General features: G+C 44.2%; 3 protein-coding genes across 4 annotated transcripts in view; 1 reads left to right on the forward strand and 2 right to left on the reverse strand.

Moving 5' to 3' along the window:
* Window positions 1–28,004: 28,004 nt before the first annotated feature.
* Window positions 28,005–54,012, forward strand: LOC135541841 (transmembrane protein 198-like). Of its 2 annotated transcripts, none has more exons than XM_064968258.1 (5): window positions 28,005–28,545; window positions 42,220–42,484; window positions 43,865–44,440; window positions 44,813–44,961; window positions 52,522–54,012. In XM_064968258.1, the coding sequence occupies exons 2-5, from the start codon at window positions 42,343–42,345 to the stop codon at window positions 52,669–52,671; spliced, it is 1,017 nt and encodes a 338-aa protein (XP_064824330.1). In that variant the 5' UTR covers window positions 28,005–28,545; window positions 42,220–42,342; the 3' UTR covers window positions 52,672–54,012. The 2 variants fall into 2 exon arrangements, with proteins under 2 accessions (XP_064824330.1, XP_064824331.1); XM_064968259.1 differs by lacking the exon at window positions 28,005–28,545 and adding an exon at window positions 40,170–40,289.
* Window positions 54,013–59,999: 5,987 nt separating this feature from the next.
* LOC135541059 (matrix metalloproteinase-19-like) lies at window positions 60,000–67,947 on the reverse strand. Its single transcript, XM_064967190.1, has 5 exons — window positions 67,766–67,947; window positions 62,170–62,264; window positions 60,841–60,912; window positions 60,383–60,499; window positions 60,000–60,151 (listed from the first exon to the last, which is right to left on the reverse strand). The coding sequence occupies exons 3-5, from the start codon at window positions 60,894–60,896 to the stop codon at window positions 60,085–60,087; spliced, it is 240 nt and encodes a 79-aa protein (XP_064823262.1). The 5' UTR covers window positions 60,897–60,912; window positions 62,170–62,264; window positions 67,766–67,947; the 3' UTR covers window positions 60,000–60,084.
* Window positions 67,948–70,702: 2,755 nt separating this feature from the next.
* suox (sulfite oxidase) overlaps window positions 70,703–72,089 on the reverse strand; it is a 16,449-nt gene continuing 15,062 nt past the window's right edge. Inside the window, exon 5 of the mRNA XM_064968260.1 lies at window positions 70,703–72,089. This exon is cut by the window's right edge and continues 585 nt beyond it. Coding sequence (XP_064824332.1) covers window positions 71,439–72,089 — 651 coding nt within the window. The 3' untranslated portion in view covers window positions 70,703–71,438.

Genomic DNA, 72,089 nt, shown 5'->3' on the forward strand with positions numbered 1-72,089 from the left:
TACAGCTCAGCATTAACACCATAGTACCCACAAAGTTCATCACTAAGCTAAGGAACCTGTGACTAAACACCTCCCTCTGCAACTGGATCCTGGACTTCCCGACGGGCCGCCCCCAGGTGGTGAGGGTAGGTAGTGTTAGGGTTGCGTCAATTCTAATCTGGTATCAGGATAAATATGACATTGAGTCACCGATTGTATACTATGTATTTTTTATTAGCTAAGCAATAAGTGGTAAATGCAATATCCGTATATACGGGCTCTCTGTCACACCTCAGAGGGCAAAACAGAGAACTGACTTGTTCCTGACAAAGATACAGTATTATAATATACTCTTGACAGAAGTAGTTCCTTCTTCCGAGCCGGCCTGTCAGAGTAGAGACTGGGCGTGGTTTAAATTCACTCAGCCTATTGTTGATTGTTGGTGCACAGGCTGGTCCCAGCCCCCTAAGTGCTTGAGCGGTCAGTCGTTGTAGTTGTGTAGAATATCTATGCGCTCACACACTCAATACAGTTATCTCACACCTGGCTCCTGTTATCTAACAAATGACTGTTTGTTCCCGCAACAATACATTCTGAATGTGCCCTCACAACTCATTGCACAGATCCTGTCTTCATGTTATTCTGTATTTTCCCATCACGAGAAAGGCCCATGGCCCTGAAACTGTTAACAATGTCTCAAGTCAGCTATGTTGCATAACACATATACCCATACAAGACAACAGCAAATAATATTCCATCACATATGATATGGTATGGGCTATAGTGTATAACACAGAACCTCACAGTAGCAACATATCTGCCATGCTGATCCTCAACACTGGAGCACCCCACGGGTGCATGCTCAGTCCTCTCCTGTACTCCCTGTTCACCCATGACTGCATGGCCAGGCACGACTCCAACACCATCATTATATTTGCAGACGACCCAACAGAGGTAGGCCTGATCACCGACAATGACGAGACAGCCTATAGGGAGGAGGTCAGAGACCTGGTGCCAGAATAACAACCTATCCCTCAACGTAGAGTAAGGAGACTAAGGAGATGATTGTGGACTACAGGAAAAGGAGCACCGAGCACGCCCCCATTCTCATCGACGGCGCTGTAGTGGAGCAGGTTGAGAGCTTCAAGTTCCTTGGTGTCCACATCAACAACAAACTAGAATGGTCCAAACACACCAAGACAGCCGTGAAGAGGGCACGACAAGGCCTATTCCCCCTCAGGAAACTAAAAAGATTCGGCATGGGTCCTGAGATCCTCAAAAGGTTCTACAGCTTCAACATCGAGAGCATCCTGACCGGTTGCATCACTGCCTGGTATGGCAATTGCTCGGCCTCCGACCGCAATGCACTTCAGAGGGTAGTGTGTATGGCCCAGTACATCACTGGGGCAAAGCTGCCTGCCATCCAGGACCTCTACACCAGGCAGTGTCAGAGGAAGGCCCTAAAAATTGTCAAAGACCCCAGCCACAGAAAAGTTCTCTCTACTACCGCATGGCAAGCGGTACCGGAGTGCCAAGTCTAGGACAAAAAGGCTTCTCAACAGTTTTTACCCCAAAGCCATAAGACTCCTGAACATGTAACCAAATGGTTACCCGTACTATTTGCATTGTGTTCCCCCCCAACCCCTCTTTTACGCTACTGCTACTCTCTGTTCATCATATCTGTATAGTCACTTTAACCATACCAACATGTACATACTACCTCAATAAGCCTGACTAACCCGTATCTGTATATAGCCTTGCTACTGTTATTTTCAAATGTCTTTTTACTGTTGTTTTATTTCTTTACTTACCTACACACACACACACCTTTTTCACACTATTGGTTAGAGCCTGTAAGTAAGCATTTGACTCTAAAGTCTACCTACACCTGTTGTATTTGGCGCACATGACAAATAAACTTTGATTTGATTTGCACAGCTAATTTCAGGTCTCTCCAGAGATGTTCAAACGTGGGCTCTGGCTGGGCCACTCAACTTGTAATGAAGCCACTCCTGCGTTGTCTTGGCTGTGTGCTTAGGATCGTTGTGCAGTTGGAAGGTGAACCTTCACCCCAGTCTGAGGTCCTGAGTGCTCTTGAGCATGTTTTCCTCAAGGATCTCTCTGTACTTTGCTCCGTTCATCTTTCACTCGATCCTGACTCGTCTCCCAGTCCCTGCCGCTGAAAAACATCTCCACAGTATGATACTGCCACCACCATGCTTCCCCGTAGGGATGGTGCCAGGTTTCCTCCAGAAACCTATTTGTCAGATGCTTTGTAAACAACAGTTGTAGAACAGTGAAATGCTTATTTACCAGTTATTTTCCAACAATGCAGAGTTAAAGATAAATCGTTTTTTAAAATAGTGACATGAAAAATAAATACTCAGTGAATAACGAATAACAATAACATGACTATCTACAGAGCCTTCAGAAGGTATCCTGAACGCCCTGGTCTTAGTATTTTGTGTTTTCTTTCTTTATTTGGTCAGGCCAGGATGTGACATGGGTTTTGGTATGTGGTGTGTTTTTGTCTTGGGGTTTTTGCACAGGTATTGGGATTGTAGCTTAGTGGGGTTTTCTAGCTTAGTCTATGGCTGTCTGAAGTGGTTCTCAATCAGAGGCAGGTGTTTATCGTTGTCTCTGATTGGGAACCATATTTAGGCAGCCATATTCTTTGAGTTTGTTGTGGGTGATTGTCCTTGTTTCTGTCTATGTGTTACTTTGCACCAGTATAGGCTGTTTTGGTTTTCGTGTTACGTTTCTTGTTTTGTAGTGTTTGTGTTTAGTTGTTTTTTTATTATACATGAATCACAATAGCCACGCCGCATTTTGGTCCGACTCTCCTTCATATGAAGAAAGCCGTTACACATTCTTTGACTTTTTCCAAATTATGTTGTGTTACAGCCTGAATTTATTAAAATGATTAAATTGAGATTATGTGTCACTGGCCAACACACAATACCCCACAATGTCAAAGTGTTATTATGTTTTTAGACATTTTTTACAAATGAATAAAAAATGAAAAGCTGATATGTCTTGCGTCAATAAGTATTCAACCCCTTTGTTGTAGCAAGCCTAAATAAGTTCAGGAGTAAACAAGTCTGTGTGCAATAATGGACTGTGTGAAATTATAGTTTGACATGATATTTGATTTTTTAATGACTATCTCATCTCTGTACCCCACAAATACCAACACATTACTGAGTACCACTCTTCTTATTTTCAAGCATAGTGGTGGCTACATCATGTTAGGAGTATGCTTGTCATAGGCAAGGACCAGGGAGTTTTTTTAGGACAAAAAACAGAATGGAGCTAACCACAGGCATCCTAGAGGAAAACCTGGTTCAGTGTGCTTTCCAACAGACACTGGGAGACAAATTCACCTTTCAGCAGGACAATAACCTAAAACATAAAGCCAAATATAGACTGGAGTTGCTTACCAAGATGACACAAAGTTCCTGAGTGGTTTAGTTACAGTTTTGACTTAAATTGTCTTGAAAATCTATGGCAAGATTTGAAAATGGCTGTCTTACAATGATCAACAACCAACTTAACAAAGCTTGAACAATTGTTTAAAGAATAACGTGCAAGTATTGTACAATCCAGGTGTACAAAGCTCTTAGAGACTTACCTAGAAAGACTCACAGCTGTAATCGCTGCCAAAAGTGATTACAACATGTATTGAATCAGGGGTGTGAATAATTATGTAAATGAGACATTTCTGTATTTCATTTTCAATAAATTTGTGAACATTTCTACAAACACGTTTTCACTTTGTCATTATTGGGTATTGTGTGTAGATTCAGGCTGTAATATAACAAAATGTGGAATAAGTCAAGCGTTGTGAGTACTTTCTGAAGGCACTGTACAAGGAATACCAGTACCGAGTCGATGTGCAGGGGAGCGAGGTAATTGAGGTAGCTAAGCAGGTTGAGGGTGAATAAGATATCCAAATGTTGGATATCTCCACTCAGTAGAAATTACACATGACTTTGCAAGCCCGCATAATGTGACCTGCATGCCTGATGTGGTCTGTAAACCATGAGTTTCCAGCCAATGTAAAACTAGGACCTCAAAATAAGGCCTTCTGAAAATGTATCTTATCATCTTAAATATTTGCATTTTAACAATCAAATATTTACTTAGGATCTGACTTGGTGAAGGCGACAGGACTGAAAAGGAATGAATGCAACAACCACGTCTCTGTCACTAACAAATACAGTCAAGGGGAGTAACTCTACAATTCACTCAAAAGGCAAGGCACCCAGGGAAATATGCAAATAAGGCTGTCATTAAACAGTGTGTTCATTTAACACTGAAAAGTGTGGACCCGAATAGACACTGTGTCAGGATTTGGCCAGGGTTGTTCCGGGTTTTGGTCACTAGATGCCCCCATTGTGCTTTTTGACCTTATGTTTTTTCCCTTGTTCCCCATTATTATTTGCACCTGTGCCTCGTTTCCCCTGATTGTATTTAAACCCTTAGTTTCCCTCAGTTCTGTGCTCTGTGTTTGTATGTTAGCACCCAGCCCTAGTGTTCTGTGTATTCTTGTCGATTCCGGTGGATGCTCTTGTGGAATTCTGTTTTTGTTCTTGAGTATCTCTTGAGGATTTTTTTGTGCTATTCCTACCACCTTTTGGATTTGCCATTTTTTTGTATTGAAGGACTTCTCCTTTTTTACTTTATTAAATACACCGTCTTAAGTACTGCTGTGTCTGCCTCATCTTCTGGGTTCTGCTGACTATTCGTGGCTCAGTTGGTTAAGTGACTGTTTCTCACTCCGGAGACCCAGGTTCGTAACCGGGTCCTGACAGAAACACAGAGCCAAAAATGAACCCAGAGGCAGCCAGTTCCCAGGACCTTTTTGCCATGCTGTCCCACCACCAGGAGACTGTCCAACGCCACAAAGCCGCCCTGGTTCAGCAAGAGGCCTTAATGGCTAGACATTCTCATCTTCTGTCGGAGATGCTGACTTCCATTAAGCAAATATCTGATCGTCTTACCCCGGCAACAGTTCCCGTCCCAGTACCTCAGATTCACGTACCCATGGCAGTTAACCCCCTGGCTGAACCTCGTCTTCCACCTCCCCAACGGTTCTCAGGTGATCCAAGTGCTTGTAAAGGGTTTCTCACCCAATGTTCTCTCTCCTTTGAGCTACAATCCTCGTCGTTTCCCACCGACCGGTCTAAGATCGCTTATATCATCACCCTGCTATCGGAGAAAGCCCTGGCCTGGGCTACTGCTGTTGGGATGCCCATAGTTCCTGCTGTGCCAGCTACTCTGCCTTTGCTGAGGAATTCAAACGAGTGTTTCAAGGCCCAAGCAGTGGTTCTGACTCAGCCAAACAGCTCCTGACTCTCCACCAAGGTTGGCGCAGCGTGACGGACTATGCCATCCAGTTCCGCACGGTGGCAGCAGCAAGTGGCTGGAACAACGAGGCGCTCACGGTGTGCTTTCTGAAAGGCCTTTCCGACACTATCCAAGATGAACTGGCCACTCGGGAACCACCGGACAATCTCGAGTCCCTGATCAAGTTGGCCTCACGCATTGACCAGCGTCTGAGAGAGACCGCCGGATGCCCCTATCTGTCCCAGCTCCGAGTCCCCACCTTTATCCTCGCTGGCTCCATCGGAACCCATGCAGATGTCTCCCATGATTGCGGCAAACCGGGCCATTTCCGTTCCACGTGTCCCGGGCTCCAGGGAAACGCTCTGTCCCGTACAGACCGGGGGAACTGTAATGGGAAACATAACCTCCTCCCATCCGTCCAACTCCCGTCTGCTCATTCCAGTCACCCTCTCCTGGGACAACCACAAGCTTCACCTTCAAGCCTTGGTAGACTCTGGAGCCGCAGGTAACTTCATGGATGGTGTCTGGGTGAAGGAGAATGGCGTTCCCTCTGAACCTCTAAGTGAACCCATGAGGGTCACTACATTGGATGGAAGCCCTTTGGGATCTGGACTTGTCACTCATGTCACTACCTCCCTGCGACTTTCAGTTTCACAACACCAGGAATTGATGAACTTTCATTTGATCTCCTGTTCCGAATTCCCTCTCGTCCTTGGATACCCCTGGCTTCACAGCCATAACCCTCACATCGACTGGTCTGTGGGCACTATCAAGCAGTGGGGTCCTACGTGCCAAGCTACTTGTATTTTCCAGAATTCCCCGAGTTCTACTCCCGAGTCTTTAGAATCCATCGACCTGACCCGAGTTCCCGAGTGTTACCATGACCTCAAACTGGTGTTTAGCAAACAGAGGGCCACCATGCTACCACCCCATAGACCTTACGATTGCCCCATCGACCTGTTTCCGGGCACTTGCCCCCAGGGGTCGGATCTTTTCCCTATCTCCACCCGAACGAGCTGCTATGGATACCTACATCAAGGACGCTCTGGAAGCAGGCCTCATGCGTCCATCCACCTCCCCGGTGGGAGCAGGGTTTTTCTTTGTGGCCAAGAAAGACGGTGGATTACGTCCTTGCATCGACTACCGGGGACTCAATGCCATAACCGTCCGTAACCGTTACCCGCTACCCCTTATGGCCACAGCCTTCGAGCTGCTCCAGGAAGCAGTTGTTTTCACTAAGCTTGACCTGCGGAACGCATACCATCTTGTGCGGATCAGACCTGGTGACGAGTGGAAGACCGCTTTCAACACGCCTACTGGTCACTATGAATACTTGGTGATGCCCTTCGGCCTGACCAACACCCCAGCGGTGTTCCAAGCGCTCATAAACGATGTGCTTAGGGATCTGCTTAACATATTTGTGTTCGTTTACTTGGATGACATCCTCATCTTTTCGAGCTCCCTTCAAGAACACACTAAGCATGTCAGACAAGTACTCAAACGCCTCCTGGACAGCCATCTGTACGTTAAGCCGGAAAAATGTGAATTCCATTCATCCCGAGTACAATTCCTGGGATTTGTAGTGGAACCCGGTCGAGTCCAAATGGACCCCAGGAAGGTAGGGGCGGTAGCGGATTGGCCCACCCCCAAATCCGTTAAGGAAGTTCAGCGTTTCCTGGGCTTCACAAACTTTTACCGCAAGTTCATCAAGAACTTCAGCTTGGTGGCAGCCCCTCTCTCAGCTTTAACCAAGGGTGGCAATGCAAGGTTTTTGTGGGGAAGAGAAGCTGAGACGGCCTTCCAAGGACTCAAGCAGCGCGTTCTCTCTGCTCCCATCCTGATACTACCGACTACGGATGAACCATTTGTGGTGGAGGTAGACGCATCAGAGGTTGGTGTTGGAGCTGTCCTGTCTCAGAGGGGTGAAGACAAGAAGCTTCATCCGTGCGCTTTCTTCTCACACCGGCTTACCCCGACTGAGAGGAACTACGATGTGGGGGATCGTGAACTCCTAGCGGTTAAGATGGCATTGAAGGAATGGAGACACTGGCTCGAGGGGGCCTCTCACCCGTTTCAAGTGCTTACGGACCACAAAAATCTGGAGTATATCCAGCAGGCGAAGCGGTTGAACTCTAGACAAGCTAGATGGTCTCTTTTCTTCAATCGATTCCAGTTTATCCTCACCTATCGGCCCGGGTCGAAGAATCTCAAACCGGATGCCCTGTCCCGAGTCTACGCTCCTGCCATTCGAGATGACACGGACATGCCTGTCCTTCCTGCTGCTAAGATTGTGGCTCCGATCTCGTGGCAAGTTGAGGATACCGTGAGACGTGCTCAAGCTAGCGAACCGGACCCGAAAGGAGGTCCTGCCAATCGGTTGTTTGTCCCCAAGGCAGTGAGGACTCAGGTCCTTCTGTGGGGGCACTCCTCTCGCCTCACCTGTCATCCGGGCGTAGGTCGCACCTTGGAGTTCATCCAGCGTAAGTTCTGGTGGCCTACCATAAGAGAAGACGTTGCCACTTTCGTCAATGCCTGTCCCGTGTGCTGCCAGGGCAAATCTTCTCACCTCCGCCCTCAAGGACTCCTTCACCCTTTACCTGTTCCCCACAGACCCTGGTCCCATATCTCATTGGACTTTATTACTGGACTTCCTCCATCCCATGGCAATACTACTATCCTAGTCATAATCAATCGACAGGTTTTCAAAGGCGGCCAGGTTCGTCCCTCTGACTAAGTTACCTTCTGCCAAGGAAACGGCTGAGTTGGTTATTAATCATGTGTTCCGAGTCTTCGGCATTCCTCAAGATATGGTTTCTGACAGAGGTCCCCAGTTCGCCTCAAGGTTTTGGAAGGCCTTCTGCCAACTCATGGGGGCTTCTGCCAGTCTATCTTCAGGGTACCATCCGGAGTCCAACGGCCAAACAGAGAGGATGAATCAAGAGCTGGAAACCACCCTCCGATGTATGACTCGTGACAACCCGTCCACATGGTCATCCTTTATTGTTTGGGCCGAATACGCGCACAACACCTTGCGCTCCTCCTCCACTGGTATGTCCCCGCACGAGTGTCAGTTTGGCTATGCTCCTCCATTGTTCCCGGACCAGGAGGCAGAAGTCAGAGTGCCTTCAGCCTTGAAGTTCGTCAGACGCTGTCGGCTTATGTGGAGGAAGACCCGTCTTAATCTTATGCGTTCCTCACAGAGGTACCAACAACAAGCCAACAGACGTCGCCGTCCCGGGCCTACCCTGCGCCCCGGCCAGAGTCTGGCTCTCCACAAGAGACTTACCTCTACGGGTGGAGTCTCGCAAGCTGTCCCAAAAATACATCGGTCCCTTCAAGGTTGCCAGGAGAGTTAACCCAGTTTCTTATCGCCTACACTTACCCAGATCCCTTAAGATGAATCCCACATTTCACATTTCATTGTTAAAACCTGTTGTTTTTTCTCCCCTTGTCCCGGCAGACAGACCTCCCCCTCCGCCTCGTGTCATTGGAGGCCAGCCGGCTTATACCGTCCATCGGATACTGGATTCCCGCCGGGTGCAGCGGTCCTGGCAGTATCTGGTGGACTGGGAAGGCTACGGTCCCGAGGAGCGCTCCTGGGTTCCTGCCAAAGACATCCTGGACCCTGACCTCATTCGTCAGTTCAGGGCCCTCCACCCTGAGAGAGCTGGTAGGAACGTCAGGAGCCGTTCCTAGGGGGGATTCTGTCAGGATTTGGCCAGGGTTGTTCCGGGTTTTGGTCACTAGATGCCCCCATTGTGCTTTTTGACCTTGTGTTTTTTCCCTTGTTCCCCATTATTATTTGCACCTGTGCCTCGTTTCCCCTGATTGTATTTAAACCCTTAGTTTCCCTCAGTTCTGTGCTCTGTGTTTGTATGTTAGCACCCAGCCCTAGTGTTCTGTGTATTCTTGTCGATTCCGGTGGATGCTCTTGTGGAATTCTGTTTTTGTTCTTGAGTATCTCTTGAGGATTTTTTTGTGCTATTCCTACCACCTTTTGGATTTGCCATTTTTTTTGTATTGAAGGACTTCTCCTTTTTTACTTTATTAAATACACCGTCTTAAGTACTGCTGTGTCTGCCTCATCTTCTGGGTTCTGCTGACTATTCGTGGCTCAGTTGGTTAAGTGACTGTTTCTCACTCCGGAGACCCAGGTTCGTAACCGGGTCCTGACACACTGGAACAGTGTTAAATTTAACACAATCAGTGTTGATTTAACACTGGATAATTTACTGTGTACTTGTTTGCTGCCTTTCATAAGTCAACAAGATATAAACTAAAATAGGATTTTTATGTATATAGACTTGGTCTGTAATTGCATTAATATAAACAGATATAAAATTAAAAAAATTGACACAGTGTTTTGACCTATGGTAGAAATAAAAATAAGGAATGAAGTGATTTTGGCTGTGTTTTTGCCGTTAAAGAATGGTAGACTGGATATAGCCTATTTGATATAAAGTATACAATTAGTGTATTTATACGAACATAATGCTGATAAATAATTTTGATAACGTGTAATTTCATAATCAGTTGTGATTTCATACACTGGAATTGGATTCACAAAGGGGCTAGGCTAAGTTCTACAACACAAACCCAGCAGCATTCTGGCTCCGGAGTTGCGCAGGGGTCTAAGGCTCTGCATCTCAGCGCAAGAGGCGTCACTACAATCCCTGGTTTTAATCCAGGCTGTATCACATCCAGCCATGATTGGGAGTCCCACAGGGCAGCACACAATTGGCCCAGCATCGTCCGGGGTAGGCCGTCACTGTAAATAAGAATTTGTTCTTAACTGACTTGCCTAGTTAAATAAATAATGAAGCTAAATTGCTGTGTTCAAATTACATTTGATTTCCATCAGTGAGAAAACAGTGTCCTTGTTTTCCAACGCCTCTACCTGTGTGTTGGCTCCTTGGAACCCCTCGACAACATTCCGCTGAAAAGGCGAAAATTCAAAAATATTTTTTTAGAGATATGTAACTTTCATACATTCACAAGTGCAATACACCAAATTAAAGATAAACTTCTTGTTAATCTACCCATAGTGTCCGATTTCAAAAAGGCTTTACAGCGAAAGCACACCATATGATTATGTTAGGTGAGAACCTAGTCACAAAAACACACACAGCCATTTTCCAGCCAAAGAGAGGAGTCACAAAAAGCAGAAATAGAGATAAAATTAATCACTATCCTTTGATGATCTTCATCAGATGGCACTCATAGGACTTCATGTTACACAATACATGTATGTTTTGTTCGATAAAGTTCATATTTATATCCAAACATCTCAGTTTACATTGGTGCTTTATGGTCAGTAATGATGTGCCTCGAAAACATCCTGCGAGTTTTCAGAGAGCAGCATCAATTTACAGAAATACTCATAATAAACTTTGATAAAAGACACAACTATTATGCACAGAATTATAGATATAGATATATTATAGATATAACAGGTTAAGAACTAACCAATACGGATACCAGTAGGAGTGACATTTTTTTAGAGAGAGTGGATCCTTGTTTGTGTCTTTTCTGATCAGAGGGAGCAGGCGCTGTGTCACGCAACTTGGGTCAAGATCTGTTTCTTGCTTTGCACTTAGGAACAGGGCACCATTGAAAGGAGTGATTTCTGGGGTCGTGTTAAGTGAGGAGATGGAGCAATTGAAGGTAAAGATTCCTGGTGTTAGTGACACCGCCGTTTGGTGCATCGCAGACCCGGTGGGGTTCGTGGTGAAACAGAGGAGTCACTGTCAGTCCTTTTGAATCATTGTCTCTACCTGACAAAGTTATGTTAGGATAAATCAGTTATCCAGTTAGAGCTTTTGTGCCGAATCCACTGTGGTGTTTCAGGTGCACCATTTTATTGTCATGTCGCAGCAGTGTGTAGGAAGGAGATTCAAAGATGTGGGAAGTGTAATAAACATATTAAACACATGTAATAACGCATTTACTGACTGTTGTCTGCCTGTGGCCTAACCATGCAATTGTGGCTTGCACACTGTGTCATAACCCTACCCTCCCCCTGTTCTTCTGTAGATACTAATCGCACTGGTACAACCCTGTACGGGTGGCTGATTGAGATAACACATATACTGAACATATATACTGAAATTCCTAAAACACAAACACCCAACCTCCTTCAGGATGGGCTCCAAAGACAAAGAACTCTGTCAAGAACCAACGGGATACGGACACCAGGCTGGAGGGGACTGTCTATCACCTACAAGCAACCTACCAGAAACCAGGACTACCAGAATCTACCTACGTCACTTTTATTATACCTTATCCGCCTTGTCCAGAGTCTCAACTTGATCTCATTTCCCATATACTTATTCATCAACAGAAGTGTGCAGGAGGGCATGAGACAGATTATTGGGTAGTTTCGGTGGATAAAATTGTGTGTGTTAACTGTAGGGGTGCCCATGTTGCTGGGGATCGGAAGTGTCCAGTGCGAGAGAGGCAGATTGAAGTGGCCAGAGTCAAAGTAGTGCAGAAAGTGTCATATGCTAAGGCAATGAAGAAAGTAGAGGAGGATGGGTCAACGGTGAGGGATCCTGAAAGGATTCCAGTGAGTAGTAGAGTTGTGCCAGAACAGAGGGATAGGCCAACGACAAGTGATTTATGCTTCAATAAGGTTGGCTTCTTAGCGTTCATATCAATGGTTATCAACTGTACCGCAGAAATGGAGTGTAAATCACATAAAATAGATGTTGTAGCAGCAGCTCCAGAGATGTATTTGGGTATACAAGATTTGACTCCAGAAGACTTACAGGGTGTTTTGAGAGGTGATGTCTCATCCTCCCAGGCCGTTGGCTTGGTGCAGGAGAAGATAGTGTCAAAGTAGTGGAATGGAGATAGTGTGTGTTTAATTAATGTAGGTAGTGGTGTCTAGGCCTATATTTCACTTTTTTTAGAGGAATAAGACTTAATGAAGAGGATTTTATGTTGGTAGGCCGTGACTGGCCTCACACTCCAGTACGTTAGGTGGCGGTGTATGCACCAAACAGTTGGATGTGGTCCTCCAAACAAATCCCAAAGAAGATGAACATCTGACTAGAATCCAACTTAGCGACTTTGTCACTATATTTAGCGAGTATTCAGACCCCTCTAGCAACACATTTTCAAAAAAGTGACTAGAGACAAATCTAGTGACTTTTTCTGGTGTTATTGGAGACTGACGTGAAAGCACATATCGTTCTTACTCTTCTCAACGAGCAGCAGGTTCTGCCGTGGGCCCCACCCCGTCCCAAAGCACTCACAGGCGGCCCAGTCCTCGTGCAGCAGTCCCTCCTAGCTGCAGTCAGAGCAGGAGATGTTCAACCCTCCGAGTCCAGACTGCAAATGAATCGTGCATGCGGGAAGCTGCTGCTGGCTGATCCCGCCCTGGCTCACATTTAAGGCGGGATGTAAATGTAAAAAACTAAATCAGAAAAAAATAAAATTAAAAAATTAATTAAAATAAAATAAAAAACGAAGTAACTCCGCCAGAGTGGCTCTTTTGGGTCACTTTTGCTGGTCACAAGCCCGGATAAAGGAGGAGGGTTGGAATTGTGACGTAAAAAAACAAGAATCGACAGAAGAAAGTTGATTTGTAGTTCTAAACATATTTAGTTTTTTTTTACACACTTTCTGTCTCTCCCACAACATTATTCCTCTTTCCTAGTGTCCATCACAATTACATGCACATAGCCAATTATGCAAATTTAGCGACTACTAGCGACTTTTAGGACAGCCAATAGCTACTTTCCTTACCTAGGAGTTGGCAACACCGCCAGAATCGGCATGAATCGTTTAGGTGCGAGATGTGGCGCTAAACTGGATAGTGCATGGGCTCTTATTGTATTTTAATTTGCTAATATCTAAGGAAATATATTGATACTGATTAATGTAGTCTGACCACAAAGGTCCCTTTTGTCATCACTATGGCTTGGTCTGGTATGTGTAATTGCCAAAATTGTGTGATTGAATGACAATTTGGACAGCAAACCATGACATTACTTAATTATTTCATTGTTTCTATTATAGGAATCGTGTGTGTCTCATACCTGTTAAACGCGCTGTCATTCAACTAACAATGACTATATTAAATGAATGGACAAAGCCATCAATCACGTGACACCATTCCTATGTGATGACTCAAAAGAGCCCAACCAATGGAGGTGTCATAATACCCACAAAACCTAGCGGTTAAACAAGGAAATAGTTCCAATCCTTTTTTCTGTTATACATTTTTCCCATAGGGGATTTTAGAAACACTTACAATAAACACTGTGTTTCGTGTAGGCTTCTCTGCCATGACTTTTTTATTAACCATGGAAATCTCTCTTGGACAAGGTGACTTTTATCAATATATTCGGCTCTATTTGTGCTCAATTCGAAAATGCTAATTTGCATCACACCATGCAAGACTACAAAGCTCCTGCACGTCATCTCAAGCTGGCACCTTTGCTAACAGGTAAATTGAAAGAAATGTAGCCAATTGATTAATTACCACATTTAGCTTACATTAGATACACTGAACAAAATATAAATGCAACATGTAAAAGTGTTGGTCCTATGTTTCATGAGCTGAAATAAAAGATAGCAGAAATTTTCCAAAAGCTTTTCCAAGCTTATTTCTCTCACATTTTGTTCAAAATTGGTTTACGTCACTGTTAGTAACCATTTATTATTCGCCAAGGTTAATCCATCCATCTGACAGGTGCGGCATATCAAGAAGCTGATTAAACAGCACAATCATTACACAGGTGCACCTTGTGCTGGGGACAATAAAAGACATAAAATGTTCAGTTTTGTCACACACCACAATGCCACAGATGTCTCAAGTCTTGAGAGAGTGTGCAATTGGCATGCTGACTGCAGGAATGTTCACCAGAGCGTTTTCCAGATAATTGAATGTTCATTTCTCTACCATAATGTAGCGTGGTTCGTTCTTAATTGTGTGATTTAAGTAGGACACTGCCACAACTGGAGGTCTGCTGGTTGGATGTTTTTTATTTGCCCAGCACACAAAGAGACAACACACAATATTTTAGCGCTTGGCACAGTCACAGCTCTCAGGCACCTCGCTAGCCAAAGGTCAGGCAAAAGAGAGCACCAAAAAGAAATAACAGGTTTTGTGTGCACACATTCAGTGCACAACAGCACACCATACAATACAAGTAAAATGACATACAACATAATTCGGGCAAAAAAAAAGACATACCTGCACAGGAAGAGACAACACACAATTTTAGCCCTTCGCGCAGTCACAGCTCTCAGGCACCTGCACAATCACATGAAAACTCACTCAAACACTGTCCCAAGTACTCACAAGTTACAATAGGTACCCTTGTTAGCGAGCTCGGTGAAACTTGTAAACATAAATCTTGATATTGTCCACATTGTAACAAAACCTATTGTTGCATGACAGTACATTGTGTAACATTACTACAGTTTTATATTGAACAATTGCGGAGCCAAGGACAACATACCTCGCAAGCCGAAGGTCAGGCAAAAGAGAACAATAAGGGGGTACGGAAATACAGATAACACGCGATGGACCAACCCAAAATATACAAAACTTTACAATCACATGTATGTACAATATATGAAAAGTGTTTGTACACCAAAAAATAACATTAGCTATGCAGCTGTAATTAAAAAAAAACACTGAATTATTAACATCCCTTCTTGACCTGGCCTATTCGAACTGGTCCTTGTGTGCAACTTGGTGCATAATCTAGGGGAACAACATCACACTGCTTGTAACGGTTTTCTTGGTGTGAAGGAGAGGAGGACCAAAATGCAGCGTGGCTATTTAGATTCATGTTTAATGAAAGAAGAACACGAACAGTACAAAAACAATAAATGTAACAAGAAAGCCTAAACAGCCTATACTGGTGCAAACTAACACAGAGACAGGAACAATCACCTACAAAACCCAACACCAAACAGGCTACCTCAATATGGTTCCCAATCAGAGACAATGACTAACACCTGCCTCTGATTGAGAACCATATCAGGCCAGACATAGAAATAGACAAACAAGACATCCAACATAGAATGCCCACTCATATCACACCCTGACCAAACAAAATATAGAAACATACAAAGCAAACTATGGTCAGGGTGTGACAGTACCCCACCCCCAAGGTGTGGACTCCGGCCGCAAAACCTGAACCTATTGGGGAGGGTCTGGGTGGGCATCTGTCCGCGGTGGCGGCTCTGGTGATGGACGTGGCCCCCACTTCACCATAGTCTTAGTCCGCCACCTTGTCCGCTTCCTTGGCCTCCTAACCACGGCGACCCTACTACATGACCCCACTGGACAGAGGGGCAGCTCGGGACAGAGGGGCAGCTCTGGACAGAGGGGCGGAAGCTCTGGACAGAGGGGCGGAGGCTCTGGACAGAGGGGCGGAGGCTTTGGACAGAGGGGCGGCACTGGCGCCTCTGGGCTGAGGGGCGGCACTGGCGCCTCTGGGCTGACGGGCGGCACTGGCGCCTCTGGGCTGACGGGCGGCACTGGCGCCTCTGGGCTGACGGGCGGCACTGGCGCCTCTGGGCTGACGGGCGGCACTGGCGCCTCTGGGCTGACGGGCGGCACTGGCGCCTCTGGGCTGACGGCGGCACTGGCGCCTCTGGGCTGACGGGCGGCACTGGCGCCTCTGGGCTGACGGGCGGCACTGGCGCCTCTGGGCTGACGGGCGGCACTGGCGGCGGTGGGCAGACTGGCGGCGCTGGGCAGACTGGCGGCACTGGCGGCGCTGGGCAGACTGGCGGCGGCGGCGCTGGGCAGACTGGCGGCACTGGCGGCGCTGGGCAGACGGGCGGCTCAGGCGGCGCTGGGCAGACGGGCGGCTCAGGCGGCGCTGGGCAGACGGGCGGCTCAGGCGGCGCTGGGCAGACGGGCGGCTCAGGCGGCGCTGGGCAGACGGGCGGCTCAGGCGGCGCTGGGCAGACGGGCGGCTCAGGCGGCGCTGGGCAGACGGGCGGCTCAGGCGGCGCTGGGCAGACGGGCGGCTCAGGCGGCGCTGGGCAGACGGGCGGCTCAGGCGGCGCTGGGCAGACGGGCGGCTCAGGCGGCGCTGGGCAGACGGGTAGCTCAGGCGGCGCTGGGCAGACGGGTAGCTCAGGCGGCGCTGGGCAGACTGACGACTCTGATGGCGCTGGGCAGATGGGAAGCTCCGGCAACGCTGGAGAGGAAGGCTCTGGCAGCGTTGGACTGAGTAGCTCTGGCACCTCTGGAATGAGGGACTCTGGCGCCTCTGGACTGAGGGGCGGGAGCTCTGGCAGCGCTGGAGAGGCGGGAGACTCCGACAGCGCTGGAGAGGAGGAAGGCTCCGGCAGCGCTGGACAGGTGGGAGCACCTGTAAGAGACAGCCTGGTGCGGGGGGCTGCCACCGGAGGGCTGGTGCGTGGAGGTGGTGACGGATAGACCGGACCGTGCAGGCGCACTGGAGCTCTTGAGCACCGAGCCTGCCCAACCCTACCTGGTTGCATGCTCCCGGTCGCCCTGCCAGTGCGGCGAGGTGGAATAGCCCGCACTGGGCTATGCAGGCGAACCAAGGACACCATGCGCAAGGCTGGTGCCATGTAAGCCGGCCCAAGGAGACGCACTGGGGACCAGATGCGTAGAGCCGGCTTCATGGCACTTGGCTCGATACCCACTCTAGCCCGGCCGATACACGGAGCTGGAATGTACCGCACCGGGCTATGCACCCGCACTGGGGACACCGTGCGCTTCACAGCATAACACGGTGCCTGCCTGGGCTCTCTAGCCACCCGGTAACCACAGGAAGTTGGCGCAGGTCTCCTACCTGGCTTCGTCATACTTCCTGTGAGCCTCCCCCAATACATTTTTGGGGCTGACTCTCGGGCTTCCATCCACGCCGCCTCCTCATACCAGCGCCTCTCCGCCTTCACCATCTCCAGCTCTTCTTTGGGGCAGCGATATTCTCCAGGCTGAGCCCAGGCTCCTTTTCTATCCAACTCATCCTCCCATGTCCAGTACTCCTCGCAGTGCTCCTGCTGCCGCTGCCTGTCACCACGCCGCTTGGTCCTGTTGTGGTGGGTGATTCTGTAAGAGTTCTCGTCTGTCGAAGGAGAAGCGGACCAAAATGCTGCGTGGTGGTTATTCATGTTCTTTAATGAAATGAACTAGACATGAAATAACAAACAAAACAAAGAACGAATGTGAAAACCTATACAGCCTATCTGGTGAACACAAACACAGAGACAGGAACAATCACCCACGAAACACTCAAAGAATATGGCTGCCTAAATATGGTTCCCAATCAGAGACAACGATAAACGCCTGCCTCTGATTGAGATCCACTCCAGACAGCCATAGACTATGCAAGATACTCCCACTAAGCCACACACCCAATACCTAACAAAACCCCAAGACAAAACACATCACAATAAACCCATGTCACACCCTGGCCTGACCAAATAAATAAAGACAAACACAATATATTTCGTCCAGGGCGTGACAAGGTGGGGTTATGGTATGGGCACGCATAAGCTACAATTGCATTTTATAGATGGCAATTTCAATGAACAGAGATACCGTGGTAAGATCCTGAGGCACATTTATTTTTTTAAGATATCTGTGACCAATGGATGCATATCTGTATTGCCAGTCATGTGAAATCCATAGATTAGTGCCAAATTAATTCATTTCAATTAACTGATTTCATCATACGAACTTAAATCTTTGAAATTGTTGCATTTTGCATTTTAGATTTATAGTTAATCCTGAGACTTACCTTTGCCCCAACTCGACAGTTTCGTCCAGATCATCATGGCATGTGTAGTATTTTATGATAGCCACATTAACAGCTAATTAGCATTTCATTTGTTGGGGGTAAATACAGAAGAACATATTGATAAGTCACCTTGTCCGAGAGACAGGGACGCAGTGACTCAGTCACTCCGCAACTGCCAAGGGCAGACGACAGAGGGTCTTGATTGACCATGAGCAAGATGATGATTAGAGAAGTCTTCAGTTTGATTAATTTTATTTATTTATTTATTTAGCTTTTCCACTTAGGTGCTCAGTGTTTTACATAGAAAGGGGGAAACTCACCTCATCCTCCACCAATCTGGAATCCAGTTGGACCCAATATGATTGAAGCATCTTCTTACACAATGCCTCTACAGGGCTGTATGGGGACTGAGGATGGGGAAACCTGGACCTTCACATACCAGTAAACAAGGAGGCAGTAAACAAGTCTTAGAGAAAATCCAGAGAGCGAGATAGCTCCAGGTTTATTGGAAACATGATGCATTTGATGGGCTTGTCATTATATTCTTCAGTCTTTCTCTTCAGTATTCAGTGTTCTGTATGTCTTTCAAAGGTCTAGCCAATACAGGGATTGTACTGTCAATGCCCAGGTTTTAAAATAAAAAAAGAGATGTTTCTTTCCATGGATTTTTCCCAAATGGCACCCTGTTCCCTTTATAGTGCACTACTTTGGATCAGGGTCCATACGGTGGAAAGTGGCATTTCGAGGCCGTCCATATAAACTCAATATTGTAATAAGCAGATTACTGGTTAACATTTATCACTTTAGAGGAAATAAAATATCTGCTGTTTTTAAAAAGCTGTTTTCAGAATGTTTCTCATGTTGCATATACAGTTCAAGGTAAAACCTGCGCATGTTGATGAATAAAAAATGACAAGTTTTGCTTCTGGAGTACACCAGCACACCCTTTTCACCACGAGGGGGCACGTGACAATGTAGAGAAGATTATCTGTCAACCACAAACTCAATTTCCTGGTGGATTTGTTCAGGAGCCAAGCATAACATTTTTAAGCACATGACAGAACCAATGTTAAAACTATTCCTCTATTATTGAAGAGATTAGAATTTGTGCAATTTCTTAATCCTTAAACATTTCTTAATCCTTAAACTTTACAACATACTATCTGTTTTTCCTAATTACTCCAGCATGTCACGTGTGCAACAAGAGGCAACAAAAATTCAAGACCACCTTTACTCCACACACTGAAATGCATACAAAGCTCTACGCTCTCCATCTGACGAATCTGACCATAATTCTATCTTTCTAATTCCTGTTTACAAACAAAAGCACCAGTGACTTGCTCAATACGGAAGTGGTCCAATGTTGCCGATGCTAAACTACAGGACTGGTTCTTTAGCGCAGTTTGGAATACGTTCTGGGGTTCATGGCATTGAGGTTACCCCATCAGTCTTGGCTTCATTAACAAGTGCATCAATGACTTCATCCCCACAGTAACCTTATGTACATATCCCAACCATAAACTATGGATTACGGGTAACATCCGCACAAAGCTAAAGGCTACAGCAGTTGCTTTCAAGTAGCAGGACACTAATCCGGACGCTTATAAGAAAACCACCCTACGCCCTCTGCAGAAACATCAAACCGAAAAGGCATCAATACATGACTAATATTGAATCCTACTACACCAGCTCTAACACTCAGCTGTGGCAGGGCTTGCAAACTATCACGGATTATAAACGGAAACTCAGCAGCGAGCTGCCCAGTGACCTGAGCTAAATGCCTTCTATGCTTGATTCGCGGCAAGCAACACTGAACCCTGCAAGAGATTACCAGCTGTTCTGGATGACTGCGTGATCACACTCTCCGTAGCCGATATGAGTAACATTCACAAAGCTGCAGGGCCAGATGGATAACAAGGACGCGTACTCAGAGTATGTGTTGGCAAGTGTCTTCACTGATATTTTAAACCTCTCCCTGACCCAGTCTGTAATATCTACAGTTGAAGTCGGAAGTTTACATACACTTACAGTGGGGCAAAAAAGTATTTAGTCAGCCACCAATTGTGCAAGTTCTCCCACTTAAAAAGATGAGACAGGCCTGTGATTTTCATCATAGGTACACTTCAACTATGTCAGACAAAATGAGAAAAAAATCCAGAAAATCACATTGTAGGATTTTTTATGAATTAATTTGCAAAAAATCATAATCGGTCGACCTCTACTTGATACATCTATTACATTAAAATAACACAAGAACTACTAGTGTATAATCAAAATAAAAATATCACAGCCATCAAAACAAGAACACACATGAATCAACAACCAACATTTTAAAGTGAGGCTTAATCTGACAAAATCATCTATTGCAAGCTGAAGCTAAACTTAAATTCCTAACTGGGCATGTGACTGACTGCCTGGTAGATGCTCTGACCTGGTGGTGGTAGACTGGGTCACGGTCAGCTTTTATTTCTTTCATCACATTCCCAGTGGGTCAGAAGTTTACATGCACTCAATTAGTAGTTGGTAACATTGTCTTTAAATTGTTTAACTTTAAAATGTTTCGGGTAGCCTTCCACAAGCTTCCCACAATAAGTTGGGTGAATTTTGGCCCATTCCTCCTGACAGAGCTGGTTTAACTGAGTCAGGTTTGTAGGCCTCCTTGCTCACACACGTTTTTTCAGTTCTGCCCACAAATTTTCTATGGGATTGAGGTCAGGGCTTTGTGATGGCCACTCCAATACCATGACTTTGTTGGCCTTAAGCCATTGTGTCACAACTTTGGAAGATTGCTTGGGGTCATTGTCCATTTGGAAGACACATTTGGGACCAAGTTTTAACTTCCTGACTGATGCCTTGAGATGTTGCTTCAATATATCCACATAATTTTCCTTTCCTCATGAAGCCATCTATTTTGTGAAGTGCACCAGTCCCTTCTGCAGCAAAGCACCCCCACAACATGATGCTGCCACCCCCGTGCTTCACAGTTGGGATGGTGTTCTTCAGCTTGCAAGCCTCTCCGTTTTCCTCCAAACATAACGATGGTCATTATGGCCTAACAGTTCTATTTTTGTTTCATCAGACCAGAGGACATTTCTCCAAAAAGTACAATCTTTGTCCCCATGTGCAGTTGCAAACCATAGTCTGGCTTTTTTATGGCTTTTTTGCATCAGTGGCTTCTTCCTTGCTGAGCGGCCTTTCAGGTTATGTCGATATAGGACTCGTTTTACTGTGGATATAGATACTTTTGTACCTGTTTCCTCCAGCATCTTCACAAGGTCTTTTGCTGTTGTTCTGGAATTGATTTTCACTTTTCGCACCAAAGTACGTTCATTTCTAGGAGACAGCTGCGTGGTCCCATGGTGTTTATACTTGCGTACAATTGTTTGCACAGTTGAACGTGGTACCTTTTTCTGAGGTCTTGGCTGATTTCTTTTGATTTTCCCATGATGTCAAACAAAGAGGCATTGAGTTTGAAGGTAGGCCTTGAAATACATCCACAGTAGAGGTCGACCGATTATGATTTTTCAATGCCGATAACGATTATTGGAGGACCAAAAAAAGCAGATACCGATTAATCGGCTGATTTTTATATATTTTTGTAATAATGACAATTACAACAATACTGAATGAGCACTTTTATTTTAACTTAATATAATACAGAAATCTAATCTATTTAGTCTCAAATAAATAATGAAACATGCTCAATTTGGTTTAATTAATGCAAAAACAGTGTTGGAGAAGAAAGTAAAAGTGCAATATGTGCCATGTAAAAAAGCAAACGTTTAAGTTCCTTGCTCAGAACATGAGAACATATGAAAGCTGGTGGTTCAATTTTCCCAGTTCTTCAATATTCCCAGTTAATAAGTTTAGGTTCTAGTTATTATAGAAATTATGAAGATTTGACTATTTCTCTCTATACCATTTGTATTTCATATACCTTTGACTATTTGATGTTCTAAGGCACTTTAGTATTGCAAGCCTAATCTCAGGAGTTGATAGGCTTGAAGTCATAAACAGCGCTGTGAACCAAGCATTGTTAAGAGGGCCTCGTCCTTACAGAAACAGGGTCATTTCAAAAACAAAACGTTTCAGTGAAATATGGAACTGTTCCGTATTTTATCTAACGGGTGGCAACCCTAAGTCTAAATATTGCTGTTACATTGCAAAACCTTCAATGTTATGGAATGAACTCTTTGTTTTAAAGTGTTGCGTTTTACAGGAGGAGTCTGTGATTAAACAAACATATTTCAAGTTGTATTGTATTTGTTGTATTTTCTGGAATTTTCCAAGGTGTTTAAAGGCACAGTCAACTTAGTATATGTAAACTTCTGGCCCACTGGAATTGTGATGCAGTGAATTATAAGTGAACTAATCTGTCTGTAAACAATTGTTGGAAAAATGTATTGTGTCATGTACAAAGTAGATGTCCTCACCAACTTGCCAAAACTATAGTTTGTTAACAATAAATTTGTGGAGTGGTTGAAAAATGGGTTTTAATGACTCCAACCTAAGTGTATGTAATCTTCCGAATTCAACTGTATGTAGCTAAGTTATCATAACTAATTGTGTATTTATTATTACTTGTTTTATTATGTTTCACTTTTCTATTATTTATCTTTTCTTTCTCTCTTTATTGTTGGGAGGGGTCCGTAAATAAGCATTTCATTGTTAGTCTATGCCTATTGTTTATGAAGCATGTGACAAATAAAATGTATCCCTCACACATTACTATCCCCCCTACTATTATCTCAAATGAGCAAAATAACTCTGCTGTACCGTAGACTTAATTTCTGTCTTCTTCAGGGTTCACCCATCAACTTACCTATCTCTATTTCCCCAGACCCTGTTTCTGTAAGGACCGGACCTGTTTCTGTAAGGACCAGACCCTGTTTCTGTAATGACCAGACCCTGTTTCTATAAGAACCAGACCCTGTTTCTGTAAGGACCAGATTCTGTTTCTGTAAGGACCAGAACCTGTTTCTGTAAGGACCAGACCCTGTTTCTGTAAGGACCAGACCCTGTTTCTGTAAGGACCCTGTTTCTGTAAGGACCAGACCCTGTTTCTGTAAGGACGAGGCCCTGTTTCTGTAAGGACCAGACCCTGTTTCTGTAAGGACCAGACCCTGTTTCTGTAAGGATCAGACCCTGTTTCTGTAAGGACCAGACCCTGTTTCTGTAAGGACCAGACCTGTTTCTGTAAGGACCAGACCCTGTTTCTGTAAGGACCAGACCCTGTTTCTGTAAGGATCAGATCCGGTTTCTGTAAGGACCAGACCATGTTTCTGTAAGGACCAGACCCTGTTTCTGTAAGGACCAGACCTGTTTCTGTAAGGACCAGACCCTGTTTCTGTAAGGACGAGATAAGAGAGAAAGTAGGTGGCTTCACAGGAATCCCAGTATGTTTACAATCAGGGCCTGTGGTCTCCCACTTTTCCCTGTTCGGCAGGGGTGTTCCCCCTGGTCCCCACATCTGGAGCGTGTTAGCCACTTCCTGTCGCTAGCATCCGGTCAGACCCCTACCCCACAGACCCAGAGCCGGGATGGGAGAGGGAGAAGCACAGCAGTGGTCTGGGCCTGTACAAACACGACAAGTGTGTGTGTGTCCTGTTACAAGAATAGTTACCCAGATATTAAATATTGACTGACAGCTCAAAGAGTTATGATTTCCAGGTTTTTGTTTAGCAATGAGGGATATAAATAAACTGTAGAGTAGCATACTAGATGGTAGAATTAACTCTTTGTTTTAAAGTGTTACGGTTTACAGGAGGAGTCTGTGATTAAACAAACATATTTCAAGTTGTAATATCAAAAGATGTGTCTATAAGACTGTGTAGAGATATACAAGAGGACATTTTGTGAAGGCTATTTTCAAGAAGTGGGCATATTGTCTAGCTGTGTTCTCTGAATCTCTTTCTATAAATGTTCATCTGTTCCCTCATGGACTGATTTACTCTAACTATTTATTTATTTATTTATTTAATTCACCTTTATTTAAACCAGGTAGGCAAGTTGAGAACAAGTTCTCATTTACAATTGCGACCTGGCCAAGATAAAGCAAAGCAGTTCGACACATACAACAACACAGAGTTACGCATGGGGTAAAACAAACATACAGTCAATAATACAGTAGAAAAATAAGTCTATATACAATGTGAGCAAATGAGGTGAGATAAGGGAGGAAAAAAATAAAAATGTTAAAGGCCATGGTGGTGAAGTAAATACAATACAGCAAGTAAAACACTGGAATGGTAGATTTGCAGTTGGAGAATGTGCAAGGTAGAGATAGAAATAACGGGGTGCAAAGGAGCAAAATAAATAAATACAGTAGGGGAAGAGGTAGTTGTTTGGGCTAAATTATAGATGGGCTATGTACAGGTGCAGTAATCTGTGAGCTGCTCTGACAGCTGGTGCTTAAAGCTAATGAGGGAGATAAGTGTTTCCAGTTTCAGAGATTTTGTAGTTCGTTCCAGTCATTGGCAGCAGAGAACTGGAAGGAGAGGCGGTCAAATGAAGAATTGGTTTTGGGGGTGACCAGAGAGATATACCTGCTGGAGCGCGTGCTACACGTGGGTGCTGCTATGGTGACCAGCGAGCTGAGTTAAGGGGGACTTTACCTAGCATGGTCTTGTAGATGACCTGGAGCCAGTGGGTTTGGCGACGAGTATGAAGCGAGGGCCAGCCAACGAGAGCGTACAGGTCGCAGTGGTGGGTAGTATATGGGGCTTTGGTGACAAAACGGATGGCACTGTGATAGACTGCATCCAATTTATTGAGTAGGGTATTGGAGGCTATTTTGTAAATGACATCGCTGAAGTCGAGGATCGGTAGGATGGTCAGCTTTACAAGGGTATGTTTGGCAGCATGAGTGAAGGATGCTTTGTTGCGAAATAGGAAGCCAATTCTAGATTTAACTTTGGATTGGAGATGTTTGATGTGAGTCTGGAAGGAGAGTTTACAGTCTAACCAGACACCTAGGTATTTGTAGTTGTCCACATATTCTAAGTCAGAACCATCCAGAGTAGTGATGTTGGACAGGCGGGCAGGTGCAGGCAGCGATCGGTTGAAGAGCATGCATTTAGTTTTACTTGTATTTAAGAGCAATTGGAGGCCACGGAAGGAGAGTTGTATGGCATTGAAGCTCGTTTGGAGGTTTGTTAAAACCTCTTAGAGATTGGGCTACTTTTTTCAACATTCTGTTAAAAATCGCGCAACATTTCAACGTCCTGCTACTCATGCCAGGAATATAGTATATGCATATGATTAGTATGTGTGCATAGAAAACACTCTGAAGTTTCTAGAACTGGTTCAATGGTGTCTGTGACTATAACAGAATGAGTTCCGTGGTCAAAATCGCCAGAAAACCTGGACACTAAATCGACGAAGACAAAATCAACCCGCCAGCCCATGTATTGTCTATTGGAAGGAAAAATTATTAAGGGTGAGATTACAGTTCCTACAGCTTCCACACGATGTCGCCAGTGTTGTGATTTCGATTCAACTAAATCCTTGGTCATCTGAGTAATAGCCACATCCGGTTGTCAAGTCCACAGCTGTAAACAATGGAACCGGAAAAGTTAGTTATGTTTCCCAAACTCGTGCTTATTGAATACAGATCGCCCCGTGATCAATTTGATCGTTTATTAAAGTTTAGTAATACCTAAAGTTGGATTACAGAAGTAGTTTGAAGTGTTTTGTCAAAGTTTATAGGCAACTTTTTTAATTTAAAAAAATAACGTCTCGTTTAAAATATTTGTTTTTACTGGATCTGATGGTGTTCATAAATTGACATTTTGGGTACACAAGGACCGATTTAATCGAAAAAAAGACCCAATTGTGATGTTTATGGGACATATAGGAGGGCCAACAAAGAATCTCGTCAAAGGTAATTAATGTTTTATATTTTATTTCTGCGTTTTGTGTAGCGCCGGCTACGCTAATTCCTTTGTTTACGACCCTTCTGGTATTTCGGCGTGTTGCCTGCTATCAGATAATAGTTACTCATGCTTTCGCCGAAAAGCATTTTACAAATCTGACTCGTTGGCTTGATTCACAACGAGTGTAGCTTGAATTGACTACCCTGCATGTGAATTTTAATGAACATTTGAGTTTTAACGAGTGCTATTAGCATTTGGCGTAGCGCATTTGCATTTATTGTTGGCAAGGGGTGCGGTTGCGTCCCGGGTGGGCCAGACAGGTTAAAACAGACTCACCAGCAGCAAGAGCGACATCATTGATGTATACAGAGAAGAGAGTCGGTCCAAGAATTAAACCCTGTGGCACCCCCATAGAGACTGCCAGAGGCCCGGACAACAGGCCCTCCGATTTGACACACTGAACTCTATCAGAGAAGTAGTTGGTGAACCAGGCGAGGCAATCATTTGAGAAACCAAGGCTATCGAGTCTGCCGATGAGGATGTGGTGATTGACAGAGTCAAAAGCCTTGGCCAGGTCAATGAATACGATTGCACAGTATTGTTTCTTATCGATGGCGGTTAAGATATCGTTTAGGACCTTGAGCGTGGCTGAGTTGCACCCATGGCCAGCTCTGAAACCAGATTTTACTGACTGAACCTCCCACCTCCCTGTGCTACAGTACAGAAAAACTGTAGTTTTATAGGCAGTTCAAAGTCTGCACCTCCAGTCAAACAGATTGCCTTGTAAACATGAACACATCAAATCCCCCTTCTTCTTGTGTACCCATATGTGTGCCATGTGTATTGTCTACAGAACACTAACCAACTGTTCCGACACCATCAACCCACTATAGACTACGTCTGGCCATGTTGCCTGTCTGTCATGGCAGATAGTTACAAATCCACAGGAACTCCAGGACTGTACAGAGCTGAAAGAGAAGAATACTAAGTGTCATCAGGTGCACCTGATGGCTAATCGGGTGACACCATTCGGGTGCACCAGGTCCCCTGCCTGTTCCTAATGTCTTTTCAGGCTTGGAACTTGGTCGCGGAGCATTTCATATTATTCTGTGTGTAAATCCGTGACACTCCATTTAGTATGATATTTTACATTTGGTATGGTTACATAAGACAGATGGTAACTTAAGGCAAAAACAAAAGTTGGGTGGATGGGTGGGTGTTTGACTCTCATCACAGACAACTTCATTATTATTGCTGATTTGCAACTTTTCAACGACTTTTTAGCTACTTTGAAACTACTTAGCGTGTTGGCTAACCCTCTCCTAACCCTCCCCCTAACCTTAACCATCTCCTAGACTTAACCCTAAACACTAGCCTAGCTAAAGTAAGCGAGATAGCTAACGTAAGCCATCTAGCTAGAATTTGTAACATATCATACATTTAGCAAATTCTTAACATATTGTATGTTTTTCAAATGTGTAAAGTACGTTTAGAAAATTCGTAACATTTAATATGAATTGTAATTCGTAGCATATCATAGGGAATGGGTGCTGGACATCCAAAATTAATATATACCATATGAAATGTAACATTTCATACACACACACAGTGCAGTAGACCTAACTATGTAATTATGCTTAATATATTATTATTATTATAGAAGACCAACTCAGTCCCATCCAAGCCTCGTTCCCCTGCCTTGCCCTTCCAGTCCCAAATTTGAATTCAACCAGGCAGCAATAACAGATGGTCTGTTGGCTATGATGTCAAGCGTTTTCAGCTGTTGGCTGAAAGTTGGAGAGACAGGGAGGGAGAGAGCGGGTGGGGGAGAGGGAGGGGGAGGGAGAGAGGGGGAGAGAGAGAGGGGGAGGGAGAGAGCGGGCGAGGGAGGGAGGGGGGAGAGAGAGAGAGACAGGGAGGGAGAAAGAGGGAGGGAGCAGGTGGGTGAGAGGGAGCGGGTGGGGGAGAGAGAGAGAGAGAGAGCGAGACAGAGGAGAGAGGGGGGGAGGAGAGAGAGGGAGGGAGGGAGGAGGAGAGAGAGGGAGGGAGGGAGGGAGGAGGAGAGAGAACGGTTGGACTCTCACGGAGAAAAATAATAGGCCAACTCTTTTTTTATGAGTTTAGAACTCGAGAGCAAACCCCTTGGGTATCAACAACAGTCTACGCCAGAAAGAGGACGTGTGTAAAAGAAAAGGGTTGGAGGAAAAACAATTTGGCTAGCTGTAACTAGCTTCTGTCAGACGTGACTAACTCGCCAACTGACAAACTGATTTTTAATACAATGCCGTGGAACTTATAAATACATGTTATCCACCGAAATAACTCACTTAAGTTCCTCCGTTGAGACTGCAAAGAACGATTTATAATTTTAGACACCGTTTTTGAAGATGACGAGAACGCGGGGCTGATTCATTTTGAATAACCTATTCTTGTCCTTAAAACATTGAAGGGAAAACTTTTGTTTTTCTCACTGTGAGTATAGCCTATGTGCATTGGAACCGGTTTTTCCACTGCTGCTTCGATTTTCTGTTGTTTTCCGTTGTGTTCATGCCTGACAGTTTTCACGGAAAACAGATCCACGTAGCCAAACGAAGTCGGTAAGTGTTCTTCTGTACAGTGTGTAAATAAAGTATGAACCTTTACATGATGTAAATTACAGTCATATCATTGGCTATGATGGATTATATTCGCACCGCAGACAATACTATTTATGATCTTTAGGCTCCTTCAAACAAGAGAAAGATACAATGAAACTGAATCACCCCGTGAAATTGAACAATCAATGTAACGTTAATACCTGTAGAAGAGCTGCTGTTTGAAAAAGTCTGCGGGTGGGATGCTCATACACGTGTGTTAGTGACTAGTACACCGTTTTGAAGTTAAACACGATTTATTTATTAAACACGAAGTATAGGCTAAAATGTTTTATTCATTCAGTAATTTATCATATCATTTTGATGTCACTCTCCAGTCAATTAATGTGTGGGCTCTGTTTCAAGATAATTTCAGTAGAACCTATTGGGTTATTAGACAGAAGATAACAATGTAAACAGCTTGGGCAATGAGCCATTTTATGGAGAAAAGCCTGAAATGGATTGATTGTTATCTTTTAACACATTGTTATCATAGTCAGACACTCCTTGATCCTATTGACCAGATACGCACTGTTATGTGTTTTGTCCTTGACAGTTATACAATTACATGCAAACAACACCAATTGTATACATGTTTAGTTATTTTCACATATTCCTTTTTTTCTATTTGTTTTCGTCCATATTTCCTCCACCATAGTCTCAGACAGGACATGAAAGAACCGTGGCCTTGTGGCCCAGTGTGTTTATTGGTGGGTGTGTGCCTTGTTTTGTTTATTTGGGGGGGTAGTAATGATAGCTTGTGTCCCTCTGTGGCAAAGGAGTCATCTCGAGTTACACCCCCTCAATGCTCTTCCCCCTCCTACAACCTCCTAGCAAGCCCCCCCCAAAGCCAGTCGGCTAGCTAGGGCCAGATGGCTTTGCCTAAACCACTCTGGGAAAATGCAGTGATGGAGCCCTTCCCTGCTCCGGAGAGAGAGAGAGGCATATGAGTCTGACCTTAATGTAGCCCTGACCCATGATGACAGAGTGTATATTATCCATAATAGTCATGGGCGTCAGGTCTTATTGTGGAAACACTTCTACTGGTGGTGTCATAGTGAGTTGAATAGTCTTCTACTCAATTGTCTTTACTGACTGTACACTCCACACCCCCATTAGAGTGGCCTTTCTAATTGACCTGGCCTGGGTATCCTGGAAGGACAGAAGATAACAATGTAAACAGCTTGGGCAATGAGCCCAATCTCATCAGTAGAGGATGCCTGGTCGATCTTTAAAAGTAATCTCCTCACCATCTGAAATAAGCATGCGCCTTTCAAAAGATGTAGAACTAAGAACAGATACAGCCTTTTGTTCACTCCAGACCTGACTGCCCTCGACCAGCACAAAACATCCTGTGGCGGACCGCACTAGCATTGAATAATCCCCGCGAAATGCAACTTTTCAGGGAAGTCAGGAACCAATACACGCTGTCAGTTAGGAAAGCAAAGGCTCGCTTTTTCAAACAGAAATTTACATCCTGTAGCTCTAACTCCCCAAAAATTTGGGACACTGTAAAGTCCATGGAGAATAAAAGTACCTCCTCCCAGCTGCCCACAGCACTGAGGCTAGGAAACACTGTCACCACTGATAAATCCACAATAATCGAGAATTACAATAAGCATTTCTCTACGGCTGGCCATGCTTTCCTCCTGGCTACCCCAACCCCGGCCAACAGCTCCGCAACCCACGCAGCTACTCGCCCAAGCCTCCCCAGCTTCTCCTTCACCCAAACTAGATAGCAGATGTTCTGAAAGAGCTGCAAAACCTGGACCCGTACAAATCAGCTGGGCTAGACAATCTGGACCCTCTCTTTCTAAAATTATCCGCCGCCATTGTTGCAACCCCTATTACCAGTCTGTTCAACCTTTCTTTCGTATCGTCCGAGATCTCTAAAGATTGGAATGCTGCCGCGGTCATCCCCTTCTTCAAAGGGGGTGACACTCTCGACCCAAACTGTTACAGACCTATATTTATCCTGCCCTGCCTTTCTAAAGTCTTTGAAAGCAGTTAACAAATAGATCACTGACCATTTCGAATCCCACCATACCTTCTCCACTGTACACTCCGGGTTTCCGAGCTGGTCACGGGTGCACCTCAGCCACGCTCAAGGTACTAAACAATATCATAACTGCCATTGATAAAAGACAGTGGGGCGGCAGGGTAGCCTAGTGGTGAGAGCGTTGGACTAGTAACCGAAAGGTTGCAAGTTCGAATCCCCGAGCTGACAAGGTACAAATCTGTCGTTCTGCCCCTGAACAGGCAGTTAACCCACTGTTCCTAGGCCGTCATTGAAAATAAGAATTTGTTCTTAACTGACTTGCCTAGTAAAATAAAGGTTAAAAAAAAAAATTAAACAGTACTGTGCAGCTGTCTTCATCGACCTGGCCAAGGCTTTCGACTCTGTCAATCACCATATTCTCATCGGCAGACTCAACAGCCTTGGTTTCTCAAATGACTGCCTCGCCTGGTTCACCAACTACTTCCCAGATAGAGTTCAGTGTGTCAAATCGGAGGGCCTGTTGTCCGGACTTCTGGCAGTCTATATGGTGGTGCCACAGGGTTAAATTCTCGGGCCGACTCTTTTCTCTGTTTACATCAACAATGTCGCTCTTGCTGCTGGTGATTCCCTGATCCACTTCTACGCAGATGACACCATTCTGTATACAACTGGCCCTTCTTTGGACACTGTGTTAACAAACTGGATGCAGTCTATCACAGTGCCATCCGTTTTGTCATCAAAGCCCCATACACTACCCACCACTGCAACCTGTATGCTCTCATCAGCTGGCCCTCGCTACATATTTGTCGCCAGACCCACTGGCTCCAGATCATCTATAAGTCTTTGCTAAGTTAAGCTCCGCCTTATCTCAGCTCACTGTTCACCATAACAACACCCACTCGTAGCACACGCTCCAGCAGGTATATCTCACTCGTCATCCCCAAAGCCAACACCTCCTTTGGCCACCTTTCCTTCCAGTTCTCTACAGCCAATGACTGGAACAAATTGCAAAAATCGCTGAAGTTGGAGACTTCTCTCCCTCACTAACTTTAAGCGTCAGCTATCTGAGCAGCTTACCGATTGCTGCAGCTGTACACAGTCCATCTGTAAATAGCCCATCCCATCTACCTACCTCATCCCCATATTGTTTTGATTTACTTTTTTCTTTTCTGCACACCAGTATTTCTACTTGCACATCATCATCTGCACATCTATCACTCCAGTGTTAATTTGCTAAATTGTAATTACTTCGCTACTATGGCCTATTTATTGCCTTACCTCCTTAATCCATTTGTACACACCTTATATAGATTTTCTTTATTGTGTTATTGACTGTACCTTTGTTTATTCCATGTGTAACTTTGTGTTGTTTGTGTTGCACTGCTTTGCTTTATCTTGGCCAGGTCGCAGTTGTAAATGAGAACTTGTTTTCAACTGGCCTACCTGGTTAAATAAAGGTGAAATAAAAAAAGAGACCCTCGGCTGTGGTAGCAGAGGTCAACCCTGCCAAGGCTTGTATGGTCCAGCCAAAAACATGACCTGTCAGAGTTGAAAGGTCTCAACTTTAGCTTAGCGTCTCTTCATCTGTAGGAGGAGCGAGGGGGCAACGATGGGTTGTGTGTAAATAAGACTGCTGTTGCAAAGCTTGGGCAGCTGTATATACCATCAATGAGGAGGGTGGAGAGTGCAGCCCCTGAGGCATGCTCCCTGTCCTGTTGATCTGTAATGCAGTTTGAAATCTGGGCCCTTTTTTGCTGAGCTGAAAGTTTTGAGATAAATTAGAACGGGAAGTTTGTTGAAGTTTAACTTTACATGATCTGACAAGCCTTTCTCATGTGTTCTCTGCATTAGGCTATTTCAGGAGAAGTCCTGTGATTGATAGATGCTCTAACTTTTTGTTTGTTATCCTTTCCAGGGACCTCTCTTCATAGACCTGTTCTGGGTCTGGATATCCCAGTTTTTTTGACCCCTGTAATGTTATTGCTGTATCTATGTCTGCAATGTTAAATGCGTTCCAGTAAAACTGAATGCACAGAGCAGTCTTCCTTGTCTATACAGAAAAGGGAAGTCTATCACGATAACAATATTTGTCATGGAGTGTTTATTACCAGATGCATTTAATTGATTATAATACCAAGTTACATTCTGAACTGTGTCTCAATAATCCCAACATGGTCTACTCAATCCGTCTCACTGTCTAGTTTCTTTGTGTCACAGACCTTCAAGTAGCTAGTTCATAGGACATGAGCTCAGAAGAACAAGCCTAGCTTTGTTTAAAAGCACAGGCCTACATACAGAGCCTTCAGAAAGTATTCATACCCCTTGACTTATTCCACATGTTGTTGTGTTACAGCCTGAATTCAAAATGGATTGAATGAGTTACTATCCTGATTTCCATCATATCCCATGGTTGTCAGGCATTGCTCTACAAGCCAAGGACTGATTTAGGCATACTACTGCCTTGGAGTAGCCTGTACTCTAATATACTGTGCTGTGTTGGTCCTGCACTGGCAGAGTGTATCTTTACACTGAACACACTAGGATCTCCCACAAATGAGCCCCCTCAGTTAAAAGAGCCTGGAAATAGTCTATGTTGAACCCTGTTGACAAGAGGAGATGCTTGTTGTGGGTTAGGCCGGGAGATGGAGAGAGTCTTCTCCTGTAGCATTAGTCTAGTAAGGGCAGTCAAAGTATTTGGGTGTGGAAGAGTTCTGCTGTCTCATTGACCGAACTGAGCATCCAAAAGGAATAGTAGGGGTTTTGGGGGTCTTGGAGATCCACAAACATCCATTCATAGAGGGACTCAAAAGTATTGGGTGATGTAGTTTTCCCCTGGCTTAGGGGCTGCCAGAGAACCCTAGTAGTGTACACGGAGGTATTTTAGGATGGGAGAGACCATAAGGAGGTACAATTATACCCTGGCACCAGACAGATGTTGGGTGGAATGGAAGAACTGATCTGCGCTGCTGTAAATGACAGAGCTGACCATGAAGTGGCAGAAACGCTTCAAGCTCTGTCAAGTTGGTTGTTGATCACTGTTAGACAGCCATTTTCAAGTCTTGCCATAGATTTTCAAGTCAAAACTGTAACTTGGCCACTCAGGAATATTCACTGTCTTCTTGGAAAGCAACTCCAGTGTATATTTGGCCTTGTGTTTTAGGTTATTGTCCTGCTGAAAGGTGAATTCATCTCCCAGTGTCTGATGGATAGAAGACTGAACCAGGTTTTCCTCTAGAATTTTGTCTGTGCTTAGATCTATTGTTTTTTTTTATCAAAAAACTCCCTAGAGGATGCAGCCACCATGCTTGAAAATATGAAGAGTGGAACTGTTGGATTTTCCCCAAATATAATGCTTTATATACAGGAAATAAAGTACATTTTCTTTCCCACAGTTTTTGTAGTTTGACTTTAGTGCGTTGTTATAGATAGGGTGCATGTTTTGGAATATTTTTATTCTGTACAGGCTTCCTTTTCACTCTGTAATTTAGGTTAGTATTGTGGAGTAACTACAATGTTGTTGATCCATCCTCAATTTTCTCCAACCATGGCCATTAAACTCTAACTGTTTTAAAATCACCATTGGGCTCATGGTGAAATCCCTGAGTGGTTTCCTAACCCTCCCTGCAACTGAGTTAGGAAGGACGCCTGTATCTTTGTATGGTATTGATACACCATCCAAAGCGTAAATAATTACATCACCATGCTCAAAGGGATATTCAGTGTCTGCTTTTTTTAAACCTATATACCAATAGGTGCCCATCTCAGCGAGGCATTGGAAAACCTCCCTGGTGTGCTTGGAATTCACTACTCGACTGAGAGACCTTGCAGATAATTGTATGTGTGGGGTACAGAGATGGGGTAATCATTCAAAGTCAAGAAATTTCAGCGTTTAATTTTCTATTCATTTGTAAACATTTCGAACAAAATACTATTCTGTCATCGTGGGGTATTTATTGTGTGTAGATCAGTGGCACAAATTTAGAATTTAATCTATTTGAAATTCATGCTGGAACACAACAAAATGTGGAAGAAAACAAGGGGTGTGAATATTTCTGAAGGCACTGTAGGTGAGGCTAGACATCCACTCCTTTGTTTTTGTGTTCATAGTGACTCCATCACACTCCACTCCCTGTATAGCCTAGTCTGGTTTTGCAATGACACTGTATGTCCAATTTGTTTCTTATAGTCTGCTAGTTCTAAACCGTGTGACGTGTAGACATAATTATTGCATTCAATGTTTGCTCTCATAAAGACCCCCATCACTCTTTTACTCTGTGTAATGATAAGTACACTCCATTCAGTGGTGTAAAGTACTTAAGTAAAATTACTTCAAAGTACTACATAAGTTGTTTTTTGGGGTATCTGTACTTTACTTTACTTTTTATATTTTTGACAACTTTTTCTTCACTATATTCCTAAAGAAAAGAATGTACTTTTTACTCCATGCATTTTCCCTGAAACCCAAAAGTACTAGTTACATTTCGAATGCTTAGCATGACAAGAAAATGGTCCAATTCACACACTTATCAAGAGAACATCCCCGGTCATCTCTACTGCCTCAGATCTGGCAGATTCACTAAACACAAACGCCTCATTTGTAAACTATGTCTGAGTGTTGGAGTGTGTCCATGGCTATACGTAATTAAAACATGAACACATTGTGCCATCTGGTTTGCTTAATATAAGGAATTTGAAATTATTTATACTTTTAATACTTGAGTATATTTAAAATCAAATACTTTTACTCAAGTAGTATTTTACTATGTGACTTACTTAAGTCATTTTCTTTTAAGGTACCTTTTACTTTTACTCAAGTAATATAATTGGCTACTTTTTCCACCACAGACTAGATTTACTCCCAAATGCAGCAGGTTTTTCAGTATTTCCCTTTCTGCTCAAAACATTTATTTTGTTATAGGCTATTTAACAACTTAATTCAATTATTAAGGAGGTCGGTGGCATTTCTGGCTCTTTGAACTACATTGACATTGTCAGTCTCTAGAAAAAGGCATCCCTATTTGTACAAACACAGACTTGTCAATGTGCATGGTGGGGATGATTATAATGTGTGGATTGGAGTTGTTACATTTGCATGAGTGTGTGTGCGTGACGTTTGTGGGTCTGTTGTGTGAGTGTGCATGGAAATAGGGGTGTGTGTCTACATGTGTATCATACACGTGACTGCCTCTCGAAAATGCCTCATTGTTTCTCTGTTCTTCTACTTACTGGTTTTTCTCCTTTTTTTGTAAGGAACTCTTTACAATCAGAGTTGAAAGGCCTCCATTGTTTGGGCCTTTCACAAAGGCAGGCATGGAGTGGAAGGGCTTGAGGGAGAATAGGATCTCTTTCTGAGACTGAGAAAACTATTACAATATTTAAAAGGATATACAGTATGTTAAACCATGTGTTAAACAGTTGGTTTTCTGGATACTCATTCAGTCATAATATAAAAGCTGTGTGCTTGCCATCAGAGACAGTTGTTTGTGTGTCTGTAAGTGAAGAAATGTAGGCCTATAGACTACATTGGAGTTGAAATGACAAACGTGACCATAACTTTTCCTCCATGGTGATTGGGAGGTAGATGGTTTGGGGTGTTTGATAGTGATGTATTATCTTTTATGATGACATTAGAGGTTTGTTATTTTGGCACGTCTGCACATGTTAGAAAGGTCAGTGTTTCTGGTCTTAGAGTTCATGTCAGTGTTAGGCTTTGTTGTAAACTTACTGCCCCTAAAATCACTTTCTATATATTCTCACTCTGTAATTACTACTCTCTGAAGGGGTTACAGACTGCATTCTCTCTCGTTCTCTCCCCCTCTCTCTCTCTCTCTCTCTCTTTGAAGAGCACTGTAGGGTTCAGAGCCTGGTCCAGAACTTGGACCGAGAGCTCTCTGCTCTCGGTCCAAGCCTGGCTAAAGAAAGACTGGAGGCATGGAGGGAGGGGAGTAGGAGACGGTGCGGCAGTGCCAAGTTCATTGCAGGTCCCCCCCTCCGCCTCATTCACTCTTGAGGAACAAAGTGTTGTTTGAGAGGCACTGATCAGAGATTTAGAGGAGAAATGATAGAGACAGGCTGAAAGAAACAATGGTGGTGAGCTGTGACTTTATCACCAACTTAATAAAAATGTCGATGTGAGGATGTGGAAGGAGTGTAGATGAGGTTTAAGGGCTCCCGAGTGGCACAGCGGTCTAAGGCACTGCATCTCTGTGCTAGAGGTGTCACTACAGACACCCTGGTTCAATTCCAGGCTGTATCACAACCGGCCGTGATTGGGAGTCCAATAGGGTGGCGCACAATTTGCCCAGCGTCGTCCGAGTTTGGCCGGTGTAGGCCGTCATTGTAAATAAGAATGTGTTCTTAACTGACTTGCCTAGTTAAATAAAAATGCTAAAATTATTTAAGGATGTCTTTATGACGTGTCATCTTCAGATTCATAATTTCCTTAGTTAGTCAGCATGGATGAGTAAAGGTTATCATAGACCTGTGATTTTACCATAGTGGTCTAATCATGATAATAAATCTGTTGAAATGCACTTAATGACTTGTAACCATGGTATTTATGTTCCTCCTCAATAGAACATAGTGCCAATTCTTTGCCTTTTAAGAGATAAAAGGGAGGGTGACTGTGGCTGTCTTTCAGTAGACCACTTTCAAACACTGTCACATATCATGTGGAGTGCATCTCATTTGCTCCCTGTTTTTGAGATGAGCTGAGATGACAAACGAGTCTTGTCCCTTCGTTTCCCAGTCAAATGAGCTCCCAAATAGCAGGTTTTTCAGTATTTCCCCCTCTGCTCCAAACCTCCATTTACATAACTCTTCAGGACTACCTTTAATCTGATTAGCATTCCTCAATAACTAACGACGTGGTGTATTCAGTAACGCCGTGGTGTATTCAGTAACGCCGTGGTGTATTCGGTAACGCCGTGGTGTATTCGGTAACGACGTGGTGTATTCAGTAACGACGTGGTGCATTCAGTAACGACGTGGTGTATTCAGTAACGACGTGGTGTATTCAGTAACGACGTGGTGTATTCAGTAACGCCGTGGTGTATTCAGTAACGCCGTGGTGTATTCAGTAACGCCGTGGTGTATTCAGTAACGCCGTGGTGTATTCAGTAACGCCGTGGTGTATTCAGTAACGCCGTGGTGTATTCAGTAACGACGTGGTGTATTCAGTAACGACGTGGTGTATTCAGTAACGACGTGGTGTATTCAGTAACGACGTGGTGTATTCAGTAACGACGTGGTGTATTAAGTGCAGCAATGTTACTTCATAAGAAACAAAATGGAAGATGTCTCATTGCACCATATATCAACATGTATTTGATGTCTATTTGATTTAATTACAAATGACCAAAGGACCAGGTTTGGTTGGTAATGGATTGGACAGGTCAGTGAGAGGGGTTATTCAAGTTCAGGAGGATTGGCAAATCTATCCAGAAAGGGTGTTTCATCTATTTGACCACATAAAAAATTGCACAAGTTGTGTTCAAGTTGCCAGCCAGCGTGCATTCTCTCTCAGGTGTGAATGTTGATATCTTAGTGTCTCACATATTAGAGCATGAGTGAGTGCATCTGAATCCATGATGAAAGGCCCATATAAACACAATCCAGTTCTGAGATCATTTTGAACATGTGGAGTGTTTTATTTGACTTGTTTAGAGATCATAACCCACAGTTGTAGCATAACCCACAGTTGTAGCATAACCCATTGTCATCATCATGTTCTAATAGCCAAGGCATTCAAACCTATATCACCAAGTTTTTTGAGTCTGTTATGTTGGATTAAACCAGAAAACAAGAGTGTTGGTGTTGACGCTCCAGCCTCCAAATCCAACTCTAACTTTCCTGCTCTGCTTCCTGCCCTGAGGGAAAAGTCACCTCCAGCACCGCCACTGATCTCCACTTCCTCCTCTTGGCCACAGCTTCCTGCCCTGAGGGAAAAGTCACCTCCAGCACCGCCACTGATCTCCACTTCCTCCTCTTGGCCAAAGCTTCCTGCCCTGAGGGAAAAGTCACCTCCACTGATCTCCACTTCCTCCTCTTGGCCACAGCTTCCTGCCCTGAGGGAAAAGTCACCTCCAGCACCGCCACTGATCTCCACTTCCTCCTCTTGGCCAAAGCTTCCTGCCCTGAGGGAAAAGTCACCTCCACTGATCTCCACTTCCTCCTCTTGGCCAAAGCTTCCTGCCCTGAGGGAAAAGTCACCTCCACTGATCTCCACTTCCTCCTCTTGGCCAAAGCTTCCTGCCCTGAGGGAAAAGTCACCTCCAGCACCGCCACTGATCTCCACTTCCTCCTCTTGGCCACAGCTTCCTGCCAATGAGAGAGAGTGATTCTCTTATGGTTAATAGGCAACCACAGTTGGCACAAAGTGGACACCATGGAGTAGGTTGGTCCTATCATGTCCATACTATTCTCCAGTCTCCACCATGCCCAATGGGCAGGACACATTGGGCAGGATGTTTGGCATTTGGAATCATGGAGAATTAGGTTTATAGCTGTAGCTATAAGGGTGGGGGGTGGAGCTGTAGATCAACAGGCATCATGCCCAGTCAGTGGGAGACCATTGCAAATGGTACAGTCTCGCATACCCCCCTGTGCCAAGCTGTGCCACCATACAGCTGGACTGTAACGTTTAGTTCTCAGCTGCCCTCTGCCTTAAAGCCAGAGCACCCTTGGAATCCGTGACCTCTCTCACACCCCCACAACTCCATCAGTGGTTAATGAAACCCACCCAAACTAGCTATGTGGGGAACCTGGGCATGGCTCTGTCTGTCTCTCAGCTGTTGAGGCTTGAGCCCCCCCCACCCCGCCCCACCCCTCCCTCCATCCATCCATGGTGTTTGTCAAGCAAGTGTGTTAGGCAACATTCTAAAGCAATTTGTTCCAAGGTCATTTCATACCAACATACTCAGTCATCTATAAGTCTGACTATATTTACATATACAGCACTAGCAGCAACCTTATTTTACCTGTTGTCATGACAACACACACAGAAATGTCATATTGGAATGAGGTCATTCAAGATGTACTTCATCAAAATGTATCGAAAGAGAGTATTTCTCAACTTCTACTTCTGTGCCTTGAGCTCCGAGACAAAACATGGAGCCACGTCACTTCCTCCTTATCTGGTGAGAATGGGTGACAATATCAACCTTCTGGACAGCTACCAGCTAGACCCCCATCTTCTAGACCCCTTTATCCCACTGGGCACAGACGTGAATTCAACGTCTATTCGACGTTGGTTCAACTTAATTGAATTGAAATTAAGTGGGAACAACATTGATTCAACCAGTGTGTGCCCAGTGGGATCCTTCATCCACCCACACGCTCAATGCCATGGCACACACACATACACACTCAGACACAGCCTCCTTTCCCTGGGTCCCTCCATCTCTATGTGATATGCCCTATCTCCCAGCATGATTTGCTGTGTGTGCCAGTAGAGGTCAATGCTAGGGCCTTATAGCCTTTGTGCCGCCCCATAATGGCACCATTCTCCCTGAGCGGCACACACACTGTGTGTGACTCCAGGCGTCACACACACACTGGCCACCATTGTGACTCTCACAGGGACAATGTGGGGACAGACACATGGACGTGGGAGAGAGTTGGTGTGCGTGTGTGTGGTCAGATGAACAAGTTGTGCAACTTGATGGATTACCCGCAACACCCTTGCAGTCACTTTTGAATGTCTTCAGAGGTGAGCCGTTATCTTAGCTTTCCCTTGCTCTTCAAACTTTCTCCTATTCCTGTTTTTGGTCCAGCTGAATGGTGAAGTTTGAGTAGAATTTTGACTGTGAACAGATATATTTGATAGTTTGCAAAAGTTCTGTCTTGCACAGAGGATGTTTTTTTGGCATGAACTTCAATAAAAGTTCCTGTTAGTGTGTTAACTTTGACTTGGGCAGGTTGGAGGTAATGCCACAAATCCATCCATGTCATCATAACTGGATATGATGAAAGAGAAGTCCATACTATAACCTAAAGGTGAAATGCTCTCATGCTTTCAATAAGGGTGTTACTGCACCGCACATTATTAGCCTAAATACTGTATGACTTCTGTATATCAGATTTCAGTCTCATTCTAAAGCATTCATTGTCCTGGCTTCATCCTCTCAGACCGACTTGGAAAGTTGTGCCACAGACACAGCAGACCAGTGGGACTGTGGAGCGCTCAGATGGCTAGATCATTTGTCTTGAGTTGTCCTTAGCCTTTTGAAAACAAGAGAACAGAGGGGACTGTCTCAATCTGGCTGAGACAGAGAGGCAGACACGTGAAGGACTGAGTGAATGAAGCGAGAACTCTTCCTCTCGCTCTGGAAAAAGAGAGGGAAGCAGAGAGCTACTATCCAACGGGCCCCCATTCTTTCCATGTCAAGTCATGGCCAGGTCATAATGTATCTCAGACGGAGAGGGGGAGGTGTTTAAAAGCAGAAGTTTGGGAAAATGGAGGGAGAGGGGGACTGAGAAGTGAAAGAGCAGATCAGGAGAGCAGGCACACAGCTCTGTTACTGTTTTTCTCCTGAGCCTGGAAACGTGAGTTTGCTGTAATCGGATCAGAACTGGGGTGAGATCATAAAGAAGGCTGGCCAGCAGCCCCAGAGAGAGCAGCCGACCCTGAGCAATGAGCCCTACACATCCTCCCCAACAGGCAAACTGGGAGGGGAGTTGGGGCTGCCTGATTAGCACCACTCGATGTCCGTAGTAGCCCTACTTTTAGTATAGTCATTTACGTTCACCCAGACATTTTTACTACATAGCCTATTTTAAATGCCTGACATAGACATCTCAAGTTCAATTTAGGAGAGTTGTAAAAAATATTTAAAAAAAAAACGTGGACCCCAGTAAACTTGAGTGGGTGTATGCTGCTGGTATGAAATCAGTGTTGAATATGCACACTGAAAATGATGTTACTTGAGTGGACACTGGACATCTGCTGCTATGTTGATTAGAATGGTCATAATTACAAAAATACAGTAGAGTAGAGTAATACAATATTATATAAGACGTTCCGGTACTTGGTACTGGTGTCTATAGGCCTTTTTGGTACAGTTCTTTTTTCATTAATGTACTACAGATGTATGTGGTTGTCCATGTTTATGTACTCCCATGATACTGTAGTCATGGCAACAGGGTGTATGTGTGGTATACAGGACTGTGGGTTATCATGGGGGGCAAGGCTAGCAGCATATGGAGTGTCTGGCAGGCCTATATGCAGAGTCACCAGGGAGAAGTCACAGATGGGCGGCAGATTTCACACTTCTCCTGAAGCCTCGGGGAACACTAGCGGGGGTGAGGGGTCAGAGGTCTGAATCAGGGGTGGAGGGGTGAGGAGGAGGGGGGGGGGGGTTCTAGAGTGTCCTACATACACCATATTAAACTTGTGACATTTAGCATCAATGGAGTCTCGCAACTCACCACTTTGTGTTCTCTATTTTGTGGGTAAGACAGTGTTTGTTAACCTAGCCCTAGATTTTAAAGTTCTCAGTCCTCTTTGCCAGTACTGTGCCCTAAAGTCTTAACAGAGACAAATAAATACTGTAAACCACTTTATTGCATTGTGAGTTAACGCATTGTGATGGCCTGTGATGATCTATGACCTACTCAGATATTTATCTTTCATGTTACAGGCACTCAAGCTGTTCTGATGAACTTCCGATAACAGCACCACTCCTTATCCTTCAGTCCCAACCTTCCACCACCACCACCTCCTTGTCTCCCCAGTGGTCTCGTCGGTCGGAGGGAGCCCCAGGATGACAGACCCTGACGGGGCTGAAGGGGAGGGCCTGGCCGAGGTGAACGCCTGCAGCCTGGAGATCGAGAGGAAGTATGAGGTCATCCCTGCCGTCATCTGCTCCATGTGCTGCCTGTTCGGCATCATCTACTGCTTCATTGGTAAGGTCACCACGGGGTCAAGGCCACAAGTCGTAACCCAACCACGTCATGTCAACGAGTACAACAAAATCTTCAATAACAAGGGTTGCATCCCAAATGGAACCCCAATCCTGATATAGTGCACTACTTTTGACCAAGGCCCATGGTGCACAACTTTTGAACAGAGCCATATGTGGGGAATAGGGTGCCATTTGGGATGCAAACAATGTAATAGAGCAGGGGATAAGGAATGTGTATTCAGACGTATCATATGTCTGCTAATGTGTTATACAGCAGGGTTCTCCCCGGGATATTTTAACAAGGTGGTGCTGATGATTTTTTAACACCTGTAACTGACGTTTCCTGCAATCTACAGCAGAACAATAATCATCATATTAGGGTGTGGTGCATGGCCTTAGATGATAACAAATAGAGTAAAAACACACTTTATATTTTCAGATTTTTCTCACCAAATCCAACTTAATAACCACAATTGCTTCTTTCTCCTCCACACCGCCTCTCTTTTTAGTTTTAACTGTAGGGTAATTTATACGGCATTACATTGCTTACAGTCGATATTCTGTAATATTTATAGAGTTGCTGATGCACCGAGCCTCTGCAATTTAACTTTCTCTTTAAGCTCTAACTTATCACCTGCATATTTGTTTACTGTTAGATTCCTCAGGCTATTGAATCTCCCCCATTGAAGTGAAGTACAACTTTAAATAAGTATTGTTTTCTTTTCACACCCCTCTATCTCTACCCCTCTCCTCCCTCCTTCACCATTCGCTCTCTCTACCCCTCTCCACTCTCCCTCTCTACCCCTCTCCTCTCTCTGTCACCATTCCCTCTCTACTCCTCTCCTCTCTCCCTCTCTACCCCTCTCCTCTCTCCCTCACCATTCCCTCTCTCTACTCCTCTCCTCTCTCCCTCTCTACTTCTCTCCCTCTCTACCCCTCTCCTCTCTCCGTCACCATTCCCTCTCTACTCCTCTCCTCTCTCCCTCTCTACCCCTCTCCTCTCTCCCTCACTATTCCCTCTCTCTCCTCCTCTCTGTCACCATTCCCCCTCTCTTCTCCTCTCTCCCTCTCTACCCTCTCCTCTCTCCCTCACCATTCCCTTTCTACCCCTCTCCTCTCTCCCTCACCATTCCCTCTCTCTACTCCTCTCCTCTCTACCCCTCTCCTCTCTCCCTCACCATTCCCTCTCTCTACTCCTCTCCTCTCTCCCCCTCTCCTCTCTCCCCTCTCTCCCTCTCTACCCCTCTCCTCTCTCCCTCACCATTCCCTCTCTCTACTCCTCTCCTCTCTCCCTCTCTACCCCTCTCCTCTCTCCCTCACCATTCCCTCTCTCTACTCCTCTCTCCATCACATTTCCCTCTTCACCTCTCTTCTCTCCCAGGATATCGCTGCTTCAAGGCGGTCATGTTCCTGTCGGGCCTGATGTTCGGCTCTGTCATAATCTTCCTGTTGTGCCACAAGGAGCGGGTGCTGGACACCCAGCTGAGTGTGGAGGCCTCGGCGGGTATCGGCCTAGGCATCGGTCTGCTGTGTGGCCTGGTCACCATGCTGGTGCGCTCCGTGGGTCTCTTCATGACGGGTCTGTTACTGGGCCTGCTACTTGCCCTCGCCACCCTGCTGGTCACCCACCAGTTCTACACACCCACCACCGTCTGGGTGCCCCTAGGGGTGCTGCTGGGCACTGGCATGCTGTTTGCTGTGCTCACCCTACAGTGGCAGAAGCTCTTCACCGTGTTGTCTACGTCTGTGTTCGGGGCGGCCATCATGATGGTGTGCGTTGACTACTTTGTGGAGATGCTGGCGCTGGCCAGACACGCGTATCAGTGCTTGAGGCTGTCACCGGCGCCGTCGCTCTGCTGGTACAGCTGGGTGATCATGGGTATCTGGCCGGCACTCAGCTTCATGGGGGTGCTGGTGCAGTGGAAGCTGACAGCCGTGGGGTTCTCACACACTGAGGGTAAGCATCATAGAATTCCATATAGACGTAATGTATAGGATCTCTGTGGTAAGCATGGGAGGTAGAGGAAGCTGTTTGTAGAGTATGATGCATCTGTATATCTCAATATGGACTATGGGTTATATTATGTTCTCTTCACTGCTACAATGGTTTTATGGTATTGGAGAACATTGTTCTGGTATTGAAACAAGACAGATTGTCTCCCAAGTCAGCTGTTTATATTACATTTTAGGTGTCTTAAGAATGTCAAATTGTCCCCTAAAGTTCTCATGTGCTCTGTAAAATTACTAAGGAATGACTCACTGAGTAAACACACCTCTCTCCTCTGGCTCTCCTCTCGCTCATATCTCTCTCTCATCTCTCTCGTCTCAGTCATCATCAGCAGGAGGCAGAAGCGGGCCCAGTTGATGCAGATCAGACAGAAAGATGTCAAGAAGCGCCAGCAGAACAGTGGGCAGGAGGGCACATACCGTCGCAAGCCCACCCCCGTCAAACGCTATGCCGGAGACCTGCTGGCACCGGTCAGTCTCTCTCTCTCTCTTACTCTCTCTCGTCGGAGTGCATGCTAGGAGTGAGCCGTCAAGCAGGAGTGATTGTGAGAGCGAATGGAATTTCTTTTCACTCTATTGGGTTTTGATATATATATATATATATATATATATATATATATATATGTTTAGTTGTTTTAAGGGTATCTTGTTTAACTATCACTAAGCACGTATAGGGTTAGTGGGATCTTTGTGGTTGGTTTTTCGCGAGGGCACAACCAGCGGGTGGGGCTGGTTGCAATGGCCACTCGCGGAAGTGTAGAGTTTGAAAAACTTAGTCGGAGGCATGGAGTAAAGATTCCTGCTGCGGCCGGGTGTTCAGTGGAAGAATGTAGCTTGGCTGTGGGTGCTATCATTGGGTATGATCGCATCAAATCAGCCTCAAGGATGAATAGCGCTGTAGTGATATTCTTAGATTGAATTGAAAAGGTGAATAAGATGGTTGAGAGAGGTGTTGTGTTGCGGGAGACACAGACGCCGGTATTTCCGCTTATGAATCCGGCCAAGAAAGTTATACTTTCTAACGTGCCACCATTTGTTAGAGATGAAGTGTTGGAGCGAGAGTTATCTCGCCATGGTCAAATCGTATCTACAATAAAGAAGGTTCTTTTTGGATGCAAATCTCCGTTGTTGAAACATGTCGTGTCTCATAGGAGACAAGTGCATATGATTTTAAAAAAGGACGGAGATGAACTGAATTTAGCGTTCAGTTTTAAGATTGATGGATTTGATTATGTCTTCTATGCATCTACTGAATCAATGAAATGCTTTGGCTGTGGAAGAGGGGCATTTTGTGCGTAGTTGTCCCGAGAATGAGCGCGCTGAGCCTGGTAGTAGCTCTAGTGCTGGTGCAACTAACGCACCACCGCGAAGGGATGAACATGCTAAGGGTGCAGGGGAAGGGAGAAGGTGGGCAGATGTGGTTGGAAAAGTAGGAGAGGAAGGCATTGTGGATACGGGGGCAATTGTGGTAGATCAGAACAAAGAGGGAGGGGAAACAGTAGGTGAGATTGCGACTGCCGTCGCTGAGGTGGTGCTGGAAAATGAAATTGGAGGTCAAGAGGAGATTGAAATAACGGAAAAGGAAGCGGATGTTTTCAAAATACAGAGGAGTAAAAGGAAGAATTTAAGTGATGAAGGGTCTAATTCTAAGAGAAAGGTAGAGATTGATAAATCAGTTGAAGATGAACAAGTTGTAGAGATAGTGGAGTTTTCTTCTGGGGAGGATAGCGAGAGTGAGTCATCTGACGCGTCACAACAATATAGTGAGATAAATGGGGTGGAAGGGAGGTATGGGATCGAGAAGATACGTCAATTTCTGAAGTTGACAAAAGGGAAGAAATATATGCAGGATTACAATGTAACTGATTTTTTCCCTGAACGTGAATTGTTTATTGAATCAGCAAAGTTTCTGATGTCAAAAATTACAGGGGGAAGTTTGAAAAGCCCTGAAATTGCTAGACTCAAGAAAGTTGTCACGAGAGTGATAAGTGATGTAAATTCTAAAGAAAATGAAATAATTCAGTTGCAGTTTTAACTCTGTAAAGAGATGTGGTGGCTGTATCTTCCTCTGTATATTTTTTTCATCCATGAGCAGTTTTAAGATTTCTTCTTTAAACGTAAATGGGGCAAGAGATGGTAAAAAAAGAGCCATGGTGTATGAGTTAATTAGGGGAAAGGGAAGTGACATACATTTTCTACAAGAAACGCATAGTAATTTGGAAAATGAAGTTATGTGGCAACAGGAGTGGGGGGACAGTGGTGTGTAGTCATAAAAACTCAAAAAGTGGGGGTGTGGCTATCTTGTTCTCAAAAGGGTTTTTGCCTTTGTCATATGAGGTTGAAGAGGTAGTTGAGGGGAGGTTATTAAAAGTTAGAGCCAGGTATGAAAACATCACTATGTGTCTGATAAATGTACGGTGCCTTGCGAAAGTATTCGGCCCCCTTGAACTTTGCGACCTTTTGACACATTTCAGGCTTCAAACATAAAGATATAAAACTATATTTTTTTTGTGAAGAATCAACAACAAGTGGGACACAATCATGAAGTGGAAAGACATTTATTGAATATTTCAAACTTTCTTAACAAATCAAAACTGAAAAATTGGGCATGCAAAATGATTCAGCCCCCTTAAGTTAATACTTTGTAGCACCACCTTTTGCTGCGATTACAGCTGTAAGTCGCTTGGGGTATGTCTCTATCAGTTTTGCACATCGAGAGACTGAAATTTTTTCCCATTCCTCCTTGCAAAACAGCTCGAGCTCAGTGAGGTTGGATGGAGAGCATTTGTGAACAGCAGTTTTCAGTTCTTTCCACAGATTCTCGATTGGATTCAGGTCTGGACTTTGACTTGGCCATTCTAACACCTGGATATGTTTATTTTTGAACCATTCCAATGTAGATTTTGCTTTATGTTTTGGGATCATTGTCTTGTTGGAAGACAAATCTCCGTCCCAGTCTCAGGTCTTTTGCAGACTCCATCAGGTTTTCTTCCAGAATGGTCCTGTATTTGGCTCCATCCATCTTCCCATCAATTTTAACCATCTTCCCTGTCCCTGCTGAAGAAAAGCAGGCCCAAACCATGATGCTGCCACCACCATGTTTGACAGTGGGTATGGTGTGCTCAGGGTGATGAGCTGTGTTGCTTTTACGCCAAACATAACGTTTTGCATTGTTGCCAAAAAGTTCAATTTTGGTTTCATCTGACCAGAGCACCTTCTTCCACATGTTTGGTGTGTCTCCCAGGTGGCTTGTGGCAAACTTTAAACGACACTTTTTATGGATATCTTTAAGAAATGGCTTTCTTCTTGCCACTCTTCCATAAAGGCCAGATTTGTGCAATATACGACTGATTGTTGTCCTATGGACAGAGTCTCCCACCTCAGCTGTAGATCTCTGCAGTTCATCCAGAGTGATCATGGGCCTCTTGGCTGCATCTCTGATCAGTCTTCTCCTTGTATGAGCTGAAAGTTTAGAGGGACGGCCAGGTCTTGGTAGATTTGCAGTGGTCTGATACTCCTTCCATTTCAATATTATCGCTTGCACAGTGCTCCTTGGGATGTTTAAAGCTTGGGAAATCTTTTTGTATCCAAATCTGGCTTTAAACTTCTTCACAACAGTATCTTGGACCTGCCTGGTGTGTTCCTTGTTCTTCATGATGCTCTCTGCGCTTTTAACGGACCTCTGAGACTATCACAGTGCAGGTGCATTTATACAGAGACTTGATTACACACAGGTGGATTGTATTTATCATCATTAGTCATTTAGGTCAACATTGGATCATTCAGAGATCCTCACTGAACTTCTGGAGAGAGTTTGCTGCACTGAAAGTAAAGGGGCTGAATAATTTTGCACGCCCAATTTTTCAGTTTTTGATTTGTTAAAAAAGTTTGAAATATCCAATAAATGTCGTTCCACTTCATGATTGTGTCCCACTTGTTGTTGATTCTTCACAAAAAAATACAGTTTTATATCTTTATGTTTGAAGCCTGAAATGTGTCCAAAGGTCGCAAAGTTCAAGGGGGCTGAATACTTTCGCAAGGCACTGTATATGCCCCAGTGGTGACAGTTGAGAGGGTATGTTTTTTAGAGACATTATCAAATACCATTGAGAAATGTAACAAAGAAGATTATTTATTTATTGCTGGGGATTTTAACTGCACAGTTAGCGATTTAGATAGAAATCACCAAGAACCTCATATAGCCTCAAGGACTTTTTTTAAAACGCCTCATTGTAACACATGAACTGTGTGATATTTGGCGGAGTCAACATGGAGGAACAAGGCAGTACACCTGGGCGCATGTGAGAGAGAACATCATCTCTATGGCCAGGTTAGATAGGTTTTATGTTTTTGAGCATCAATCTCAGGTCTGTAAATCAAGTGTGATAACCCCAGTGGGATTTTCTGATCATTGTTTAATAACAGAGGTGGTGTTCATTAACGATGTAAAACCCAAAAGCGCATACTGGCATTTTAATATAACTTTATTGAGTGATGCTCACTTCAGGAACTGTTTCAGTTTTTTCTGGGAGAGGTGGAGGTCTCAAAAGGCCAGTTTTGTATCCCTTCAACAGTGGTGGGATATAGGGAAATCCAGATTCAACAATTCTGTAATCAATACACAAGGAATGTCACCAAGGATATCACCAGATCAATGAAAGCCCTAGAGTTTGAAATAGTGGAACTCATGACGTTGGTTGAGACCACAGGAGATCGAGGCCATACTCAGGCCCTCGAGGAGAAAAGCTGCATTGGCAGACCTGCTGGGTATCAGAGCACAGGGGGCATTGGTGAGAAGTAAGTTTCAGGGAATATCTGAAATGGATGCCTCATCCAAATTTTTCTTTGGTTTAGAGAAAAAGAATGGACAAAGAAAAATTATTCATTGTCTCAAATCAGCTGTTGGACAAGAGCTCACTAGCCCTAGTGAAATTAGAAAGAGGGAGGTAGAGTTCTATGCTGAGCTCTACAAGTGTGAGTACAACGAGGATAAAACAGTGACACAGCAGTTCTTTGATGGGCTCCCAAAGGTGGCTGCAGAAGCTCAGGTTGAGCTTGAGCAACCATTGTCTTTGCAGGATTTATACACTGCATGGAAAATGGAAGGGCACCAGGCATTAATGGGCTTCCCGTTGACTTTTTTAAGTCTTTTTGGGCTATGTTGGGAGAGGATTGGTTAGAAGTAGTTAATGATAGTTTAACCGGAGGGTTACTACCAATAAGCTGCAGAAGGGCTGTCCTCACCCTACTGCCCAAAAAGGGTGACCTGAGGGAGGTGAAGAACTGGAGGCTGGTGGCTTTATTGTGCACTGATTATAAGATATTGTCAAAGGCTTTGTCCAACAGGCTGAGGGAGGTGATGGGGCAAATCATACATACGGATCAGTCCTACTGTGTTCCTGGCAGGCAGATAGGGGATAACATTTCTCTGATTCGTGATTTTTTGGACATCTCGAGGGCTATTGGGTTGGATGCTGGTCTAATTTCAATTGATCAGGAAAAGGCATTTGACCGAGTTGAACATCAATATTTATGGCACACGTTTGAGGCGTTTGGGTTCAGCTCTGGTTTTATTGCCATGATAAAGGTGATATATGGTGACATTGAAAGTGTATTGAAAGTTAACAGTGGTTTGAGTGCTCCTTTTAAAGTGTGTAGAGGTATTAGGCAGGGATGTTCTTTGTCAGGAATGTTATATGCCATTGCTATAGAGCCACTACTAAATAGCATTAGAAGTCGCATTGCAGGGGTGTGCCTTTCAGAGGATATTCCTCCTATTCGTCTCTCAGCCTATGCTGATGATGTAGTTGTGTTAGTGAAAAATCAAGCGGAGGTGGATAGTTTGAGTCTAATGGTGGATCGTTTTAGGGGAATATCCTCTGCAAAGGTAAATTGGGAAAAGAGTTGTGCTTTACAGATTGGAGAATGGTCTGGAGGGATCATGGCTTTGCCAGGGGGGCTAGAATTATGTAAGGGAGGTTTTAAGTATCTTGGAGTGTACCTAGGAGATGAGGGGACTATGGAAAAAATTGGAGTGGGGTGGTTGAAATGGTGGAAGGGAGGATGAGGAGATGGCGTTGGTTACTATCTCGTATGTCATATAGGGGGTGCACTATTATAGTTAACAATGTGATTTCCTCTGCACTGTGGCATCGGTTGTCAGTTTTAGAACCACCATCTGGCCTTCTGGCTAAGATACAGGCAATTATTGTGGATTTCTTTTGGGATAAATATCACTGGGTTCCACAAAGTGTTTTGTATTTGTCAAAAGAGGAGGGGGGACAAGGTCTGGTACATCTTGCTAGTAGGGCTGCTGCTTTCCGGTTTCAGTTTATTCAAAGGTTGCTTTATGGACCGGAAAATGTGGTGTGGAGAGGGGTGGCAGGTCTTATATTACAGCGGGTTGGAGGATTAGGTTTAAAGAAGGCTTTATTTCTGGTTGATAGTAGCCAGATTTCTAGGGAGGGAGTACCTCCGTTTTACAGAGGCCTTCTCAGAGTATAGAGCATAATGAAGGTGTCCAGACGAACTTCAACGGAGTCAGTGCATTGGCTGTTGGAGGAACTTCTGGTGTATGGGGCAAGACTGGATTGTACAACTGCAGCTGTTCCACATTTCTCCAAGATTCTGGTGAAGGGGAAAATCATCAACTTAAAACAGTTAATGGCCATGGCTGGGCCCGCCTTAATGGATGGAAGACGGGTGGCAGAACATTTGGGGATGAGGTCGGAAAGGATTGTCGGACAAATGCTGGGGAGCTGCATGAAGGCTCTGTCAGCAGAAGAATGGGGTTATGCTTAGTAGCCACAAGAAGAAGGTACAAGATGAAGACGTGTAATTTCCAAGACTAGGGATTACACCAAATATCCCAGAGTCAGAAAGAAAGGCGTTATTGCTGGATTTGAGAGGGTTGGAGGAGATGGGTTTGGATGAGGTGAATGGGAAGGACTTGTATAGGGGGTGTGTCAAGGTGTTGAATAAAGATAAATTGAAAAATAGAAAAGACACTCCATGGAGGGTAAAATTGGGCATTGATGACAAGGTGAAGCCAGCATGGAGAGCACTGTACAAGCCACCGTTACAAAAGGGTACTGGTGATATGCAATGGAGGGTTTTACATGGCATCATTGCAGTTAATGCTTTTGTATCTGTTATTAACTCAGATGTTAGAGATGGATGTCCTTTTTGTAATATAAGAGAAACCATTTTTCACTGTTTTATGGAGTGTGAGAGGATAAAACCTCAATTGGAAATGCTGGAATCTTTGTTTAAAGCTGTAGGGGAGTTTTTCAATAACACTGTTTTTATTTTGGGGTTTCAATATAGTAAACAACAGAAAAGAAAATGTCAAATGTAAAATTTTATTTTGGGACAAGATGTCAATTTTTCTGAGTAGGAAACAAGATAGAAACGGGATATGGGCAGGATGTAAGATGTGTTTTTAAAGGATTAGTGAAAGCAAGAATAAAAGTAGTTTTTGAGTTCTTTTCAGCTGTAAAAGATCTATTATTTGAGGAGAAGTGGGCCTACGAAGGAGCGCTTTGTTTTGTAGAGGAGGGGAAATTATTTTTTGCTGATGAAATAAGTTGAATGTATATGCTATGTATTTATTTTTGTTTAGGAATTACATGTGTTGTTTCATTTCTGAAAAGGCAGTGTGTCATTATTTATGTTAACACTTGAGTAAAAAATAAAGGTTTTATAAAAACTCAAAATTTCTCTCTCTCTCTCTCTCACACAACAGAGAAGGCTGGTGGGAGGAGCTATAGGAGGATGGGCTCATTATAATGGCTGGAATGGAATAAATGCAACGGAGTCAAAAATGTTGTTTTTATGTGTTTGATACAGTTCCATTCCAGACATTACAATGAGCCTGTCCTCCTATAGCTCCTCCCACCAGCCTCCACTGACACACACACACACACTCTCTATTCTATTTGAATTTCAACATGTAGAACAGATTTCAAGGTTGATTCTGATTATATTCCCTCTCTCCTCTTCTTCCCCTCTCTCCTTTATTCCTTCTCTCAGAGCTACCTGCAGAGTCTTAGGGACAGACAGATGGGCACAGGCAACTCCCTCAGCAGCCTGGGCACTACCAACCACACAATAATCGACTTTGACTATGAGACAAGCTCCACCGTACCCCTCACCATCACCACACCTGTCAACAGGGTCTGACGCACCGAGGGACAGACGGGGGATGACTCACTTGTTTCTTGTCCCCCCCTCCACAGTCCTCCTCCCTATGTAGTGTACTGTTGACCCTACAGACAATGTGAGAGTCTATTGAACAATGTATGTTCCTTACATTGACTTGGAAAAGGGCCTTGAATGCTGTCCAAGTGAAGATCAAAGCACACCTCCAGTGTACTGTACTGTACCTCGTTTGGAATGGCAGACTGGAAGGTGATGGAATGGGTCCTCGATCTGTGAGCTGTTCCCTGAGAGTGGTTGGTGTTTGGCCCCCATTTGATGTGTGCTGTAATCACTCTTTCAATAGACAGGGCCTGTGTGGCCTCTCCCTGTGTTGTCTGCTCTGAGCGGTGGCATGTCCATGTGAAAAGTCTGGGGTTAGGACAGAGCAGAGTACACAGAAGAAGGAGCAGAAATGATCTCATTTGACTTCTGAGGTCGTATACTTTCTCTGGTGCCATTATGTGATTGTTTGATTACATGTGGGAGAAATCACTTGACTGATGAAAACAGACTTGTTTTTGCTGTTCAGAAAGCAATACTGGGAATGGAAATGGCCATGAATTGCACGAGAGCTACCTCCGAGTGATTTCAACTTTTATAATTGGAGTTAACTGTGCTTTAATGACTTGAAATGAACCAGTGGTGTGTAAACTCGGGTGAACCGCCTCAGAACAGGACACCAGCTGATGTTGATAAGGCACTGTGACGGGACAAAGAAGAGGACATTTGGAGATACATTTCTCTGACCAGTGTTTTCTGTCTGTGTGAGTATTGCTGTTTACTTGTACCTTTTTCGAAGTAACTTCCTGTATAGTTGAGTGCAGAAGGTTCAGGTCCAGAGAGATACACGGCAACCATTTTGTGCCTAAATACAATGGAGATTACATGGGCAACTGTTTCAAGTGACATTTATGTTTGTTTTCATTGGAACTGCAGTGCCTTTTTTAGTGGTAGCAATACTATACAATATTGTTTCAAACCATACTTGGTTATGCCAGTTATTTTTGAGCAGTAGCTTGTTTTCATTACAATTTCAAGGCAGTTTTACCTGTGTAGTAACTGTATTCAGTAATGTATATGAACAATAACATTGAAGGAATGTGCTATTGAAAAAATTTGAGTATACATTTGCTGTACTATAGGTTACTAAGGAATTATCAGTGTTTTTAAATTGTAATTTACTTTTGTTTTCGAATTTTAGAGGGACAGTAGGCCTACTTTCACTCAATACTCTCAACTATTCTGAATCTGTACATAATTGTCAATAGGAAATTGAAAGATAAACCATTAAATTAGTTTAAAAACAAAAGCTGTCTTGAGTTATTTGTCTGAGGCTAAATGGCTCTATATTCCCTCACTGGTCACCTAGCAACATCAGCTGCCAAATTCTGCCTTGGAATCAGAAACACAGAGGGTCTTGAAGGCAACAAATGGGGGTGATTTCCTGCTCCCTGATTGGTTTAAGCAGTGGTGTTGCTGTGGCAGCTTCTGAACTTTAGCAGCCCACAAGTATCATGCATGAAAGCACATGGCTCTCGTCATAGGCTCTTCTGACCTCAAGTATTTCGCTAAACTTGGTGTCTCTGTTGTTCATAAGCCATTGCAATGAGATCAGAGTAGGTTTACATCATAAAGGAAACCAGGCCAGTTTTTTTGTTGACTGTCATGACTAATTTGCACAACTATGTCTTAGATGAAAAAAGTAATTGCATACATATATTCTGAACAAAAAAATTAAAGTGCTGGTCCCATGTTTCATGAGCTGAAACATTTTTTTTCATTTAACTAAGAAAGTCAGTTAAGAACACATTCTTATTTACATTGACAGCCTACACCGGCCAAACCCGGACGACGCTGGGCCAATTGTGCCCCGCCCTATGGGACTCCCAATCACGACTCCCAATCACGGCCGGTTGTGGATTTGAACCAGGGTGTCTGTAGTCGAGCCTCTAGCACTGAAATGCAGTGCCTTATGCGCCACTCGAGATCCCAGACATTTGCCATACTCACAAAAACGCCACTCTAAAATGTGCAGTTTTGTCACACAACACAATGCAACAGACGTCTCAAGTTTTGAGGGAGCGTGCAATTGGCATGCTGACTGCCGGAATGTCCACCAGAGCTGTTGTCAGAAAATGTCATGTTAATTCCTCTACCAATGTCGTTTTAGAGAATTTGGCAGTGCCTCCAACCGGCCTCACAACCACAGACCACCTGTAACAATGTCAGCCCAGGACCTCCATCCGGCTTCTTCTCCTGCGGGATTGTCTGAGACCAGCCATTCGGACAGCTGATGAAACCGTGGGTTTGCACAACCAAAAAGATGTCTGCACAAACTGTCGGAAACCATCTCAGGGAAGCTCATCTGCATGCTTGTTGTCCTCACCAGGGTCTTGACCTGACTGCAGTTTGCCATCGTAATCGACTGCAGTGGGCAAATGCTCACCTTCGATGGCCACTGGCACACTGGAGAAGTGTGCTCTTCGTGGATGAATCCCGGTTTCAAGTATACCGGGCAGACTGCGTGTATGGCGTCATGTGGTTGAGCAGTTTGCTGATGTGAACAGAGTGCCCCATGATGGCGGTGGGGTATGGTATGGGCAGGCATAAGCTACAGACAACAAACACAATAGCATTTTATTGATGGCAATTTGAATGCACAGAGATACCGTGATGAGATCCTGAGGCCCATTGTCGTGCCATTCATTACGCCGCCATCACCTCATGTTTCAGCATGATAATGCACAGCCCCATGTGTCACGGCCGTCATCGGAATGAGACCAAGGTGCAGCGTGGTGAGGTCCATTTTCTTTTATTTGTTAAAATGTCGCCAGCAAAACAAGAAATAACAAAACGACCGTGAAGCTTACAAGGGTTATAGTACCCCTACCCCTAACGAAGACAATTTCCCACAATGACAAAAGGGAAAGGCTGCCTAAGTATGATTCCCAATCAGAGACAACGATAGACAGCTGTCCCTGATTGAGAACCATACCCGACCAAAACATAGAAATACAAAAACATAGAAAGCAGAACATAGAATGCCCACACAAATCACACCCTGACCAAACCAAATAGAGACATAATAAAAAGACTCTCTAAGGTCAGGGCGTGACAGTACCCCCCGGGTGGGCATCTATCCGCGGTGGCGGCTCTGGTGCGGGACGTAGACCCCGCTCCACCTCTGGCTCACCCCACTTTGGTGGCGCCTCTGGTGCGGGGACCCTCGCCGCCGACCTCGGACTGGGGACCTTTGATGCAAGCCCCGGACTGGGACCCTCATTGCTGGCCTCGGACTGGGGACCCTCGTTGCTGGCCCCGGACTGGGGACCCTCGTTGCTGGCCCCGGACTGGGGACCCTCGTTGCTGGCCCCGGACTGGGGACCCTCGTTGCTGGCCCCGGACTGGGGACCCTCGTTGCTGGCCCCGGACTGGGGACCCTCGTTGCTGGCCCCGGACTGGGGACCCTCGTTGCTGGCCCCGGACTGGGGACCCTCGTTGCGGGCCCCGGACTGGGGACCCTCGCTGCCGGCTCCGGACTGGGGACCGTCGCTGGAGGCTCCGGACTGGGGACCGTCGCCGGTGGCTCCGGACTGGAGACCGTCGCTGGAGGCTCCCTGCCATGGATCCGTACTGCAGGCTCCGGGCCTTGGATCATCACTAGAGGCTTCGTGCCATGGATCATCACTGGAGGCTTCGTTCGCATAGCAGGCACAGGATTCACCAACGATAGACAGCTCACCAACGATAGACAGCTGTCCCTGATTGAGAACCATACCTGGCCAAAACATAGAAAACAGAACATAGAAGGCCCACCCAAATCACACCCTGACCAAACCAAATAGAGACATAAAAAGACTCTCTAAGGTCAAGGCATGACACCATGTCGTAAGGATCTGTACACAATTCCTGGTTGCTGAAAATGTCCCAGTTCTTCTATGGCCTGAATACTCACCTGACATGTCACCCATTGAGCATGTTTGGGATGCTCTGGATCGATGTGTACAACAGTGTGTTCCAGTTCCTGCCAATATCCGGCAACTTTGCACAGCCATTGGAGAGGAGTGGGACAACATTCCATAGGCCACAATCAACAGCCTGATCAACTCTATGTGAAGGAGATGTGTCGTGTTGCATGATGCAAATAGTGGTCACACCAGCTACTGACTGGTTTTCTGATCCACACCCCTACCTTTTTTTAAAGGTATCTGTGACCAACAAATGCATATCTGTATTCCCAATCACGTGAAATCCATAAATTAGGGCCTAATGAATTTATTTCAATTGTCTGATTTCCTTATATGAACTGTAACTCAGTAAAACTTTGAAATTGTTGCATTTTGCATTTATATTTTTGTTCAGTGTACAAAAATTATTTTGAAATGGTAGGCCTATACACTGAAATGTGAATTCCCTTGAGCTTGTATGAGCCACATCAATATGCAGGATGAGGTTCAACAGCGACATTAGTACACAATTATAAACCAGTTATAAAATGTAGACCTGTGAAAGCTGGTGTCTGAACGCCAATGATATCATGCTTCTCTTTGTGGGCAGTGATAAAATATACACACCATAGTCCTAGAAATGCATAACATGATGACAATAAACTCACAAATACTTTTTCAGACCCGTCCACAGTATCTGCAAGTGAAACGTCAAAAGAAAACGTCAAGTCTCTAACTGGAACACCGTTGAAATCAGTACTGAAAAGAGGACACACCACAACTGAATAATCCAATCCACATCTGTGGTGAGGGAGAAAATGGCCCCCCTGGAATGCCCCTTAAGATCATAACAAATAGCCTCTCCACACACACACACACACACACACACACACCTAAGCCTAACATGTTTGGGCTGTTGGAAGAAGAGAGCAGATGAATACAGCTGGAGGTCCTGCTTGTGTTTGATGGAAACCGAGAGCTTGGCCATCAGGATATGAACAAACTCAGCAGGTTACTGATCCAGAACTAGAAATGCATTTTACTTATGTGGGACGACACTCAATACGCAACCTGATAAAAGTTATTGTGTTTCAAGAATAATTAATTTGATATAACATTTCAGTTTTATGTACTTTGACTGTACCTAACTCAATCCTCACTTGAAATCATGTACCAGTACCACTGTCAATCAATCACTGTCAAGTAATTTAACACAAGTATTACACAGTTCATACTATCAGTCTTTCTTTAAAAATCATCTCATGACGATATGTTTATATGGTTTCCAGACACCTCACAGTGTGATCACAATGTTATCACAGTGTGGTTGTGGTTGCTGTTGTGGTTCCCTGAACTGAGCACACGTCACAAAAGCACCCTATCAAGGCTTATGGTGTCTGCTTCCCCCTAGTGTCTTGCTCCTAACAGTGCATCCAGCTTTCACTCTTTCTGAGTGGATAGCCTTTGTCTACGCTCAGTAGACTGTTCACACGCCAGTACTTGTCTCTCTTGAAGAAGTAGATTTTTCCATTGGTCCAGGTAAAGGCAGCAACAGGGTTGGAGGGCACCCCACTGAAGAGGTTAGACAAGGGTTTGGGGTACACGTTGAGGTTACTGGAGTGCAGCTCATCCCACTGTCATTACTCTGTACCCTGCTGGAGACGGACAACAGAGTACAAAGATGATTAGTACAAATGTTTTTTTAAGGTGGTTATTTGGCATATTCATCACATTCACGTGGGTAAAAATGCTAAGGCTTCAGTTGTTATCATGAATCTATTATCACAACTTACTGAAACCATAAAGCTCAGTTGTCATTTGTAACAGTGTTGAGTTTACTGGTTAAAAAGTATAGACATAATTGTGCTGTGTTGTGTTCAACAACCTTGAAAAACACCAGCTTCTTATTCTTCTCTAAGTACAAAGCGGCATCAATATTAGGTGGGAGACGTTTGAGCTCTTTGGGATACCCGTACACCAGTTTTCTCCTGGACTATCTCCACACTATATCACCTGTGGTCAGAATCAGTTTTGGTGAGTAGGCTGAAATGAAGTGAGATTAACAGTAACACATTCTGGGCCGGATCACTGTCAGTCAATCACTGTCAAGTAATTTAACACAAGTATTACACAGTTCATACTATCAGTCTTTCTTTAAAAATCATCTCACTTTACCTAATTTGTTAATCAAAAACATTATACTTTTTAAAGTCGAGAAAATATTGTACCTTGAAAAAAGTATGTTTTGTTGGTTCTCTGAGAGTAAACAGCTGTTTTCAGGTTCCCAGGCAGCCCCATCCACAGCCGGTCGATCTTCATGGGTACATTGTACCCCACGTCAGAGACCGTCCGCACATAATCACCACTGAAGGAAAATGTCTTCCTCCATGGACCTGATGAGAAAGAGGGGCATGAAATAGAACACTGAAGGTCCAATCAGAGTGTGATGTCAACCTGTCATATCCCATCTTCAGTTCCAATGAAGAGAGTAAAATAAGGTTAGTTGGCTTTATCAGAGTAAGAAATATTGCTTCAATCTTTCTTGACTAGTGGAAGGCAAAACTTGGTGAGACAAAAATAAGCACTTCCAAAGGAGACCGCTCTTGAATGTATATCGCTGGCCAGTATTGTGCACAGACAGTTTACCCAACATGATGGCATCTAGCCTGGCGGTGAAGGGGTCTGGGATGTCTCCCACAACATCAGGGAGGCTGTCTGTGGGGAGTGTCACTGTTGGCTCAACTGGAACACTTGTACCACGTTTACCTAAAACAGACAGAATTGGTGGAAGGGATTAGACTTAGAGGATAAAAGCATTATATGTGACATTTGAGCCCTATTGTAATAATAAAGTATTCTGATAAGGAAGTACTACTTTGTATGGAAAGCCAGCAGGTCAGAAAATCCTCAGGTCAAACTCAGGCTCCACTTACCATACATAGCTTGGATGCCTTTTACGTCGTCGGGATGCAGAAGGAAGTTGCTATGGTAACCAGTGTAAAGAGGGGCTATCAGAGCACTTCTGTATTGCGAGTGGTCTAAGCCCAGGGCATGGCCTATCTCATGGGCAGCGATGATACCTAGGTTAATGCCGTAGAACATGCCCTCGGTCCAAAACTCATCCTAGTCAAAATGAACCATCCCTGACTGTGAGTGTTCAGCATGGGCCAGCACGTGACCTACAGATTTAAAATATGTTATATTATTTTATATTCCAATGGCAATTAGGGTTACTCCTACTGTGTGTGTGTTAGACTATTGTTACTCCAACCCAATTGTATCCGGCCCATAGGCAGACGCACCCCTCCCGTCAAAAGGCACGGCACAAGTGGCATCTTTCGTGTGGAATGAGATCCTGATGTCAGCTCGTCCATACTCAACCTCTCGGAAGCTCAGGGGAGCCACATCGTTCCAATACTTAAATGCAGAGCGGATGGCCCTCTTTGTCTCACTCTTCGGCACGTCTGGAGTGTAGTTGTAGATGCACCAGGTCAGGCTTCTCTTGCGCCAGTAGCCTACAGTAGAGACAAAAAAAACATGCATTTTACTACAAACACGTCTAGATGAGAAACTACAAGTGTGTAAATGAAGATTATTTTTATTAGATGAGGATTATTATTATCATTTAATGTGCATAGTGTCTCCCTAAGTTTTAAGAACTGACCAACCATCTGGGAAACAGTGGTCCATCCCACCCCACATATAATATCCTGTCCACATGTTTTCACTCATCCAGCACTCTGTACTTGAGGGTTTTCTGATTGAAGGGGTCCTCTATGCCACAGCGAGACTGTCTCATCATCTCTAGGGTGGCCTTGTCAATCACTCCAGTGACCGGAAGGTCTGTTACCCTCTGGAACACCCTAGGGAAAGGAAGGACTGAAAGCTCCAATAGCAGATACAGCATGTGTGTAGTGTAAATGTAAGGCAAGGAAACATTTCCTTCCAATGGGAAATGTTATGCTAAAGAATTGCATTTATTGTAGTACATGTATCAATGTGACTTGCAAAAAGATATACAATAGAGCTGTGTTTGGATCTGTATTCATAAAGGGGGCATTTAGAGTAAGTGTGTTCAAATTTGTTGTGTTGGGGAAGTCGAATCACACATTGCCATGAAGAATTACACATGTAAGTTGTTGTTGTGTTCATAGAATGTAGTTTGTGTTGCTGTGGATCTACTTTATCTGTGTGCCTCAATTACATCCTCTTTCTGGAAGCCCTGGTTCTGAGGATCCAGTGAAGTGTGCAGATAGCCATACTTCATCAGGTATGCCTGGTAACACAATAATCACAGTGGGATACAAGGGTTAACTTTAGAAGTTTCAAAGTAATATTATTCACCTCTAACATTATGAATGACAACAGCCACAAGATAAACCAATGCTGATTCAGTTGCAGTCTACCAGAAAGACTGTAAAAGCCACAGGTTGTACATATGGCACTTTGCATCATACAATGGGTATATACATGGTCCAGTTCAGATAAAGTTTGTATTATGACAATAATGCACAGTATTCAGAAGTTACACTTGCTTCCATTCAGCCACAAGTGCATTAATGATGTTGGGCACTGATATTGGGCCATTAGGCCTGGCTCGCAGACAGTATTCCAATTCATCCCAAAGGTGTTCGATGGGGTTGAGGTCAGGGCTCTGTGCAGGCCAGTCGAGTTCTTCCACACCGATCTCGACAAATCATTTCTGTATGGGCCTCGCCTTGTGCACGGGGGCATTGTCATGCTGAAACAGGAAAGGGCCTTCCCCAAATTGTTTCCACAAAGTTGGAAGCACAGAATCGTCTAGAATGGCATTGTATGCTATAGCGTTAAGATTTCCCTCCACTGGAACTAAGGGTCCTAGCCCGAACCATAAAAAACAGCCCTGGACTATGCATTGGGGCAGGTATCGTTCTCCTGGTCCGTTGGACTGCCGGATGGTGAATCACACTTTCCACTGCTCCAGAGTCTAATGGTGGCGAGTTTTACACCACTCCAGCAAACGCTTGGCATTGTGTATGTTTATCTTAGGCCTGTGTGTGGCTGCTCAGCCATGTAAACTGATTTCATGAAGCTCCAGGCGAACAGTTCTTGTCCTGACGTTGCTTCCAGAGGCAGTTTGGAACTCTGTAGTGAGTATTGCAACTGAGGACAGACGGTTTTAACATGCTACGCACTTCAGCACTCAGTGGTCCCATTCTGTGAGCTTGTTTGACCTATGACTTTGCGACTGAGCCATTGTTCCTCCACTTCACAATGTAAGCACTTACAGTTGACTTGGGCAGCTCCAGCAGGGCAGAAATTTGACGGACTGACTTGTTAGAAAGGTGGCATCCTATTCTGGTGCCATGTTGAAAGTCACTGAGTTCTTCAGTGAGGCCATTCTACTGCCAATGTTTGTCTATGGAAATTGCATGTGTGCTCGATTTGTGAATGGCTGATATAGCCGAATCCACTAATTTGAAGGGGTGTCCACATACTTTTGTATATATAGTGTATATTATAATACATTTGAAAGAAGCTGGTAAATTCCTACCGTTGCTTCAGTGACCTCCATCCTCCTGTCATTACGCACTGCACAATAGCCATGAGCACTGTCATCTGCTCAAGGTCACCCATTTTGCCAAAGTTCTACACAGGTAAAACAGCTGTAAGTGTTAGGAAAGCCAAGCAAATATGAGATACGCAACAGACTTTGCAGGATGCTCTTGTCTTAAATACTTTGAAAACGTTCTTATACGTTCTTGAACAGATAAGGTACTGTACATTTGCTGCAGTTTGGTGGGTCCAGCGACCACTGTTGGTGACTGGAGAGGTATGAATTCAAGCAAAGAGTGATGAATTTAAATGGGTGTGGCCCTGCTGACACAGCTCCTCAACCGTTTCTCAAATGGTCGTTCAGTACAGAACCGTTTTTGTTTAATTGAATGTTCCAGAAAGTAAAAACTTACTGAACGTAAACCAGGTGAAAGCGCGCCTTATTTGGCAATGGTCTTGTTAAGTGTAGTTTTCAAATATATTTTGCATGATGCTTCCTTGACTAGACGTTACACAAAATGAAAAAGGCAGTAAGGCACATTTCCACATATGACCAAATTCTACGTTTTTGCTTACCGTTTTATACACATCTACAGTGTCTTAAAGTATTCACACCCCTGGACTTTTTCAAAATGTTGTTGTGTTACAGTCTGAAATTTAAATGGATTCAACTGACATGTCTTGGTCACTGGCTTACACACAATACCCCATAATTTCAACGTGGAATTATGTTTTTATCAAAAATTGCAATTGAAAAACAAAATAAAGGTGAAAAATGTTGAGTCAATATGAATATCGAATCTTCCATTCCTCTCAAAAATCTTAGAAAAGGCTGTTGCTCAGCAACTCACTGCCTTCCTGAAGACAAACAATGTATATGAAATGCTTCAGTCTGGTTTTAGACCCCATCATAGCACTGAGACGGCACTTGTGAAGGTGGTAAATGACATTTTAATGGCATCGGACCGAGGCTCTGCATCTGTCCTCGTGCTCCTAGACCTTAGTGCTGCTTTTGATACCATCGATCACCACATTCTTTTGGAGAGATTGGAAACCCAAATTGGTCTACACGGACAAGTTCTGGCCTGGTTTAGATCTTATCTGTCGGAAAGATATCAGTTTGTCTCTGTGGATGGTTTGTCCTCTGACAAATCAACTGTAAATTTCGGTGTTCCTCAAGGTTCCGTTTTAGGACCGCTGTTGTTTTCACTATATATTTTACCTCTTGGGGATGTTATTCGAAAACATAATGTTAACTTTCACTGCTATGCGGATGATACACAGCTGTACATTTCAATGAAACATGGTGAAGCCCCAAAATTGCCCTCGCTAGAAGCATGTGTTTCAGACATAAGGAAGTGGATGGCAGCAAACTTTCTACTTTTAAACTCGGATAAAACAGAGATGCTTGTTCTAGGTCCCAAGAAACAAAGAGATCTTCTGTTGAATCTGACAATTAATCTTAATGGTTGTACAGTCATCTCAAATAAAACTGTGAGGGACCTCGGCGTTACTCTGGACCCTGATCTCTCTTTTGAAGAACATATCAAGACCATTTCAAGGACAGCTTTTTTCCATCTACGTAACATTGCAAAAATCAGAAACTTTCTGTCCAAAAATGATGCAGAAAAATTAATCCATGCTTTTGTCACTTCTAGGTTAGACTACTGCAATGCTCTACTTTCCGGCTACCCGGATAAAGCACTAAATAAACTTCAGTTAGTGCTAAATACGGCTGCTAGAATCCTGACTAGAACCAAAAAATTTGATCATATTACTCCAGTGCTAGCCTCCCTACACTGGCTTCCTGTCAAAGCAAGGGCTGATTTCAAGGTTTTACTGCTAACCTACAAAGCATTGCATGGGCTTGCTCCTACCTATCTCTCTGATTTGGTCCTGCCGTACATACCTACACGTACGCTACGGTCACAAGACGCAGGCCTCCTAATTGTCCCTAGAATTTCTAAGCAAACAGCTGGAGGCAGGGCTTTCTCCTATAGAGCTCCATTTTTATGGAACGGTCTGCCTACCCATGTCAGAGACGCAAACTCGGTCTCAACCTTTAAGTCTTTACTGAAGACTCATCTCTTCAGTGGGTCATATGATTGAGTGTAGTCTGGCCCAGGAGTGGGAAGGTGAACGGAAAGGCTCTGGAGCAACGAACCACCCTTGCTGTCTCTGCCTGGCCGGTTCCCCTCTTTCCACTGGGATTCTCTGCCTCTAACCCTATTACAGGGGCTGAGTCACTGGCTTGCTGGGGCTCTCTCATGCCGTCCCTGAGGGGGTGCGTCACCTGAGTGGGTTGATTCACTGATGTGGTCATCCTGTCTGGGTTGGCGCCCCCCTTGGGTTGTGCCGTGGCGGAGATCTTTGCGGGCTATACTCAGCTTTGTCTCAGGATGGTAAGTTGGTGGTTGAAGATATCCCTCCAGTGGTGTGGGGGCTGTGCTTTGGCATAGTGGGTGGGGTTATATCCTTCCTGTTTGGCCCTGTCCGGGGTGTCCTCGGGTGGGGCCACAGTGTCTCCTGACCCCTCCTGTCTCAGCCTCCAGTATTTATGCTGCAGTAGTTTATGTGTCGGGGGCTGGGGTCAGTTTGTTATATCTGGAGTACTTCTCCTGTCCAATTCGGTGTCCTGTGTGAATCTAAGTGTGCGTTCTCTAATTCTCTCCTTCTCTCTCTCGGAGGACCTGAGCCCTAGGACCATGCCCCAGGACTACCTGACATGATGACTCCTTGCTGTCCCCAGTCCACCTGGCCGTGCTGCTGCTCCAGTTTCAACTGAACCGCGGCCCTAGGACCATGCCCCAGGACTACTTGACATGATGACTCCTTGCTGTCCCCAGTCCACCTGGCCGTGCTGCTGCTCCAGTTTCAACTGTTCTGCCTTATTATTATTCGACCATGCTGGTCATTTATGAACATTTGAACATCTTGGCCATGTTCTGTTATAATCTCTACCCGGCACAGCCAGAAGAGGACTGGCCACCCCACATAGCCTGGTTCCTCTCTAGGTTTCTTCCTAGGTTTTGGCTTTTCTAGGGAGTTTTTCCTAGCCACCGTGCTTCTACACCTGCATTGCTTGCTGTTTGGGGTTTTAGGCTGGGTTTCTGTACAGCACTTTGAGATATCAGCTGATGTACGAAGGGCTATATAAATAAATTTGATTTGATTTGAATCCCTTTGTTATGGCAAGCATAAATAAATTCAGGAGTAAAATGTGCGTAACAAGTCACATAATAAATTGCATTTAACATTATTTTTTTAAGACTACTGAAATGTAATTGTTCAGGTTTTTGAACCAATCGCGGATTGACTGCTCCAAAAAGGATTTTTGACCACATAGATGAAAGGAGACAGTGTTTTGAGTGCAATTACATGCACATTTAGACATTTCGATAGGTTGCATAGAAAATAGATTACCTGCAAGGGTGCGTTGCCATTTAACTATCTTGTGTCGATAAAAACAGTTGGATGTAATGACGTCACACCTTTTCCCAAAAACCTACAGTGTGTCTACATTTTTTTGATGTAATGGGGTTGATGTTTCCGTTACCCATTTAGGCAAATTGCGTAATAAATTGGCAACAGCAGTATGGCCTCCAACCGGTCTGTTTCATTTCTGGGTCAATGGAAACCTGAATAAATCTGGGTCAATGGAAACCTGAATAAATCTGGGTCAATGGAAACCTGCCTAGTGTGTGATCGTGCAGTGCTGTTTCACCTTGCTCGCGTGCGCCATCTAATGCAAGTTCGATTTTTGAACCAGATTTGATTCCATACAGTTGCTTCATAGATCAATGTGAGTTCTCATCTCACATGGGGCAGATATAAATTTTCTCTCTCCAAATCCTTTATTTACAATATTCATCCCATGCCCACACCCATCTCATTCTGAAAAGTGAAAGCATACCTGTGAGTGATCCCCCTGAAAACCAATCTGTGAGTTAATTTGACCATTGGAAAAATTGTTACTGCAATGGGGGTTGGGATCGAACTTTGCCCTTTATCTTAATTTTCAAGGTGATGATTAGACTTTTCTTTCCAACACAATAAAACATTTCCTAATTTTTGTTTGTGTCCCATGGGGGATTTGAATATACAACACAAGTGGCAATAGATGCAATACACATAATTGTATTATCAGACCGTACCAATGGACTTTAGTGAGCAATATTGGGATCAGGTACAACTATGTTTACCCACCTCCAAAATGAATATTTATGAGCAATTCCCCCCATCCACAACTTCTCACCTGAATAAATGTTTTGAACATTTGCTGGGAAAAGGCTGAAATTGGGGTTGTGAGAGTTACCATTTAAACATTGTATGTTTCAACTACAGACTTCTGTTGTACCATTAGATTAGTCTATTCTTCTGCATCTATAGATACCAACCATTCATCTGTGTGATTAACAGGGGCTGAACTACAGCGGTGTTTGTGAGACAAGGACAGATCCCGAAGGGGCATGGGGCTGGGTCTTTTTACAAAAACGTCTGTAGAATCCGAATGGTTTGAGCTACAAACTACATAAAGCTATCTATGAAAAACTGAGCCTCGTGTTTTTCTCTATGATGCTCACTAGCTACACAAGAGTCGTTACAAGGTAAGGAGTTCTTCTACATAGAAGTGCATAGAAAATCCCTTGACATAGTGACTTTAAAACTGTAATAAGTAAAAATAGTTAATGTCACAAACTCTACACAGTTGTCACTGACTAGTTGGACATTAATTTCCCCATGAGCAAACAATTTATGTACTTATAGCATTCATATAAATTCATTTTTATCAGGTTCTTGCTTTGGCTGACCTTCTTTAAACTCAAGGATTAAACTGTTGATGTCAAATTGTTTTGTGTTCAACTTGTAGCCCTGGTTGTCCTGAAAAGAAAATTGTAAAACACTTCATTGTGAGGCTAAATATAAGGGCTGGACAACAAGTCAGATAAATGAAAAGACGATTTCTGCTTGGGTCTCGGGACTGATAGGGTTAACAAAGATATCTATTCACAATGTATCTGTTTGGTCAGCCTGTAGGCTTCCAAGAGAAAGAGTCATTGAGTATGCAGGGTGAATCTAAGTACAATGTCATCAACTCAATCATGATTGCATTCTACAGCTGTTTGTAGGGACATTTATCTCATGTATCTGTTTGATGCCTATGGGGGTTCTGTGTGAATGCCCATCCATGATTAACAAGGAAGTGAATCACATTGAATCGGGTTTGCTTTCTCAGCTACCAAATAAAAATATTTAAATTAATTTTCCTTCAACCCCACAGTGGTTAAAAAACACCAAACTTCAAACAAGCATGTATCTAGTCTTGGTACCTGAAATGTATATCCTTGCTTCCCTTCCCCCTGAGTATGTGTGTATTTATTTTTTTATTATACCTTTATTTAACCAGGTAGGCAAGTTGAGAACAAGTTCTCATTTACAACTGCGACCTGGCCAAGATAAAGCATAGCAGTGCGAACAGACAACACAGAGTTACACATGGAGTAAACAATAAACAAGTCAATAACAGTAGAAAAAAAATAACGAGTCTATATACATTGTGTGCAAAAGGCATGAGGAGGTAGGCGAATACTTACAATTTAGCAAAGGGTCCTTCATGGAACCAAAAAGGGTTCTTCAAAGGGTCCTCCTAAGGGAACAGCCCTTTCAGGTTCTAGATATCACCTGTTTTTCTGGGGGGGTTTTCTTTCAATTTTACCGCTAGTCAAACTATCCTACGGTGCTAGCGGTTAGGCTCAGAGAACTTGCTGCAAACATCAGTTGCTCCATCCAGAAAATGTCTGCTCTTTGTCTTTGTCTTCCACACCCTCTCCCTGCCCTGGCCTATGAAAGTACATTTGAAAGGATAAAGAACAGCTGTTGTAGTATCAGACTGGAGATTGTAAGTATGGACCCAGTGTGTGCCAGCTCTAACATCTAAATGTAGTGGGAATGTTAGAGCCGGCACACACTGGGTCCATACTTACAATCTCTGAGCCTAACCACTAGCACCGTAGGATAGTTTGACTAGCGGTAAAATTGAAAGAAAAAAAACAGAAAAACGGGTGATATCTAGAACCTGAAAGGGCTCTTTGGCTGTCCCCATAGGAGGACCCTTTGAAGAACCCTTTTTGGTTCCAGGTATAACCCTTTTGGGTTTCATGAAGGACCCTTTCCACAGATGGTTCTACATGGAACCCAAAAGGGTTCTCCTATGGGAACAGCCAAATAACCCTTTTTTCTAAGAGTGTAGCTGGCTCCCATGTCTATTTACTAAAGCACACATCACTTAGTTGTACAATAGCCTAACAAGACAGAGGTGTGAAAACAGTGTGTGTGGGGATGGAAAGAGGCATGCTCGTCTATTTTATTGTCGTGTGCCATGCTGGAATAGTTATGCTGGTGCCAGTGGAGTTATGTGGTGGCACATGTATAATGGGGCCGACTGGGATGGAGAAGTTGTCAGCCATCATTAAGGTCCACTCTAACATATACTCTACCTCTTCCAAATCACTGTCATCAGCTTTACAAGCTGCAAACAGTGGAGACACTAGGGTGGAGAGGAGGCATTGTGTGGTTTTGGCATGGTCCAGTCTTCACAGGGAGTGTTTGTAGTGATGTGAGTACTTGAGGTCATGCAAGCAAAAAAGCTACTCCTTTCAGTTAAGATTGAGTCATTTTGTCCACCAGCCGGCTCTCTCTTGCCTGGGCATGAGGTTAGATTCTGGTAAATGTGTGTGATGGTGCATGTTCTGTCTGGAGAATAGTTTGCAACAGCCATTAAAATGAAGAAGTTAGAGAAGGGATGGGAAACTTTGATGGGAGTGGGGGCTACAAAAAATCTGACCTTATCATGAGTGGGTCTGCATACCCACATCCACGCAGTCAGAGCCGACCCTAGCCTTTTGGGGGCCCTAAAATGTTGTTTTGCTGACATTCGCTAATTGAGTGAATGTCAGTGACTGACATAACAAGAGAAGAACTGCTGATGCGCAAACACATTTTGGAAATTGATCCATGGGCCTTCAAAGGAGGGGCCGCGGGCCATCAGTTGACCATCCGTGAGTTAGAGGAATGGGTTCACAACCAGATGCCCCCATGCAAAAACATTTATTGATTTGCTTAATTCCTGTATTTATTCATCCTGCTATAAAAATAAATAGCATGTGCAAAAACATGCAGATTTCTGGTCAAGAGTTCTGTATCTGATAAACATAATAATGATATTGATCTGCCAGCACAATTTCTGTGTAGTCAAATCAAATCAAATGTTATTTGTCACATGCGCCGAATACAACAGCTTACAAGCCTTTAACCAACAATGCAGTTAAGAAAAATAGATAAGTAAAAAAAAATATATATATATTTTATATATTATATATATTATTTAAAGAGCAGCAGTAAAATAACATTAGCGAGGCCATATACAGGGGGTACCGGGGCAGTCAATGTGCGGGGGCACCGGTCAATATGTAATATGTACACTGCTGTTCAAAAGTTTGGGGTCACTTAGAAACGTCAATGTTTTTGAAAGAAGCACATTTTTTGTCCATTACAATAATATCACATTTATCAGAAATACAATGTAGACATTGTTAATGTTGTAAATGACTATTGTAGCTTGAAACGGCAGATTTTGTATGGAATATCTACATAGGCGTACAGAGGCCCATTATCAGCAGCCATCACACCTGTGTTCCAATGGCACATTGTGTTAGCTAATCCAAGTTTATCATTTTAAAGGCTAATTGATCATTAGAAAACCCCTTTGCAATTATGTTAGCACAGCTGACAACTGTTGTTCTGATTAAAGAATAATAAAACTGGCCTTCTTTAAACTAGTTGAGTATCTGGAGCATCAGCATTTGTAGGTTCAATTACAGGCTCAAAATGGCTAGAAACAAATAACTTTCTTGTGAAACTCGTCTATTCTTGTTCTGAGAAATGAAGGCTAATCCATGTGAGAAATTGCCAAGAAACTGAAGATCACGTACAATGCTGTGTACTACTCCCTTCATAGAACAGCACAAACAAACAGTCTCTAACCAGAATAGAAAGAAGAGTGGGAGGCCCTGGTACACAACTGAGCAAAAGGACAAGTACATTAGAGTTTCTTTGTGGAAGAACTTAAATGGCCTGCACGAGCCCTGACCTCAACCCCATCGAACACCTTTGGGATGAATTGGAACGCCGACTGCGAGCCAGGCCTAATCGCCCAACATCAGTGCCCAACCTCACTAATGCTCTTGTGGCTGAATGGAAGCAAATCCCTGCAGTAATGTTCCAACATCTAGTGGAAAGCCTTCCCAGAAGAGTGGAGGCTGTTATAGCAAAGGGGGGGACCAACTCCATATTAATGCCCATTGTTTTGGAATGAGATGTTTGAAGAGCAGGTGTCCACATACTTTTGGTTATGTAGTGTAAGTTTAATATTTAACATTAATGTGTTATTTCTAAATACGTTTTTTTAAGTGTTATTTATTACATATTCATTTAAAGCTCCTAATCAATCATGTAGCATGTAACCAGATAGGTGGAGAAAATATGTTTTATCACAATTGACAAAAGCAGTATTGCTGATTCATTTAAATGCATACATTGTGTGCAAAACAATCTCACAAAAATATAACTGAGAACTTTTGTGAAAATCAAAACAATACGGTACCTTGCTTAATGCAGAAGATAACACTAGCTGAAACTTACAAGATCAAAGTGCTTTTGATCTTACACAGTGAATAATTAGTTATACGATAGACAATTTATCAATTGCTATAATCAATATGGGTTAAGACAATGCAACTCAAAGAATTAGAATATTCTCTGGATCCAGCAAATGACACCCTTGTAAAATCATGAAATGGAAGCAAGCTTGTCATTAAAGCCAAAGAAGTTAGTGAATCGATTTTAGGATATGAAAAGGACAGCATTGGCAAGGTGTTTTTGCTTGTCCTTGAGCAACTGTTGACAACAACAGATTTGCTTCTGTTATCTTGTTTTGTGGTGCGTTTGGGATTATTTTTAACCCAACTGACCACAATGTTCTTTAAGCGCTCAACATTAGCTACACACAGATGAATGCCAATTTTTTTTCCCCCCATCTCCACTGAACAGAATTAGCTGTTTTGCGGCGCAACAAGTCAACAGAGGGGTTTTTAGTTTCAGTTCCCCCAGAGCTTTAGCGTGTTACATGCTGTCTGTCTGGAGAGGGGCATGTTAAAACATCATCTGTTTACCTCTACACTCTTTAAGACTTGAACACAACCCCCTAGATCACAACAGTTTCTGCTTTTCCTCATCCTCCTTGACTGTGACTTTCACCCTGTGCCAGGCGTTACTCAAAACTCCCCTCAGGTTCCAGATAGGTGCCACTGAGTCTGGCTGCATGTTGTAGCTGTTGTCCACCGCCTTGCACACAATCTCCAGTTCCTGGACCGCGGGGGGCAGTGGGGCTGTCAGCTCCCACAGCTTCCAGGCCCAGGCTCTGCCGGGTGGGGGCGAGGGGGCCGGGACCTGCCCCTTCTCACTGCTCTGTAGCTGCGCCACTTGCCAGGTCCGCCCCCCATCCAGAGACACATCGACACGCACCACCTCCCGGCCGCCCCCGCTCCAAGCGTAGCCCTTCACCGTCACCTCCTCTGCACTGCGTTTCACCACAGCTCCCTCCACTGGCTGGGTGATGGCCGACTGGATGGGCAGCTCCTGGATGGCTGGGGCCGACTTGAAGTCCACCGTGTCCCAGTCAGTGGCGGGGGAGAAGCCCTTGTAGTCATTCTGCTGCCAGTGGCTGCTGCTCTCCTCCTCACTCACTATGATCTTTCCCAGCCACTTGACATTGCGGGCACCCACCGTTCCCGGCACCACCACCCGTACGGGATAGCCGTGGTCAGCAGGTAGGTCTTTTCCATTCATCTGGTAAGCCAG

This window comes from Oncorhynchus masou, chromosome 6, assembly GCF_036934945.1.
Source record: "Oncorhynchus masou masou isolate Uvic2021 chromosome 6, UVic_Omas_1.1, whole genome shotgun sequence".
NCBI classification, from domain to species: domain Eukaryota; kingdom Metazoa; phylum Chordata; class Actinopteri; order Salmoniformes; family Salmonidae; genus Oncorhynchus; species Oncorhynchus masou.

Coding starts and splice junctions, on each gene's coding strand:
- LOC135541841 (XM_064968258.1), top strand. CDS start 42,343: ATGACAGACCCTGACGGGGCTGAAGGGGAGGGCCTGGCCGAGGTGAAC. Junction 42,485..43,864: donor CATCATCTACTGCTTCATTG/GTAAGGTCACCA, acceptor CTTCTCTCCCAG/GATATCGCTGCTTCAAGGCG. Junction 44,962..52,521: donor CCGGAGACCTGCTGGCACCG/GTCAGTCTCTCT, acceptor TCCTTCTCTCAG/AGCTACCTGCAGAGTCTTAG.
- LOC135541059 (XM_064967190.1), bottom strand. CDS start 60,896: ATGGCTATCTGCACACTTCACTGGATCCTCAGAACCAGGGCTTCCAGA. Junction 60,500..60,840: donor AGGGCTTCCAGAAAGAGGAT/GTAATTGAGGCA, acceptor TCCTTTCCCTAG/GGTGTTCCAGAGGGTAACAG. Junction 60,152..60,382: donor TTCAATCAGAAAACCCTCAA/GTACAGAGTGCT, acceptor TCTCTACTGTAG/GCTACTGGCGCAAGAGAAGC.